Source organism: Hoplias malabaricus, chromosome 9 (genome assembly GCF_029633855.1).
Source record: "Hoplias malabaricus isolate fHopMal1 chromosome 9, fHopMal1.hap1, whole genome shotgun sequence".
Taxonomy (NCBI): domain Eukaryota; kingdom Metazoa; phylum Chordata; class Actinopteri; order Characiformes; family Erythrinidae; genus Hoplias; species Hoplias malabaricus.
The window spans coordinates 28,832,171-28,893,118 of record NC_089808.1 but is presented as its reverse complement, the minus strand read 5'-3'; the positions used below and the strand labels follow the sequence as shown (position 1 = coordinate 28,893,118).

The window sequence follows — 60,948 nt, the reverse complement described above, 5'->3', positions numbered from 1 at the left end:
AAGAGTGGGAGAAGAGGGTTGCATTGACAATCCAACACAACGGACTTTGAACGCATTTTATAAGTCGTCAGAAACTTTTAAATAACTCATGAAAGAATAAAGTTACATTAAAACAAGCACACCATTGTTTTTCTTGTGAAATTCCCAATACGTTTGATGTGTCACATGACCCTCTTCCCATTGAAAAAACAAAAGTTGGATCCAAAATGGCTGACTTCAAAATGGCCACCATGGTCACCACCCATCTTGAAAAGTTTCCCCCCCTCATATACTAATGTGCCACAAACAGGAAGAAACCATTCCCATTTTATTAGGGTGTATCCATATAAATGGCCCACCCTGTATATAGAGAAGTCATGTCAAAAGATTGAGGGATAAGTTATTTTACCAATATTCTTTCATTTTTGACATAATATTGCCATGCTAATGATCTTCCAGAGAGGAACAGATTCCAAGCAAAAAAAAAATACATAGAAAAAAATCACATAATTTCTAAACAAAAAAATGCATTCATGTTTAACCATGAATCCTAGAAGTAAAAGTGTGTGAAGGTTTCAGTTTACGACACTGTGAACACCGCTCCAAATCTTTCCAGAGGGCCTGGATGGAGGTCCATTAGCCCAGAGAATGCAGTTTCACATGTAAACAATAACATTCAAGTATTTCATTGATGCAAATGTTATAAACGAGGCGCATGTAGTGCTGACTCTTGTCTGTGGCAGTCCAGTACCATGTGCAGGCTTCAGCTGCTAACTAAATTATTTCTGAAGGTCCCAAGCCCTTTTATGGTCCATCTGCAGGGCTCAACGCACTGCTACAGATGTTGCCTTTTTTTTTTACATGTGTGACGTCACACACACTTGGAATATTCACTTGAATTAGTTTTAGCTATTTGTTTTGAAAGACTAGAATAGTTCAGCTGAGACTGTTGGATTTTAGCAGCCATGAGAATGTTTATTTGAAAACGTAATGTCCAACATTTTAAGCACTTTGTGAAAACTCCTTGTTAGACTAGAAATGTGCAGTAAAATCATTCTGGTGTAGTAGAATCATCCCATTCTACAGGACAAAAGAATGCATAGGCTAAATGCTTAAAGGGCCCACATTTAAAAGGGAGTTCAGTCTGCAACACTCCTTCTATCTCCAGCGTCAATGGGTAAGGCTATTTCTGAAATCTGAAAAGGTGGAAATAAATTAATTCTGGTTTTAAATTTTACATTTTAACACCTAATTAAAAAGAATCTTAAGTAAATGGAAAACAGTTTAGTTTCAATGTAGAGATTGGTGGGTCTTTAGAAAAGAGAAACTTTAAACTTTAGCCTAATGATCAGGCACTAATCTAATACTAAAACACAATACAGCTTGGGCCAGTTACAGCTGCCCAGGGTCTCATTAGTCATTCTACTTGCCATTCATTTATTATTTTAAAAACTGAGGCACTGATTACAGAAACCATTACCACATAACATGAATGAGGCTTAAAATAAATGCTAATCATTGGTTTTATGACATCTTTATACATATGGAAATATCATACACTTCTTAAGTTATAGTCTAAAATGTCTGATTTATTATGATATCATTTTACTGGAATACTCTTAAATGTCATTTTTAACACAGAAAGCAGCAAATTGTATTTTTAAAATGGTTATTTATTATCTTTACATTTTTAATAAAAACAACTTAAAATGGATAAAGAATTCCAATGTTTTGTAGTTCCCGGTTGGACCTGTTATTCAATAGGTCCCATATATTGGTGTAGTCATGTTTAGTACATAATTCCTGACACACCCTTCCCAGTGTCAGTATAAACACTGTTGTGAAGAAAAATCATGGAAAAAATGACTGTTTGCTGCTATGATATTTGCATTAATTCAATGGTAGCAGGGTACTTTCTGACTGCTACAATCAGTTACATCTGCAAAAGCAAGAGCAAATCAAACAGTCCTCAAAAGGGGAAAGTAAACAAGAATCACTCAAGTACACAATACTTCAGCACGGTTCAGGTCTCTGTTTATCAGCTTGTCTGACTGTGATTTTGTACTGCGCCGTGGTGCAGAAGTTCTGATCTGGGGCCAGGTTGATACGACGGATGTTGAGGTCGACAGCGTAGGCTCGTGCACGCTGGTAGAAGTAGAGGGACAGCTCCCGATCCATCAGGAAGTTGTGGTAGATAGTGGCCAGACGAGTGCACAGCTTTAACTGAGACTTCTTATTGCCCAGGTCCATGGCAGCTGCCAGACCTAGATGGTAGTAACCCGCTGCATCAAATGGATCCTGTAGCAAAAAATATATATATTAACTTTAAATAAAGGGTAGCATTATATTCTAGATCACACATTTTTACTGTACCCTAACACATCTGACCCAAGTCAGCACAAGCACTGAACAGGCTAAGAGGTAGAATTTGAGAAGCACTTTTCCGGACTACATTAATTCAGTATTGTTAAATTACCATTTGAAAATTTGTCTTTTGTGCATATGTGATTGGGCTTAGATTAGGATGTCTGTGCTGACATATTGTGGAATGTCTATTGTCTGTTACAGTAGACTCTGCTACTGTGTAACCAAAGACAAATACCTGGTATGAGCAAACATACTTGGCTAGTAAATCCTGATTCAGTTCTTATTCTATTTAGGATTACACAGAGGTTAGAAATTCATCTGAGATTGGTATATAAACCCAAACAAAACTTAAAATATACCTACTTAAGGGGACATCTATATTATCCTTATTTGGCTTGGGCTTTACCCATAAAATCCTACATATAGTTCACAATAAAATAACAGCATACCTCTTACCTTCAAATCATAGAAGATAATGTCCCCTAGTGTCTGGTAAACCCTGACATAGTATAGGGCTTCCTCGTCAAACTGCAGTAGTGAGGGACACAGGGAGAGTGCCTTCAGATAGTGATGCTCTGCCATTTCAAACTGACTCAGGCAGTGATAGAGTGTTGCCAGCCGATGAAATGCTACTCGCTCATTTAAACGGTCAGCTGCAAGTGACAAAATGGCAGGTGAGATAAAAGCAATGAAATATAACTATATGTAATTGTGCTAAATCTATATCTGTAAATCTATATGTATCTCCTACATGAGACACCATTCACTTGATGAATTTCAAAATTGTCATGTAGTACAAATTATTTATTTTTATATATTTAGATATTTTAAGTAGATTACATAAAAGATTGTCCAGCAGCATAACAAGACAAGAAGTCAAAGGAAAATTAGTAAAAACAGCTAAACAGCTTTCAAATATGTTGGAAAAGATGTTTAGCTGTCAAGAAGCTGTTAGTGAGAGAAAAAGAAAAAAAATGAAATATGTTGTAGAAGTCTGGACATCAAAACATGACACTTTTGGATAAATACATGGCTGTAATGAACACAAAGCTTTGACTCACTAAATATGGAAAAAAAATCCTTATACAGGTCTAGCACAGGATCCCACACACTCATAACCACACATATGTCATCTGTATTTCCAGCTCTGCTGCTGGAGGTTTTACTGTTTGTTCTTCTATACAGATTGTCAGAAATTTGCTAGGTCAGGTGTGTTAGATTAGACTTACAGCTGAGGTCTGCTGGTTGGTGCATTCCTGATTTAAAGTCTTTGATGCTATAGACATGTTAAACAAAAACACACGCTCATAGAGAAAAAAAACCTACTGGGTCACATTTTGTCGTCATATGTTCTTCTGTTCCATGCTGGATTTAAACAAATGTATAACAGGTGTCTGTGGTGTTTTTGTCCATTAAAATTCCTATTCTGACTTAGACTTACACTTACACTATATACTTTGCTGCAGTAAACCTCTTTACATTTCTGAGATGGCTATAGATTAGAATCTGGAACATTGCTGTGAGTACCTGATGGCAGTAAACCATGAGAATAATTAGTAAGTACTGAATTTCTGGATTACAAACACAGTGCACCTGAGCAAGACACAGAACCCCCAAAATGCTCCACAAGTATGTGTTCATTGACCGGAATGACTTTGTGAGTGTTCATTCATCCATTCATTCATTTATTCATTGTCTGTAACCACTTATGTAGTTTGGTGTTGCAGTGGGTCCCGAGCCTAAAAGTAAAAGTTTTACACATACGAAAAATAATATGCCACTCTCTCAATCAGGGGATGCCTAAGGGAAAGGAACACTGTGTGTATTCTAGTGACACCTGGTGGATCAAAATATGAATTACATGAGCAATATATACGTATGTGTAAAACACACCCAGATTGATGCTGATGTCTAATGCAAGCTGGCCATATTCCAGAGCCTCCCCATACTGGCCCAGGTGTAGCAGTAACTCTGCTAGTTTATTACACAGTCTCAGCTGAGAACGTACACTACTCGACTTCACTGCAATAGGGAGTGCTCTGTCCTGTCACACAAACAAACACACAATGAAGTTTATCTAAAGGAGTGATCACAAAAACCAATGCTGATTAATAATATTAATATAATAATTATTGGATATAGTAAAACAATAATTTGTAATACATTTTCTACAATGTGCAACTGCTTGGAGATTAGTATTATTGTATTATTATACATGATTATTTTCTTTCAAATTTGTATTATTTTAATAATTATAAGTACATTTTAAAAAAATGCTAACATCGCAGTATTAAAACATGTTTAAGATTATCTCAAAATTACTATACTAAATAACTATAAAAGGTTCAATGCATCACAGAAATAAGATTAAAAGTAAGGAGGCATTAAGAACTCTGGGCTGATGCAGACATCTAATATTTGCCATGGACTTGTCTACAGATGCCAATATATTATAATTTATAAAATCAGGGCGACATCTATTTTAAATATTATACATTATTTGAGATTGATATTTAATACTATATACTATTTAACATTACAGAGCCATATATCCAAAAGGTTAAAAATGCTGTAAAAAAAATGAAATTTCAGCACAAAAGCCATAAATATATCAGCTATTATTTAGAATTTTTTTCTCGCTTCTTCTGTGACTTTTTATATATTTTTGTGGAGTGGATTTAGGCCAGATCTAAACATTCTTGAATTAAACCTACCCTATAGAAGCAGATAGCTTTCTCTCTGTCTTGTGTGCTATTGAAGAATACGTCTCCTGATGCCTCCAGCAGCTCCAGGAGGAAATGTGTATCTCCTGTGCTCAAAGCTATATCTTGTGCAACCTGTCACCAAAGTCAGAAAAAAATTATTCTGATGTTGATCAGTGGATTTATTATTAATAATATATCACAAGGTTTGTTAAGATGTTAATATCTATGTCAAATTATTTACTGGCAATTTACTGATGTGGTGTCTGGTCTCAGAAAAGTAGATTTTTGAAAAATTGATCATAGGAACATGTACTAATATAAAACTCTTTGGTGGGATGTGCACTTAGCATATTTAAAAAAGAATCCGTTTCTTATAATGGGAGCAAATGTCCAAGGATCAAAAGCTCCATTTGATATTCTATGGCTTGTAAAATTCTTCCAAAAAGAAATATATAAAAAATATAATAGATCTGCACATACTGGATATTGTCTCTGTTGTGCGAGGCATTCTGAAGTCAGTATGGTGGATGAATGACAGACATTTGGCAGTCAAGTGTTACCTGAACATAGAGATCCACTAGCTCACTCTGTCTGAGGATATGGTAGATTTTTCCTGCCTGTAGCCAGCTATATGCTTCCTTCCTCTTCATTCCTAGGTCAATAAAGATCCCCAGACTTCTTTTTGTATAGTCCAGTGCTGTTCTAATAGCTCTGAGGCAAAATAAGACACCCCCCCCCCCCACACACACAAATTAATTTGAAACTGCATGTATGCAGCTCTTTTCTAAATTCTGTCACATGTTTAAGTTCTAATATTTAAATGAATCTTTCGCAGTACAGACTCACCGATCTGTGCTCAGACTCAGGTAGAGCTGACTGATCTTCTGCAATATTTCTCCTTCTAGGGTTATGTCTCCTGTCTGGTGCAGCAAGTTAAGCTGGTGCTCATTATAGATGATACACTGTGCTTCATCAGGGTAGACTTCAGAATAAAGGTGACACAGGTGACGAGTAGCTTGAAGCTGGCCTTAACATAGACATGAGATTAAATTACATCTGCACACTACCCACAGTGTGATAAGGTATTAAGAGTTTACAGCTCTAAACACAGAACAATCATTCCACCATCTAATATTTCACCAAGCTATAAATAACACACACCCACACAAACACACACACAAATATGGCACTGGACGAATGGTTTACACAGTAGTGAATTATTGTTTAAGCACTGTCATTGAATATATTATCAAATACTATTGTATATAAAGACAGTACTTAAATACATCACTATGCATCAATGCATTTTTATAAAAATGAATACAATTTTATGTTTCATGGTGTTTTGTCTTTGTTCTTGTTTACATACAACTGTTTACAGAATGAAAAATGGGTACATACTCTCTGAGTTATCATGGAGGATAGCAATAAGCAGGGCCCACTCAAAGCAGGCTTTCCCCTTCTCACAGAAACCCTGAGACACATACAGCTTTCCCAGTTCCATAAGAACAGCCACAAAGCTCAGCTCATGGTCTTCATCCTCGAGCTCAGAGAACAGCTCCACTGCCTGGGTGAGGTACTGCTCAGCCAGCCTGTCAACTTTGACTTGCAGACACAAGAAGCCAAAGTTGGCTAAGGCAATGGCCCAGTTATGTCTGTCCTCAAACTCTTCACAGACTTCAGCTGCAGCTTGGAAGCTCTCTGCAGCTTGTTTCACATTGCCAGAGTGCCTCAAAGCAATGGCACGCATGTTATATACCACACCCTCCAGCTGCGTGGTGCAGTGCTCAGGGAGAGTTGACAGAACCACATCCAGCACCTCCAGTGCAGCATTGTGCTGCAGGTCAGAGATATACAGCCAGGCCAGCCATATGAGGGTAGCACTCATGTCTTTCTGGCTGAGGCTGGATGCAGAGACATGCTCCAGGAGGCCACACACGTAGCCAATTGCTCTATTTGGCATGCCATGCTTCTGAAAGAGCCAGGACAAGCAAAGGGCATGAGCCTGAGCCAGACTAAGTTCCATGCTGCCTGACACTAAAGCAGCAGCTCGTGTCAAACATGGGGCCACCTGAGCCGGGATGTCCACTCCATACAGCTCTTGAGCATTCTCCAATAGCAGAGAGATGCTACAGAAACAGTCAGCAACTGATGAAGACACCTGTATGAAAACAATAATGAATGAAGAGATTTTGTGAATGTATGAATTATTAGTTTTATTTACACTTTTCTCATTTTCTTAGTTAATCACTCTGGGATTGTCTAATATTTAGATTTATTAGAAAATAAATCAGAATAACTAAACGTGTTGACATGAAAAATCATAGATTTTATGTATTTATATATTATATATATAAATAAACATCAGTGCATTTTTTGTCGTCATAAAAGTTAATTAAAGGTGCCTGAAGATGTGGTTGGCACATTGGGTTGGGTGATATTCTTTCTGTAATACACCAAATTCAACTAAGTACTTAACTGAACTTATGGACCCTGGTGTTGAACATACCTGAAGATACGCTTGCCTTGCTGAGCTCTCAGCCAGGTGAAGAAAATGATGGTCACTGTAGAGCCTTGCTAATAGTAACAAACCATGGCTTTGTATTGTGTCACAGGCTCCAGGCATCACATCAGCCAGGATCTGCAGTCGCTCGATATAAGACATTGCACTCAGACCTTCTCCTTGCTTCAGATGGAGCTTAGCTAAGAGGAAACAGAACCGGGCTTCTGCAGGCATATTCTGGGACAGAATTGCCTTTTTCAAAGCAAACTTTAACACCTCGGGCTCCTCTGTGCCAGATAAACAATCATCGACTGCCATTAATAAAGCAGCAAACCGTTCAGACATAGTGAAAAACTTCTCTGTGTTTTTCTGAGTGAGATAGATGAATGCCAAGTTAGAATAGAGGGCAGAGAGTAGGTGCGTGTCTGTGAAATAGTCTCTTGGCACACCTAAGGCTTCTTCATAATAGACTCGAGCCTGAGAGAACTTTGATCTGCCCACACACAGCTGTCCCAGGAGGAAACAGAGTCTGCACTGTGCCCACGACATACGTTTTTTTCTGGCTGTTTCTCGAGCAGTGCCCAGATAGGCCACTAGATCCTCTTCATCAGAATGACCCTCAAAATGCAGCAGGAGGAATTCTGGGGAGGCACTGTAGAGGAGCTGATAAACTGGACAGTAGTCCCTGCTGCCTAGGAAGGACAGGAGTGAGTGGTGTCCATCTAAACTTGCACCACCCGGCCCTTGACACAGAGTGAAATGTGGGGTCTCCTGAAGTGAATTTTTGTCTCTGGGCTCTGAATTTGACTGAAGCTCAGTACTATCCAGTGAAGCCTCATCTCTATTTACATCCTTAATTTCCTTCAAAACATGGGCCATTTTCCTTCTCAGGTCTATACACTCTTCAATGTGATCTGCTCTGTCTGCAGTGAGACCATCTGAAGGAAATAAACAAAAATATATATAGTCAAGCTTTTTAAATAATGAATCATGCTAATATTGCACATTATTTTATAATTCAATATAATTTATTATATAGGCGGCACAGTGATACAACAGGTAGAGTTGCTACAAACGCTACAGGTTCCTGGGGTTCTGGGCTTCAGCCCTGCCTCAGGTGTGTGTCTGTAAGAAGTTTGGTGTGTTCCCCCACATGTCTTGGTGAGTCGAAAATGACATAAGATGGACTGGCCATACAGAAGTGTCCATAGGGATGTGAATGCAAGTGACTGGTTGAGTATGTTATGTATTGTGTTGGACTGGTGCCCCATCCAGGGTGCATTCCTGCCTTGTGGTTACAAATAATGAAGGAAAAAAAATAATATGATTAAAATATTACCGCAGTCACATAGTCAAATAGTGTCGCAGTCACACAGCTCCAGGGACCTGGAGGTTGTGGGTTCGATTCCCGCTCCGGGTGACTGTCTGTGAGGAGTTGGTGTGTTCTCCGCATGGGTTTCCTCCGGGTGCTCCGGTTTCCTCCCACAGTCCAAAAACACACGTTGGTAGGTGGATTGGTGTCTCCAAAGTGTCCGTAGGTGTGAATGTGTGTGTGTGTGTGTCTGTGTTGCCCTGTGAAGGACTGGCGCCCCCTCCAGGGTGTATCCCCCGCCTTGCGCCCAATGATTCCAGGTAGGCTCTGGACCCCCCCGCGACTCTGAATTGGATAAGCGGTTACAGATAATGAATGAATGAATGAATGAAAATATTACCTACTTTTAACTGATTCCAGCTTTGCCAAATCTGTAATAAACAACAGATTACATAGATCAGTAAATCAGTGTGCATGTACATAAACAAATAAATGCTTAAAAATGATATTAAATAATATTTCTTGTGGTTTACAAGTTTTAGAATATGTCTCAAAGTAATGTAGGCTATAACATCAGTAGTATTAACTCATCTGAAAACAAGAGCCCCAACGGGTGGAAATGAAAAGCATTTTTATAAGAGAGGATGATAAAGATTGCAAAGCAGCTAAAAAAAATACTAAAGCAGCTTTAGTATTATGATAAATGATCAAACATATCAGTGGTTTAGTGGAGGTAATTGTGGCTTGGTGTAAATGGACTTGATGCCTTAAAGCTTTAAAGCATAATTAATGACCGAATGGCCTGTTACTAACCCCAAGAAAAGCTTTCAGCTATGTTGAGGAAAAAGTACAGATTTACACCATCAATTTCCTATAAGAACTTTAGTACTGAATTAAATGATCTTTTCTGGATTTCTGTTCCATTTCACTCTATGCATTTATCAGTCATGATAAAACTATATAATGTCAGATTCCTGTCTGTAATCTTAAAAAAAGTCAATTTACGTGATTAAGACTGGGACCATGTTCAGCTGCTCTCTTTCCAAAATTACATTTTCTCCATCTCTTTCTAATAAAGATAAAGAACTTTCAATTTTTTTTTAAAGTATATTTCATTTATTGGGATGTAGATATATCACCAAGTGGATTTCTAGCCTTGCAGTTTGTTGAGAACCTTAATAAGCTGCTGTTGTTGTGTAGGTCTTTTTAAACATTCTTTTCTGGATGTTTAAAGGTGTGTCAGAAAGTCTGAGTTTGGCTTGTGTTTGTGTCAAACAAAAGACAAGGATGCTAGCAGGATATATACCAAGTTAAATATGATATTAAGCATATTATTATGGGTTGCTTTTGTGTTTGCTAGAACCAGGATGTTTTAATACTCTCTTTTCAATTAGTCAGGTTTTCTAAATAAATCTGGTAGTTAATCCTTCTTGGCTCTGTCACCCAATGTCTCACTGTTGGCTTTAGAACTGCTTTTATTTACTAGTCATTTTTAATGGTTATGGAATGGATACCTATAATCACAGTTTATACTTTGATGCTGGTTTAACTTAAATAATGACATTTGTTCTGATGCACAGTGGAATGAGACAACTTACCTAGTTTGTAAACTTTAGCAACATCACTTTGGCATGTTTTCTTCAATAAGCCAGTGGTTTCTACCTTAATCTTTTCTTGTTCCAAATTAAAGATCTTTCTGTCCTCTTCTTTCAAAAATATTTCATTTGATCTGTCTCAAAAATAGAGCACACTGAGACCCCATAGAAATGCATAGAAATCAAACAAATTAGTCTGTAACATGACAAATGTTTAATGGATTTACAATGATAACATTAATTTTTTGAGATTGTATTTCCTATAACATCTTATAAAATCACTGCCTATAAAATCACTCAACCTTTGCTTTTTATAATTTCTGGGGTGGTTGTGTTATACTAACCATATGCAAATGTCAGTGAGCACAGCTGTATGAATGTATGCTTCAATAATTTAATAAGTGTTTAATAAAGATAGACAACACAGTTGTCTCTTTTCAAAATACAGGCACTTACTCACAAAGAGAGTCAGTTGGTTTCACAAGGCTGGTCTTGACAAGTCCTGTATCACCAGTCTTCTCCAGCTTGCCCATGAACCATTCAAAGCAAGTCACAAGTAGGCCCAGGATGATAATGTGATCGCCAGCATTAAAACTCAGCTCGTCTGGTCCATTACCATCATACACTTCTGTTGCCTCACAGATACCTACAGCTAGCAATTATTCCAGCAATTAGATATTAACACTGATTTTTTCCATCTTATATTAAAGCATTTCAAGGTAGGCACTGACTGCTATATTGGTAATATTTTATTTACCCATTTGGAATGGGAGATCATAGCATGTCTTTCCACTGCCCACCAACACACTCTCAGGACAGGATTTCAGAAACCACCTGTGTTGCAAATGAGAGCAAATGCATAAATGAATCAGTGTTCAGTGTTTCAATATTTACAGAGCAACTTCTTTATCCTTCTTACTCATGAAATGGAATGACTGGTTCTAGGGTAGGTCTGGGCTTAGTCCCTCTTGATCCATCAGTCAAGGACAAAACAGTCCACCCAGAGCCTAGGAAGGGAGGCTCAAAAAGAGCAATGTCCCCCTTCTCCAAGTAAAGGTCATTGCCTGATGTGGAGCTATCAAACATCTGGTTGACCGTACAGCACCCAAAAAATGAACCTGAAAAAGAATCCAAAAATCATTATTATTTAAGCAACTGCACAACTTCTACCTGTCAGTAATCTCCCATGAATTGTTTGAGGAGAAATATTTCAGGTTTCTGAGTTATTAAACTTTTTAAAATATTGCTTAGCATGACTGTGTACCCCATGTTACCTTCTTGCATTAGAAAGCTTCTGTAGATAAGGTTAAGTGTCTCCTCTTTAACTGACACATTGATGCCCGAGTCCTCATGGTCTAAATTGTTTAGCCAGAAGTCCTGGTCCAAAAGAACATTCTGCAAAGACTGACCCAGGAATCCTGAAGAACATTTCATGAAACTGACAATGGCATTCAGGTATCAAATATACACAACATATTAATATGTCATGTGTTTAGATTATGTCCCAGTTTACTGAATGTGTTATTAAGTTACACCTTAAGTGTTGTTGGAGAGAAAGAGAAAGTACAAACCCAGTTTGTGGTATGTGGTGAACTTCCAGATTTCTTCAAATGTTTTAAAAGTGATAAATATAGTTCTTTCTTCACTGCTGATGGACACCAAGTGAGCTGAGAATTCCTTAAATACAGGAAAAGACACTATATCACCTGGAAGAAGTATGTTATAGTAGGTTTCAGTTTTGCAGGAAACTGCTAATCCAGTATTTTTCATATTAATAACCTCATTTAAACCCAAAGGTTATTAAACATTTAGGCATGTAATTTAGTATTTATATGCAAACTAAAATGAGCTGATTTATGTTACAGGAGTGAGTTGATGTCTAAACCCCAGCCCCTATGCATCTAAACCAGGTTAATAGTATAGCTACCTCTTTTCACAGTTTTGAAATTTATTTTTAGACTGATTAAACTACATGTATTATATACAGGTGCTGGTCATAAAATTAGAATATCATGAAAAGTTGATTTATTTCAGTAATTCCATTCAAAAAGTGAAACTTGTTTATTATACTCATTCATTACACACAGACTGATATATTTCAAGTGTTTATTTCTTTTAATTTGATGTTTATAATTGACAACTAATGAAAACCCCAAATTCAGTATCTCAGAAAATTAAAATATGAACATGAAAAGTATGAGCATTTACAGCACTCAATACTTAGTTGGGGCTCCTTTTATCTGAATTACTGCAGCAATGCGGCGTGGCATGGAGTCGATCAGTCTGTGGCACTGCTCAGGTGTTATTAGAGCCCAGGTTGGCCTTCAGCTCTTAGTGTTGTTGGATCTGGCGAATAGCATCTTCCTCTTCACAATACCCCATAGATTTTCAAGTTTGCTGGCCAATTAAGGACAGGGATACCATGCTCCTTAAACCAGATACTGGTAGCTTTGGCACTGTGTGCAGGTGCCAAGGCCTGTTGGAAAATGAAATCTGCATCTCCATAAAGTTGGTTAGCAGCAGGAAGCAAGAAGTGCTCTAAAACCTCCTGGTAGATGGCTGCGTTGACCCTGGACATCAGAAAACACAGTGGACCAACACCAGCAGATGACATGGCACCACAAACCATCACTGACTGTAGATACTTTACACTGGACCTCAAGCAACGTGGATTCTGTGCTTCTCCTCTCTTCCTCCAGACTCTGGGACCTTGATTTCCAAATGAAATGCAAAATTTACTTTCATCGGAGAACATAACTTTGGACCACTCAGCAACAGTCCAGTCATTTTTTCTGTAGCCCAGGCTACAATTCTGACACTGTTTCTTGTTCAAGAGTGGCTTGACACAAGGAATGCGACAGCTGAAACCCATGTCTTACATATGTCTGTGCATGGTGGTTCAATCCAGTCTTTGTGAATCTCCCCCACATTTTTGAATAAGTTTTGTTTCACATTCCTCTCGAGGATGTGGTTATCCCTATTACTTTTACACTTTTCTCTACCACATCTTTTCCTTCCCTTCGCCTCTCTATTAATGTGCTTGGACACAGAGCTCTGTGAACAGCCAGCTTCTTTAGCAATGACCTTTTGTGTCTTTCCCTGCTTGTGTAAGGTGTCGATGGTCGTCTTTTGGACAACTGTCAAGTCAGCAGTCTTCCCCATGATTGTGTAGCCTACAGAACTAGACAGAGACAATTTAAAATCCTTTTCAGGTGTTTTGAGTTAATTAGCTGATTAGAGTGTGGCACCAGGTGTCTTCAATATTCTAATTTGAGATACTGAATTTGGGGTTTTCATTAGTTATATCATCAGTCAGTTATAATCATCAAATTAAAAGAAATAAACACTTGAAATATATCAGTCTGTGTGAACTAAATGAGTATTTATTCACTTTTTGAATAGAATTACTTAAATAAATAAACTTTTTCATGATATTCTAATTTTATGACCAGCATCTGTATGTGCACCCAGTTGACATTTTTTGTTGATTTTCTGCGTGAGTTAACACATACTCTTCAGAGAATGCACAATTTACTGAATTTACTTATCCAGTTCAGGGTCGCAGTGGGTCATGGAGGGGGGTGCCAGTCCTTCACAGGGCAACCCACACTCACACATTCACTCACACACTCACACCTATGGACACGTTTGAGTCGCCAATCCACCTAACAATGTGTTTTTGGACTGTGGGAGGACACTGGAATACCCAGAGGAAACCCATGCAGATACAGGGAGAACACACCAAACTCCTCACAGACCCTGGAGCTACTCTACAGCAATTCTACCTGTTGTGCCACCATGTCACGCTTGGTAAAATAGTAATAAATATAAATAAGATTTTGTGGAACCATTTTTGCCTTACAGCACTTGAACTTATTTGCAGTTAGAAAATCAACAAAGCATGTTGTTTGACTATGATCCCCAACCTTTGCACAAGACTGCATGTAGTTAATACGGTAAAGCATACAGAAATTAGATTAGTGATTTTTGTGAGGTCAGCCTCCAGCATGCGCAGCTTCCCACAGAGTTCTTCCTGTGTGTTCTTGTCTGCAGGAAGTCGGTCGGGTCCCTCTGACACAGCCAGCTGCAGAGCCAGCACTACGACAGGAAACAGCTCAGAGTTAACATCCCTCTGTCCAGCAACAACACGAATGCCTTCACGTGGATAACAAATGACTTAAGCTCTATTTACAAGGTAGCTGTATACAGAAATTCTGCCTTTACAGTTCATGTCATACAGTACAGAACAGAACCTGTGTATCGTCACTGTCAAGCACAGCTTCATCTGTCAATCAAAAAAGTAATTTTAGAGAAGAATTTGAATAGATGTAAATTTTATCCAAATAATTTGTGATCACTTCTCTCAGATGATTCATCTTAAGGCAAACTTGTTAAAGTGCATTCAATCGTTAGTTCATTCCTACATTTATTCATTCATTCATTAAAAACACAAATGCACTAAAAAGTTTTTTCTGCTCTTTCCCTTAAAAATCTATCTTTTTTTAATCCATCTATAAGATATATCTGAATTTGTGAGTATGAATAACATATTTATAATTCATTCATTCATTGTCTGTAAACGCTTATCCAGTTCAGGGTTGCGGTGGGTCGAGAGCCTCCCCTGAATCCCTGGGCGAAGGCAGGAACACACCCTGGAGGGGGCGCCAGTCCTTCAAAGGATGACACACACACTCATTCATACCTATGGACACTTTTGAGCTGCCAATCCACCTACCAACGTGTGTTTTTGGACTGTGGGAAGAAACTGGAGCACCCAGAGAAAACCCACGTGGACCTAGGGAGAACACACCAAACTCCTCACAGACAGTCAGACAGGAGCTGTGTGACTGCGACACCTGCTGTGCCACCGTGTAACCTGTAACATATTTATCTTATAATACTGTAAATTTCTAAGAAGAAACCTTAAATAGGGGCAGCTGTGTCCTAATGTTTAGAGAGAGAGAGAGAGAGAGAGAGAGAGAGAGAGAGAGAGAAAGAAAAAGAAAGAAAGAAAAGCAGGCTTGGGACAGGAACAATGACAGTTCAATCACCCCAAGGCTGACAGGAACATCAACAACTGAAGTGCCCTAGAGAAAGACTCCTAACAGCCAGTATGCTCCCTGGCCACTGAGGGTGGCTGCCTGCTGCTCCAGGGAGTGTGTTTACTGCCCCTAATCATTACTGTGTGACTGTGCATGTTCACTGTCATGGATGAATAAAATGCAGAGGTCGAATTCTGTTGTACAATTGTACAATGACAAGAAAGGCACATTTTCATATCTAAATGTGCATGATCCTTTATATTATTTGAACATTTTTTAAAGTCTTTAAATGTTTTTTTCCTGCTTAAATGCATATCATCACAGAAAAGGTAAAAGGTATTCGGTTTAACTTTCAGTTAAATTCAATTCAATAAGTCAATTGAAACATGTTTAACCTAAGTATTCCAGAGTCCTATTGTTAGTCAATTAATTGTGATTTTTTTAACACTATAAAAAGCAGGTGCTATTTTCAAATTACGCCAAAAAATGAAAAGCAGAGATAACTGAGATATAATGTTTGTTCCAACAGCAATGATATCAAATCTTAACACATTCTACATTTATTAATTCCCATAGACTGTGTAACTGCTGCCTGATTGAACAAGTCAGGTCACAAAAACTCTTAATTCATGACCAATTATGTATATCACACTAATCATGTGATTCTGCAGTGCTGTGACAGAAAGGGTTAATAAGTGACTGTTGATGAGATGTTTAAAGTTCAAAGCATTTTATATACTCCTCTTTTCAGTTTTTACCCCCTAAATTCTACCTTGTACTATTTTGGTTCGCATAATGTGTTGTTTTTAGTGTCAACAAATCACAGACCCAAAGCTTGTAACTTGATATGTAGAAGATTGTCAGTGAGGAAACTGAAATAATGTAATGGTTCTATACATTCTTCTTAGAAACTCTACAAAAATGGTGTAGTATAGCATCTAACAAGCAACTTTTTGTGTCTTTATATTTTAATACTTTGACATTAACGTGATCTCACTCTTTTGCCTTGAAGACAACATTTTAAACCCAACCTTAATGTGAACTCAGGAGCAGGTACAGGAAGTATGTGTGGATTTGTGAGGTGACCTGTGGGTTCACCTGACTCATTGGGTGGGTATTTATTACCTGCGGGAGCAGTTTCATTAGAAGCTGAGCTCTTTTTCACACTCTCTGTCCCCCTTGATGGTTTAATTTCTGAAAGGAACGGACAGAATTTTTATTTCAAGTTGACTTTTAATTGTCCTCTGCTATCAGGATATACTCTGTTATAATCTCTAAATCAAAGTTTGCTTCCTGCGAGTCAGACAACCCAGGCAAAATATGAATAAAACAGTTTCTTAAGTGCTTCCATTATTCATCTCTGGGTATGTGCGACTGTGGCACCAAATGCATAAAAATACATTAAAAAAGTGGGTATTGTTTTGCTTTGTTTTGTTTTTTGGTTTAAAAAAATTATCAATGTGTTGGTTCACTTACCTCATTTAATAATTGCTAAATTAGGTTTTGGATGGTAATATAAAATATTGGTCTTTCTAAAGAAGAACCCACAGACATAAACACAACTTAATTCTTCATGAATAATTACGCTAATATTAGTGGTTTTTAAGCATTCTCAAGTCTGAAATAGTTTACATTCTGTTTTCACATATTTTAATTTTGCACTACATTGAAGCTTATAACTCACACTGCTTTTCTATGCTAACAGACTCTAATTCAGATTAACTGCGTGTGAAAGTATACTATCTGCCACATATCCTCATGTTTTAGTACCTCGCTCTTACGTCTATAACCATAAAGTTTATTCCCATCAGGATTTCCCATGACATTGTTAGTCAGTGTGACTTACCCATGTCCATGCCTGTAGAAGGGACTTTATTCAATTCCAAGTCATTGACTAAGCACGCTATCGAAAGCTCGGAATCCACTGTGTCCACCTAGTTGCTTTCATCAGCAGCTGACATCTTGTCAAAAGTTGCTTAGCTTTCTGCGAGCGTTAGTGTTCTCTCGCACCCGTTTTGCGGCAGGCCCCGCCCCCCGCGCTAGGATTGGTTAGTTGCTAAACAGTTTTTCCTGAATATTTCTTTGCATACAGCCACCAGGGTATTAATGAGGTCGGGTATAGATATTCGATTATCTCTCTGTTCCATAAAACATGTAATGTGAATGTAATAATATGGTAAATGCTTAGTGTTTAATGCAAATATCAAAAACACCACTCAATTTGATCCCAGATCTACTCATTTGTGGAGAAGTCCTAATTGTTTCCTATGGAGGTGACACTGTGTACATTTCAACTCCTATGCCAACAAAGATGTCTAAACTTACGATTTAGAAAGTGTGTCTGGGTATCACTTGCTGGTATTAACCAATTCGTGTCCAGGAGGCGAGGCTATTCCTGAATACGGGTGTGAAATACACGGCCACACACGGTCAGTGTGTCTGCATGTCACGAGTTTTGCTTACTGCCTGTCTAATAAAAGTGTATATGTGGAAAAACTACTTTTCTTCACGACCTATTTTACACATGTCACACAATTTCAAAGCCACTTGTTTTCTTCTTGGTTCAAATGACACAATAATAAAATTGTGCAAGTCTACATAATGGAAGTCCAATCACACACAGTCTAACAGTGAATGTCTTAGCCTTGTTTTAGGAAAACAGCTCTAACTCGACCCTCTGGCTGAAGGATCTGGCGTACTTGGCTATTTGAATAGATCTGACCTTGGCTTGGTGTATGTGCAAGTTAATAATCAGTAAGTGAGTAAACAACAGATTTAAAGACACAAAGGTGTTTTTCATGAACCACCCCCATAGCCAGCCCTACACTGATGATCTGGTTGTTTTGAACGTGACAACACTGTTGTGCCCACACCCGTTTTCCCCAAGGAAGAGTGTCAGCATTTCCTTTTCCTTTACTGCTTATTCTTCAACTAGTGAAATAGAATATAAGGATCTTCAAAATAATCTCCACAACTCACCAATGACAAGGGATATTTATATATTTAATAATAATATTTATTTTCATATAAAACTTAAAGTTTGTTAATTATAAATGTGAGCAGGTTTATTTACAAAACATGGATATGTCTTGAAGGCTGCCTCCACTAGGCCTATGTTATCAATATTTTACCATATCAGCATAATCTTGTCAGCATGATCTTGCTTTTGTGAGCTCATCTCTAAAAGACACTCCACGGTGTAAGTGTTCACAGTAGTTAATAAAACAAGGAAATAAAATGAACACTATAAGGCTATAACCTAAGCACTACTGATTAGCTAAGTGTGACTCAGAAAAAAAGTGACCAGAGGACACTTGATTAAAATTATATAATATAAATAAGATTATATACATATATATACATCACTGTATTATTTTAAAACAAAATTGAAAAGTTACTATCTAATGTCTAATGTCTTAATTATCTGTTTTATCTAAAATTCTATGGCCATTTTTGGAAGGTATAAGGCATATTGTTAACTGTTCTTGTAAAGTATAAAAGACCTTTTGCATTTACAATACTGTAAAAATGTTCCTTAATTCAAGTTTTCATATGTAATGGCTTCATGATATGGTTTCCTATATGATGTGTCATTTGTAATCAACGATTTGTAAAAACATTTACTATTATATAATTAGGATCTTAATGGTGCCATTTTTTCGTATACAGTTTGGGTATGTGATTGCCAAATAGTGTTCCTGGGCAATCAAACAGCCTCTCCCCAGCACTAGTAAAAGACTTCTTAATTCTGTACTCTTTATTTAGGCTGTCTGTAAATGTGGTTATCAAGCTAAGGTCATTCAAAATAATGAAAACTTCTGAGCATTTGTCTACTGGAAACCCTGATCTTTTACACTGTAATGACTCCCTTTAGTCAGAGGGAGGCAGTGTAGAAAAGTGTAGAATATGTCTCCTTTAATTATGATTAAACGGAGCACCTGTGATTAACTGAATTCTTATTTAGTCTCCGAAGCTACCCGACATTTTCTGGTAATCATTTGAATTATTATTATGAATTAGATCTCTTAACCTCTCAAATAATGGGTTTGGGTTGGGGATGTGACACCGTCTTATAAAGATACAGATATTTTAAGGATGTGGACATTGCAAAGTCATTATTGTACAAGCCATTGCCAATATATATATATATATATATATATATATCAGATCTGAACTGACTTAAGAGATTAGTTTAATTGTAATTATACACAGGATATGTGCTTATATTTATAATTAATAAATACTGTGGAGGTTTAGCTCTTTATAATTAGATTTTGGGTGCAGCAGCTTTAAACGTGAAAAACAAACTCTCTTCTAATTTAAAGCAACTGGATCCAAACTGAAATAAATACTATTTATTCAGTTTACTTCAGTGTGTGGGTATGACCTATCCTGCTGTGTGGGCACTGCGCCTGCGCGGTAGTGTTTAATTAGCAGGCGCTGGCGATGATGGTGATGAAGGTGCTTTGACCAATCCCGAGTCTCTTTGCGGGAGGACGACGGAGAGGCGGCGAGGAAGCCGCGAGAGAGAGCGCGTCGCGGCGGTGAGAGAGGCATATAGAGCCGCTAAGAGATTCAGCGCGGTAAGGCATTATTAATTCAGATATGCACACACGACTTTACTCACTTAGTCCGTCTTTGGGTTTGTTTTCATTAACAACGCGTGACTGCCTTTCGTGAAATATATGGCTTCGAAAAAGTGTGACAGAATTAGTGACAAGTGTTGGATGCTGGGTTTTATTCATCTCGCGGTCGCCTGGTCTGTCTAAAAGCCCTTCTACTGTAGAGGTGGGCTTTTTGGTTCGGTCTTGTCTGGTCCTTAAGCCCGGTTTAAGCTCTCTTCTCCATGGCAACGACAGCGAATGTGTCCGGAGCTCGAGCTGTGGACTCGCCGGCTTACGTCACCATTTCTAGATAAATTCCTCTGCTCAAACTAAGCCCGTGAAAGTTTTAAAACCTGAGTTTGCCGGTGGTACTCAGTAGTGAATTGAAGGCAGGGGCAAAACACTAAATTAAATTCCCCTGTTGAACGTATTTGGTAGTCACTCGAACTTTGTTTGCAAGGCGAGAGCTGCACTGTTTTCTGGGTGTGTCTACTGCCATCTGCCCTCGATCCCTAATGTCACATTAACCCTTTTACCTGAAGAGTGCCGCTTTCACTTTCCTTTCACTGCAACACTTTGAACGATATTTTGTAGGTTAGAGAGGTGTAAACCATAGGCGTCTGTTGTCAGGACAGGACTTTAGCACTAAAATCCAGCAGTGGGACGCTGAGTGTGGAGTTGCTCTTCGCTCGCCTTTGTTAATCTGTTCTATTAAACATATGGCGTTTGCATATTTTATCAGTATTTATGAACATTTAACATTAGTGACATATATGACATCGACACAATTACTGTCGTTCATTTGACAAATTTGGGCTATAACTGTTGATTTAATATATTTGAATATACATTGTCCACATCTATCAATCATATTTTTTTTAAGGAAAAAAAATCCAAATAAAACCACAGCAGTAGAAACCCTTAAAGTCTGTGTAAGGTTTACCACACTTTGTTCTGTGTGTGATTACCAACAGTGGTCTTCAGATTTTTTCTTTTATATTAAGAAGATCAAACGTTTGAATTCCTTAATTTATTTTAACACAATTGGTTAATTAATCTGTTTTTTTTTTCTTTTCTGTTTTCTTTTCTTTCCTTTCATTCATTCTTTGTTTCTTCTTTATAAGTGGTTATATATCTGCTATTTTTCCTAAATACTCTGATGGTGACATTAAAGTCATATGCATCTATTGCAATAACAGTTTATTTAGGTACAGCTGCTGTTCCCAGCTGATAAGTAGTAAGCAAAAATGCTTGTGTAGTTTATGGCTCATGTAAATGATAGTATTTTGTGTGGTTAGATGGCAGATGAGGAGTTGGTGAAGAAGATGCTGCGAGCAGTGTTGCAGACCACTAAGAGTGGGCTGCCCCTGTCTCGCTTGCAGGCAGAGTATAAAGAGCTGACGGGTGAAGTCATACCTCACAAACAGCTGGGTCATGCCACGCTGGATGCTCTACTGCTCAGCATGCCCTCATTGGTGCATCTGGACCGGGGCCGCTCTGGAGAGGTGAGCTATGACCATGTATTCTGATAGAACACCTTAACAGATTAGTGATTCAAAGTGGGGCATAAATTATATAAAAAAATTTAATTCCTGCTTCGCTTTACCTGGGGATAAAATGTCTAAGCTGAGGTATTGGAAGAAGATGGACCTTCTTCTAGTGGAACTTTTAATATTAGTTTAAAAGAACACAAACTCTGATTCATTCTGGTCATTATTTATTTTTCTGGGAATTTAGACTCTGAAGGCAGCCCAAATATTTTTTGGGGTAAACACGTGTTTTAGATAGTGCTGGACAATATGTGCGCAAATCAATATCACGATTAATTGAACGTTTGACCACAATTACGATTAATAAATCATTATTTTGTTTTTGTATTTTTGACCCTCAGTTTTGTTCAGTGTTGTCTTAATTATAGTCAAACACATCACGTCCAAACCACAGATGCTGTGTTTTTCTTTGGTACTAGCTGATCGAGTCTCTTTATCTGCCTCTGCGTTTAGGTTGCTTCCATGTGGCAGAAAGTGGCAGAATCATATGACTACAACTTGATAGTGTGATTTAAAAGGGACAGTACATGAACACACAATGGGGACATAGCACAATAAAAATAATCTATATAATCGATATAGACAAGATTATGTCAATTTTAAGTTCTGAATATGGATTTCGATTAATTTTCGATTATTTGCCCAGCCCTACTGTTGATCACTTTTAGCCTTGTCCTACAGATGATGTGTTATACTACTTTTGGGAATGAGAGGGCTCACATAACGAAGTTGGCGGCTCGTCAGCACACGGCTAAGAAGACTGGTCGTCCTCAGGTGGTCAACTGCCAGATGAGAGTCAAGCCCTCTGCTCCTCTTGTATTAAATGGTAGGACAAACAATATGTTATACGATTTTATCAGCATTTGCAGTGCTGAATGTTAACTGATTGCAAGTAAAAACAGTGTTTGGATGTTGAAGATCTCAAAATGTAAAATGTGCATTTATTGTCATTATGCAATGTGCAACAAAATGTGTCTTTGGCATTTAACACACACACACACACACACACACACACACACACACACACACACACACACACACACAGAGGACCCCTGCCCCCAGTTTTCCTGCCAGTTACAGGGATCAAACCTTCCAGGCCTGCTTCTCTAGCCATTAGGCCACAGCTGCCCCAAAGTTTCCTCACATATTGAGTTTGAACATTTTGCATTAGTGTTTGCTGAAACCTGGTGTTTATTAACACAGCAAAAAAATTAGGCCCCTTTAGATACTAGAGCTACACTTTTATTGTCTTTAACAGAAAAAATATCTTGGTGGCAGTGGTAATGCTGAAAAATATAAAACAATTATCTGCTTTTCAATGTGTGATATCCAAAATACCAATATGTCCTGTCTAATTAATGCCTTTTTTTTGAAAGCTCTCTCTTTTGACAGTTGTTCTCACTTCTGGTCTATAAATGCACTTCTAGGAGTAGCCACCTGAGTATTGTGAATTATAACTAATTGGTGAATACAAGTTAATTTAAAGGAACGCTATGTAATATTTTTACCTTACAATTTCAGCTTCAAAATTGTTGTGATGCTTCACTGACCTGTAGTAGTGAAAATAGAGCCTCTGCTGTTGTTATGAATTATCTAGTTATGAATTTACCAAAAGCTCAGTTTTAGGTGTGGGCCCCAACTCCCTAGATTAAAATTGGACACCTTCAAATTGAATTATTTCTGTGGGGTCCCCTCTATATTTCATTATTTGTATTACTTACTACATGCCATAAATAAGAACTTGATTATTGTTCTTGCAAGTAGGGTTACAGTTAATATATGGATAATAACTATGTAATTTAAGGGTTTCCTAAAAAGAAAGTTTGCATTAAACAAACAATATGTAATATATTTACTGTATTAAATCAAGAAATGACAGGGGGTGCCATCAGAAATTAAGGAAACATGCTTTAAGCACTGGCAACTCTGACAGCAGTACCACAGCCAGTATATTGTTTATTGAAAAGTGTCCACAGACCTCTATTGGTATTTTACCCAGTGGTTTTGCCCACTGCCCAATCCCTAGTACTGTTTCCACACCCAGGGTTGCCAGGTATGAAACACAATAGCAGACACAAACAAAGTATGCTGCAGCAATGGATGTGAGCAATGAACAGAGATAGCACTAGATTTTTACTGGACCTAAAAGGTCTTGGCGTCCTTGTGAAAATCTCTATGACCAGAGATGGAGTAAAACAAGAGTATTTGCGATTCACTTAAAATACTGAAACAGCTCTGAGTCCAGCAGTATAACAAAATGGGTACAGAGTTTGATGAATTTCTCCTCAGCAGGTAATCAAGTCATTTCTGAGAAACTATAAAAGTACAAACACATACATATGGAGTAAAAGTGAAAAAGTAGTGATTTGTGTGTTTTCAGTAAATTAAGTGAGGGATCAGTGCAGGATTAAAGGTGTAAACCCTGTGTTTTGTGTGTTTTAAGCATAGAATTTGAGGAATAAGAATTTTGTTTCAAAAGCTAAATTAATGCTTGCATTGTTGCCTATTTAAAGTCTACTAACTATTTGAAAACAAAATTGTGAATTAGACACAAACTTATGCCTCCTAAAATGTAATTTGTGGTGGAAGGGAAAAAAATCAATATGGAAAGTAACATCAGCCTTGTCAAGTGATTTATCCATCATATGGACGTAGTGAGATATCCCTAGTGTAGGCAGATATTTTAGTGAAAGTATTTATACTTTGCTCTGTATATAGGTTGATTATGGCATATTCATTTTAGCGATGAAATTCCAAACTTCATGAACTTGTCTTCCCCTGCTTCATATATGTTCAGTGTCCTGAACCTGTCAACCTGTGTATGCTTCGAGTCTGAGAAGGAAGTGGTGTGGGCCAGTCATTCTCTCCAGTGTTTTGACTTTGGACTGCAGTACCATTTTAAATGCTTGCTGCCTTTATTATAGATTGCTCATTTAAAATGTGTATAATATATTGTATTGCATATAGAAAACAAATGTGGTGATGTACTTTAAAATATGTGTATATCTCATGATATGGTAGTATTTGTTAGCCGGGATTATAAAAAGATTGAGCATGGAGAAGTTAACAGTCATGTTTGGTATGAAACCTCAGTATGAACAGCAGCTGTAAACTGAAGCAGACTTATTATTAATAATGTCAGAAGGACAGATTTGATATTTCTAAGAAAAGAATATGAATGGGACAATAAACGAGACAGAGACTGTAGTCTTAAAGCCATAGTAAATAAGTAAATAACTTGAGTGTGGGTGTGGTTTGTCCAGGTGTTTATAAAAGAAGTGGTTAAGTGTAACGAATGCACTCATGACCCTTAAGCATGTCTATAAGTACACTGCTATGGATCTACTTTATTACTTGTTGCCATTATATATATATAATTTAATAATATCATCATCATCATCATTTTCTTCTCCGCTTCTCCATTTCAGGGTCGCGGTAATTTAATAATATATATATTAATTTTCTCTTCAGTCTTCATCACAGCTGATGTAAAAACATATTCAGCTGTATCTGTCAGATGTGACTTGTCTTGTATAAAAAAGGTCTAAATGGTTTCAGATTATTTTGTTGTTAAAATATTGCATTGCATACCCAGATTATTTAGGGGTTCCTCTCTACACTGAATGTGTCCTAGTTAAATTCCTTTGAGAATGTGAGGAGAGCTATTGAGGCACTAAGAATAAAGCTGGATATGAGGCCATCCGGAAACCTTTGCCCAGTATTTCTGGCCTCCAGCGTGCTCAGCTTTTACACTGATTCTGGATCAGCATCTTAGTGCAGTGCTGAAGCTATACAATGATACAGCAAAAACATTGCAGACAAATTCTTGCTCACTACAGAGCGGTACAGGGTGGGAGGAGAGAGAGAGAGAGACAGAGAGAGAGAGAGCACAGACGAGAGGGAGCTGAATGAATTGGTTCATCACTTGGATGGCACTGCTTCGGTATCTCATCAGAGGCATCGTCTCTTTTTTCCCTTCTGTCTATTACTCGGCAGCACTCCGGCTTGCACTCTCCTCTTCTTTCTCCTCCTTCTTTCCCTCTTTCTCTTGCTGAAGCTGCCAGCCTGCAGAGCATTAACTGTAGAAACACTGGCTGGCTGAACATTACATATACCTCGTCTACTTCATCGGAATTTGGAAGGAAGACTTGTACAAATTTTAAAGCTTTGCTGACTCCTCTCTGCATAGCAAAAGGCTCTAATCTGTGCCAGGTTGGAAGGTTTGATGTCATCGTCGTACAGAGAAGCCGAGAGGTATGAAGTCATGTTACAGTTATTGTAAGTGAGAGGGCTACCTACTGTTGCAGGGATTTGCTGGAATGAATGTGTGATGTAATCTGGGGTTGTATGACAGGATTGATGACGTAGTGCAATGGAGTCAAACACTGCATGCCAAGTAATCACTGAAAAACACTTTACTTAGCCTGCTACATAATAAAACCATGACATAAAGGTATGTTTCAGAAATATAATGGTGCCATAATATTTTTATCTGTAATTTTTATGACAGATACTATAATATATGTTTGAGCTTGTGACAGCTTTTGAACATGCTAATTTTACTAAATTGACTCTAGTTAATCGTCATGACATCAAACATGTTCACATTTGTCCTGAAAGTTAACATTAATTTGAACGGATTATATTTTCAATCTTTCAACTTTATATAACTGCTTCATTTTGATCAAGCATTCATGGGGCCAGAACATATTCAGAATCATTGGGGGAAAGGCACCTTTGTTATATTATGGGACATAAAGTATTATGAAAGCTCCTGAAAGTTTAAATCTTAGTTATGTTAATGTTATCTAGCAGAGCTGAAGTAAAATACTTTGAGGAATTACTTGTTTAGCTGTTTAATGTTACTGGTGTTTAACGCAAACATCTAACCGGGGTGATGTTGATATTTTTTTATTAAAGGGAAAATCTAATGACTTAAGATTTAAAATATTTTTTTGTCATGTTGTAAGTTTGTCTTTTTTGACTATATGACATTTTATTGTTTTTTTTTTTTTTAGCTAAGCCCAGGACATCTTTGCGGCAGCCAGATCACCAGGGTCGCCAAGGACGTGGTGGGGTTCGCTCTGGGGGCCATGGTGACTCTCGACCAGGAATCATGAGAGAACAGCAGCCTGATGGGAGAGGCAGTAAATCCCACAGCAGCCAACACACACCACCCAACACACCTACAAGAAGGCCCAACCTGCCCTCTGACAGGTAGGACAGGAAATATCATGGTATATAGCCACTTTTGTACATAGTTGTCATTTTACTAACAGGTATCAGCCAGAGGAGGATGGTTCCTTTTTTGGTGTCTTGGTTCTTTACAGGGTTTCTTCATCATATTCTTTTATTTTGTCATGCCACTGTTGCCTTAGTGATGGTCACTTGCTGCTAGGAAGGTGCTATGTGCCACTTGTATAAAGGTCTATTCAAATAATTTGAATCTTTTAGTAAAGAAGAATATAGGAAATGAGCAGTGGTGCTAACATCATTTAACCCCTTCATCCCTATGTTTATTAAAAAATTGTTAGTTTTAAAACATTATTTAGTGGCAATTATAATTTATTCACTACCGTAAAACTAATATTAATGTTATGTAATTTTGAGAGTGTATGTGTGTGTGTGTGTGTGTGTTGCCCTGTAAAGGACTGGCGCCCCCTCCAGGGTGTATTCCTGCCTCCGGACCAATCACGACCCTGAACTGGATAATGAAAGAAAGAAATAATTAATTAATTTTGTAATGAGTAAGGGATTGGAAGATGAACCCATATATATATATATATATATATATATATATATATATATATATATATATATATATATACATTGTATTCATGATTAAAAATCCAGTCAGCTGCTGCCTTGAAAAAATTATTTAAACCTGGCATTAATTATAACATTGCTCTTGTGTTAATAATGATGGTTCACCCTGTCAACTTAGTCCTTCATGACATCTTATGATAAGCATTATTTTAAAAGGTACATTTTAGAAACTGCAGTGAGTGTTAGCCTCACATTTTAATACCATCAGTTTCATCACTGAGAAGTGTTTTATATTTTTAGAATTTATTTAAGAATCAGTGTTGAGAGTGAGACATAAACTAATGAGTAAGACATAGAATTGAGGGGGTGAATAAAGTCCTCTTTATTCCTTTTCTTCCCCCTGACTCTCAGTGGCCTTTCCATTCCCACTGTTTTCCTCTTGTTTCCTGCTGCTCTTCTCTTCCTCTCTCCCCCCTCTTTTTGGACATTCCCTGACTCGAATCTGAATTGCAGAGTATGGCTCAGCTGAGTGTAGAGTGAGACTGGTGCTTATTCAGCAGTGGAATGAGCACTGCTTTCTCTGTGTGTGAGTGTGCGTGTGTGTGTGTTTGCGTGTGCCTGTGTGTGTGTTGACAAATGTCGTTCCATCCAGACACAGATGCATTTCAGACCAAACATCTGACCTCATCCTTTCGGTTGTTTTGTGTATCACATACTGTAGCACACACAATGCAGTATGGGGAGCTGGGGTGGCATCGCTGAGCTTGTGGGCCGGGGTCACTAATCCACCTGCTATTCTTTCCCAGATTAGCCATTCTAAATGAGTCCGCAGTGAATCAGCATTTTCCCTTGGTACAGCATTTGGTGGAAGCTCTGCCAATCTGACACCTAGAATCAAATGAAATAAGACCCTCTCTGCTTTATCTAACTCATACATAACAATGTTGTGCCCTCAAAGTTTATTGAAATAGGAGCCAGGGCTTATTTGGACAATGACATAATTAAACTAAATAATTTTTAAGGAGTTGATTAACTTTTTAATGTCATAATCTTACATTTGGTTTGATTTACTGAGTTATCCTGAAACTTGTTATATGTATTTATTGTTTGGTACAAAGAACTTCATTTCAAAGCAGTGTGTATTAATTAGTTCACTCAATGCTGAAATTCAGTAAGCCAGTAAAGCTGGTTTTCAACCAAAGATTATGTGTATTATCATGGACTTGTGTCCAAACAGGTTATTCTGAAACACAGGGAAATGAAGGATCTTTGGGATAATAACACAGTGATTTTACCCCTGGCATTTTAAGGTGAAATTTGTCCAGTGTCCCAAGTCCAAATTTTAGCATATTTCCTTTACCTTTTTTCAGATCAGACAAAAAGATGTCCCTGCCTTCCAGATTCCATAAAGAAGTACATGCCCACTTGTCAAGAAATCTTCAACAGAGCAATGGTGAGTGATTCACTGCCTTGTCTGTGTCATTGAATACATATATCTTTGTAGTTCTTTCTTCATCTAAGTTTAAAGCAAGATGCTTTTACCAAAATAAGATTTTATACAGTGTGAATAGCCTACAAACATGTAGAAGGTTTAAAACAGGCTTCCTTCTCCACAAGGAGTCCCTTTTAAAGCTGGAAGAAGACCTCAGGCATTTGCCATTTACTGCTTTGTGCATGGGATCCCCATTAGACCATGATTGTGCAGAGTGAGGCAGAACTCTGGGTCTAGTCATGTTGATCCCTTGAGCTAGCTTTATTTTAACCATAATAGTGTTGATTTAACACTGGTGTATTTGGTGTAAGCCTGCAGTTTCGAGAAAATCTGTTGGTTCATTTAAACTCTTTGCAAAAAAAAAAAAAGAAACACATGATTGTATACACACCAACACAATTTCATTTACTCTGTTTTCAGTTGTTATCTGTGCAGCAGTTCTTCATAGCTTTACAACATTTTGTTTGTTTTGATATTCCAGCTCCTTCGAATTTAAATGAAAACACACCTCTACCAAAACCCAGGACACCCCATTCAAGTCTATACAGCCCTCAATTGGTGCAGTCTCGCCTCAAAGAGGTTCTGAGCAAGCACAGCAATGGCTTCTGGGTATCTAAGCTTCCACAGTTATACAGAGAGCTGTACAAGCAAGAACTGCCTAGTGAAGCTTTGAAAGATCTGGAACAGTGGACACATATTTGTACAGTGAGTTCAGCTGTATCATGGTTCTTCATTGATTTACAGTAATCACTAAAATTCTTAAATACAAAATGATATAATTAATTTAATTACATTTTTATATATTATTTAAATTTCTTGGTTCTGAAATAATTTCTTGCTTGCCCCAAGATTCATGCAGGATTCTTGTCTAAAGATTTGATTACATGCTCATCACTACATTGATTTTCAGCTCAACAAATTGACTTTACAGATCATGATGTTGAATCTCGTTGTTCTCCTATATGCAGGTGGAGAAGCCATGCAGTAGCAAACCTCAGGAGCTACTGTTGTACCCTGCAAAAGACATCAGCCCTAGCCCTGTCATGACACCTACAGCAGACAGACTTTCTCCATCTCTACAGAAGTCCCCCATCCAGAAACACCAGGTGTCCAGGACATCAAGAGCATCCACATCAAGCCCCCCTGCATCCCCCACGGTCCTATCTGCAGATCTCAAACAAAAACTGGGAGAGCTGCTTCTGAAGTACAGCAGTGGTCTATGGGCTCACGCCCTCCCTAAACTCTATCAGGATACATACAAGACTAAGCTGCCTGAGTATGTACTTGACAACCTGCCCTTGCTGTCAGATATATGTACAATTGACTACCCCATGCCAGACAACCCCAAAAGAGCCATTCTGTATGTGAAGGCAGCAGAGGATGAGAACCGCAACCGGGAAGACTTGGCTGAACTGAAGGCGAGAGAGGAGGCTGGGAGACGTCTCAGTTCTCAAGCTGTGCCCCCTCTGCTTATTCCCAGGGAAGAGTACCCTTCAGTACTGGTGGTGGAAGCCAGCAGCACCAACAGTGTTGTTCTTAGGTAAAGATTATGACCCCTCATCTGATGTGACTGCTCTTCTATTTCACTTATCCATACAATTCAGTGGACACAAACTGAACCTCATCTTCATGCATTGGGCAAATACATTTTTTAATTAGTGATGAAATTTATAAATTGTATATTAAAGGATGCTACACATATATACTTATTATAATTTCATAACAGGGTTCCTTACCATACAGGAACATTTTGTAGTTTTACAACTACAGACGGTATGTAGTCCACGTTTCTCTGCATACTTTCTTATGTCCATTTTACACTGCACTTCAGTGGTCAGGATCCTCACAGAATGACCACAGAGAAGGTATGATTTGAGTGGAAGATCATTTTCAGTGCTGCAGTGACACTGACGTGGTGGTGATGTGTTAGTGTGTGTTATACTGGTTAGAGTGGATCAGACACAGCAGGTGTTCTAATCCAGTGACTGAGGCTTGGGATCTGTATGCATGTCTGCTTGTTAACAGATACATAGGTGAGGGATATTCCAAGGCCCAGGAGAAGCTGGAGGATGAAATGAAGGAATATTACGGACAAGACAACACCAAGAAGCCCCTGGTCTCGCCTTCATCAGGCCAACTAACTGCAGTTCACGCTGAAGAAGAGGAAGAGATTCTCAGAGCACAAGTGTGTGAGGTCATGTCAGAAAAGGTCAAGGTATGCTGAGAAATCACAGCTGTGATTTTATAGAGTTCCTAATCCTGAAAGTAATAAAGGGTTGGGTCATCTGTTGAAGTATGTAAGATAACGAATCAAGCATTACTAATGTGCAATGTTGCAGGTTTATTTTGTGGATCATGGTTTTTCTGAGGTCATTAATAAAAACAAGCTGTTGGAGTTGCACGAGAAGTTTTTCAGACTGCCTTTTCAAGCCACCAAATGTAAATTGGCTGGTGAGTTTAATTTCAAAATGTGAGTTTGTTCCCAAATGAAGGGAATGTACATTCAGTTCTTGTGCATGTATGTGTTTGTGAACCCGTTTTAGGTCTTGAGCCATTTTCACAGGAGCCAGCTGTGCTGAAGAAGTTTGACTCCATGGCAAGTGGTAAAATCCTATTGGCTGAGATCCTGGAGAGGGATGACATTCCACTGATGGTGTTATATGACACGTCGCAGGATGATGATGTCAATATCAATGCTGCTTGTCTGAAAGCACTACAAGACAAGTCTTTTGAGAGCCCTTTGCAGGTATTCAGCATGGCTTCCAGAAAGTCATATTACCTCAGAGACCAGTCTTTTCTTACCTGGTCTCATCTAAATACTGTGCTCTCTCTCTAAATTCAGTAGTGAAGAGTGTATATTAAGCTATATAAATATGGAGACTTAGATGCTGGACCTCCATAATTCCACCTTGCGTTGTGATAGTTTTAATGCCAGAGATAATTTCTTTCTGTAAAAAAACTGAACGCATAAAAATGTGTTTTCTGTATGTTAGCAAATTCAATTTGTTGTATAGGTTTCTACTTACAAGTGTTATTTATTGAAAGTTTAGAATTAATCATTTTGACAGACATTTTGCATTAGTGACAAAATGTGGGAAATGTTCAGTTGACCTATGAGTGAGAATGAAGTATTGTAAAAGCTATGCTGTGGATGTAGTTATGCTTTTATAGTAATTGGCAAAATTTTCTGAATTCATTTTTTCTCTTAGGTAAACAGTGCCTATATGAATGTGAGTGTTACCAGTGTGTGTTCAGACGGGACATTCTGTTGCCAGCTGCCATCTCGAGGTCTGTCCAAACTCAGTGAAATCCTGGAGAAGACAGAGAACTATTTTCTCTCCCAGGTACAAAGAGTAGGCTGTGTGTGCATGAGTATTATTACTGGACTGTGTCTTTGTATAGGTGTGGGAGCAGGGGCAGACAGATTGTGATTAAAGGGCATAATCAGATTAGAAGATGTGAGCTAGGTAATCGCTTGTAAATAGCAAGCTGCTGGCATAAATTCCCTATGGTGTACTTCATAAAGGCTTCAATGTTATGTTATTGTTTATATTGTTGCTGTCCAAGGAAAAATAGTAAATTTACGGGAAAAGAAACAAACCTACTTAATTGTCAATGGTGGTCAATGTAAAATTATTTAATTCCAAGTCATTGTGGAGCAGTTTTAATGGTCCATTCATCATGAAATTGTCACACACTGTGAAGGACAGAAGGTGGCATGGTGTTGCAACAGGCAGTATCGCTCTCACACAGCTCCAGGGTCCTGGATTTGTGGGTTCAAGCCCTGCTCCAGGTGATTGTTTCTGAGGAGTTTGGTGTGCTCCCCACTATGTCTGCATGGGTTTCATTTGGGTGCTCCAGTTTCCTCCTGGTTTTTGCTTCCAAAATCACATGTTTGTAGGTGGACTTGCACCCCCTCCAGGGTGCATTCCAGGTAGGCTCTGTACCCACTGCGGCACTGAACAATGAATGAATGTAAAGGACAGCTACTGTGCTCAAATGAGGTAGTAAAAATCTGCAAAAATGGAGATGCATGTTTTTCTTTGGATAGCAACAATATACAAACTACACTACGTCTTGCAAAATGTACTTAATGTTTCTAGTATGAAATATTATTATAGGTTATGGAATGTTTTTACGAAAGATGTGTTTATTTAGCTTTTATGTTGATAGCTAATACTGCATTTGTATACATTTATGCTTCTGTTAGAGACTGAAATTAACCTTTTTTGTGTGTGTGTGTGGGAAAGGTTACATCCGAGTCATTAGTTTCTAGACCTTTCTGTGGAAAAAGCTGTCTGGCTCGCTACAAAGGCAAATGGTCTCGGGTTGAGGTAAGAGAGTGTCAGCTTGGTCACATGGGAATATAGCTGTTTGGACAAAAGCTTCTCCTTTGTTTGGATAGAATAATGAAATGGAAGGGGACGCTACAAGTCTCAGTTATAATGGTTAAACCAATCCACACTTCTTGCATAAAATGTTTGGTGGTTATTAAAATTTATATGTTAATGCATTTCAGTGTGAACATAATGTGAAAATATTAGAAAAAAATGCATTTGTGTTTGCATTTTGGATTTTCTTGAATTAGGTTTTGATTGAGCTGACTTTGTGATAAACTCTTCAAATGACGAGCATAAAGTAACAAAGACTGGAAAATGACTCCCCATTATAGTGTTGATGTCTTAACGTGTGTTTGACGTCGTACATTATGAAGTGAATAAGCACCTCTGCATGTTCAATTCAGATAACTAACCTGCATGGAAGTCGGGTATTGGACATTCTGTTTGTGGATCTGGGCGTCCAGGCATCTGTGGAAGTCATTGAGCTAAGAGAAATCCCACCCCATTTCCTACGTGACCTTATCTCAATCCCACCTCAGGTCAGAGAGCTAGTCATAGCTAGAAACCTATGCATTGTTAGAAACTCATGAAATGAGAAATCCATGCATTGTTAGATGCATTAAATGTAGGTAACGAAAGTCATGTTTTAAAATGTGCATTTGTTTGTGAGCATTTGTGTGTTTATATTTCAGTCGATACCCTGGAATGTTTGTGTGAAGCATTTAATTGAACTGTTAGTGTGTACTTGTGTCCAGCTGGAATTGAATACTGTAGGTTCTAATTCAGCATTGTCTGTGTTATTTCACAGAAAGTTTGAAGCTGATTGTAAAAACTAAAATTATGTGTATTTTGTCTGTCTGTCTGCAGGCAGTTAAATGCTGTTTGGCAGATTTGTCTGTCACTGTGGGCTCATGGACTCCAGATGCAGTTCAGTGGCTAAAAGACACTGCACTACACTGTAGTGACTGCAGCTTGAAGGTCAGTTCTTTGGCAATGTTGTCTTTTTATTTCAAGCATTACTTGTGATTTAATTATGTCAAGCATCTCTTACCAAAGCCCAGATAAAAAACTTGAAATTTGTTTTGGAAATATTACAGACAAAACAAACTCAAAATTGAATAGACATTTGTGCTTTAAGGTGAAAGAGAAGATGATATCCAGCAACAAGCTGAAATGATAAAATAATTATGAACAAGCTATTAAAAAGCTTAAAGACCCACACTATTCAGATTTCCTTTATAAATAATTCTTCATTGCTTTTATGTAATTAATTACATAATTCAAAGTTTGTATTGACATTGACATTTCAATAAACTCTACTAAAGATTTTCCTCTACTAAATATTACCATGGGTTAGTTTAATTAATTTACATCTGTGATAAATATTACTAGTTATGATTGTAACTTGCACTAAAATGCATAAAAAAAAAACACCTGTAAAAGTAACTAATAGCACATCTTACGGTTTCCTTCCTCAGATTGCTAAAGTGGAGGAGAGCAAGCGCTTAGCTCATGTTTACCTATTTACCAGTAAGAATTTCCATGACCCTAGCCGTAGCCTAAACCGCCAGCTTGCAGACTCAGATCTGTGGAAGCACCAGAAGGATGTTTTCTTAAGAAGCCAGGGGCCTCTGAAGACACCCACACCTCCTACAACTCCACCCACAACACCACCCACCACAGCCTCTTCTGGTACCTCCAGCCCGAGCACCAATGGGGGAAGCAAGATGTCACAGATATCCACAAATGTGTCACCCCAGTCATGTTCCCTTTCCACACCTCCAAGCACTCCACCTGGAAGCCTAGCTCTTCCCCCTGTTCTGGAGCTACCTCCAGTGGGGCAGAATATAGACATTTATGTGTCTGTAGCTTGCCATCCTGGGCATTTTGTTCTACAGCCATGGCATGATATGTACAAGCTGGTGGTCTTAATGGGAGAGATGATTTTGTACTATAACAAAACAGAAGAGAAACCTCTCACAGTGGAGAAGAATAAGGTGTATGCAGCCAAAGTGGAAAACAAGTGAGTGTGTATTTGGGAAATACTTTACTGTCCATGACACCTGCATAAATCTTGCATGGCAGCTAACATAAAAGCCTATATAAGCATCAGACAAGAGTCAGTTAAAGTGAAGGATTTATCTCAGGGATAAGCTGTAGGTTTATGCCATGGACTGACTGCTTGATTAAACTTATCAGTACTCCTTATCATTGCCATTACTACTTTTCTCAATGCGTTGAATGGTCAGGCCAACATCATCAGCATTGTTTCAGCTAGTGAGTTTTGAAGACCTTACTGTGCAGATCAGAGCAGTAAACCTTTGAAACATATGCACTACATGGCAGCTGTGGCCTAGCAGTCAGAGAAGTGGGACTGGAAGGTTGCTAGTTCGATTCCTATGACCAGCAGAAACATCGGGAGTGGAGAAGTGAAGGAAAAGCATTGTCTATCACCTTCAATCCATAGGTGAGACGACCTAACCCACAACTGCTCTGTGAGTGCTGGCCACTGCGGCTGTGTGTTCACTGCCACTGATGGTTTAAATGCAGAAGGCGCGTTTGGTTGTACAGTGACACATAATTGCACATTTCTTTTTCATTCCATTTTGCAGGGGAGCCACAATCCCACATGAAAGCCTGTTGCCTATAATCAGTCTAGAAACATAACCTGTTATGTTTGTCCCCAGTTGGCATCGAGTACTTGTGAAAGGAGTACTGACAAACGGTCTGGTGTCTGTTTATGAGCTGGACTATGGCAAGCATGAGCTGGTCAGCTGCACTCTTCTGAGGCCTCTCATCCAGGAGTTCCGTCAGCTCCCATTCCAGGGCATAACTGCTCAGCTTGCAGGTAATGAGTGTTTGTAGAGATGCAAAAAAAAATTGATGAGCATATGTTTGATTTTTGCATATGTGATTATTCAGGAAAATACTGTTGTGTTTTTCAGGTAGATAGACTAAGCACCACCCATTCTCAAAAAAGAATGACAAATAAAGCAGTTCTGTTCTGAACTCTTATTGGTAATTTTAGCGTAATTGTAAGCTACTTATATATCCTCAAACAAACTATTTGCCATCACTGTCTTAATAGATATGCAGAGCTTGTAAGCTGGTAACTGGTATGAATTTTGTAGGAAAACAGAGCCATCTGGAGGCAGCTATGAACAGTATTTCCAGTAATCTAAAGTCTTTCTGCCAGATGGCTTACACTGGATTGTTTAAAATGCTGAGCTGGCTCTCAGTCACCTCAGTCTATAAATTTCCAAACAAGAGTTTTTCTGGATTAGCAGTTCTGCCTGCAGTGATTGTTTGTGTATTTACTGTATCTTTTGATTAGTTTCTCTGAATTTTATGAACTATACTGATTTGAAATTTGAGAATTTATCATGGACCGAATTCTTCCTTGTAATTTTTTTGCAAGATCTGGTTTATACCAATTTAGGTGATTTCAAGCCTTAAATATGAAATACATTGTAAAGCTTTGTGATGTGGTTTTAGGTGTGAAACCTAGGCAGTGGTCTGAAGAGGCCTCCATTGTGTTTAGAAACCATGTGGAGAAAAAGCCCCTGGTGGCCCAACTGGACTCAGTGCAGGAAGCAGTGCAGCCCTGGGACCGAAAAGTCACTGTTTACCTGGTGGACACATCTCAAGAGGACAGAGACATCTGGGTCCATGACATTATGGCAGAATTTGCAGATGAGCACACCAAAGCAGCATAGCAGCCTTGGATATCTCTTAGTGTGTGTTCTTTAGAGGTTTTTATGAGTGCACTTACGGGTTGTTCTATCTGGACCTGCAACTTTTACATAGATCCTGTTTACATTCAGCATTAACATATAGTCCTCAATTATCCAATTAACATTTGATCAAGACATTTAGGCTTGAATTTTTTCAATGTAGCTTCCGAGTACACAACTGGATTAAAGTTTTTTTTTTTAAAGCGGTGATGAAATTCCATAAACAGGCTAACATAGCACCAGTGCTGTACAGGTATAACCTGAACAGGCTGTGCTGTTTTCACTTCACAAAAATTTTGTAATCACAGTGCAGAGGTTTCCAAGCATCTGAAGTTACACTGGGGAGGAACAAAAATAAAAGTATTGCAATTCACGCTCATTTGCTCAAATGGCAGAGTGAAAAGATATAGGTTAAAATTATACAAATGTAGTTAAGCCTGTTTCAATGCAAAAGCCTAACCATAACTTGTTAAAATACACGTGCATGAACACATGATTTAGGCTAGGTCATAAATGTAGCAAAGGTGGCTGCCTTGTGTTTTTAATATTTTTAATATGCATAGGTCTGGTCACAATACACACATTAAAACCCCTAGAAAGCTAAATCAACATTAATTTAAAATGTATTGTCTGCTCTATTTCACCAGTATTGCTCTCTCTTCTTGATGCAGAATGGGTGGTAATAAAATAGGAAAAGTTTAACTAAGCTTTATGTTGATCAATCACAAGGTTCAATTTCAAGTAGTCTTGCACTAAATCTAGCAGCAATTGTGAGACTGCTAGAACATAAGAATTACTAAAACTAGTATAATTCCAATTCTCCTTGCTGTATTGTCCCAGTCACCACCTGCTGAGGACTGGCGCCCCCTCCAGGATGTGTTCCCACCTTATGCCCAATGATTCCGGGTAGGCTCCGGACCCACCGCGATCCTGAGTTGAATAAGCGGTTACAGACAATGAATGAATGAATGCATGTACAATCCTATCCTTGCATGCATTATGTTGTGTATCTATCAATGTGCTGGTAACTCTATTACAGAGATGTAAACCCTAAAGATTTGTGAAGTCACAACCGCAATTCACAGGATAAAGCTAATAAATGCAGCTTCCAAAACTTTGTACATACACACACACCCACACACACCAAATCTAGATGTGGAATGCATTTTAATGCCATGTGTAAACAGGATCCAGTTAATTTGGACATGATCAAATTTCCAAATTTTGGAAGGTTAGGTTTAATTTTCTTAAATGCGTAACTGCTTTAATTACAATTAACAGTGAGTCTGCAAGAATCGTATGACACTGACAGGCAACTTGATACTACTTGTACTGTGTATCCTTTCAGTGCAAGCAGCAACTCTTCTCAGTTCTAGCCTTGAAAATTGTACAACCAATTGTGACAGTCAGTACAAGTTTGTCAGTTTAGTTTGGTAAGTGCTCTAAGGCCAACAAAGTTCAATGCACCTTAAGTAGGTGCTAAGTGATATTTACATTTATTAAAATATGACTGTCTACTTTGCAAAAAGCATTTAAAAAACTAGCTGTCTAGTTTTGTGTTGTAAGCTTGCCACTTTAAAAGCAAAAGCTTCTGGTTTGCAATTTGACATGGTTAAAATGATCAAATCTTTTCTTTTGTAATAATGTTTACATGATCAAATAGCCAACTGAGTCTGATAAATTAAGAACTTGTTTACAAAGGAAACATGATTTATTCCATGAAGGTGATGAAGCTCCACATTTGAAGTAAGGCTTTGAAGTTTACTATTTATTTAGTAGTTCCTCATGTATGTTTTATTTATAGAGACAGGTTGCTTGAAGTCTGGGGTTTTCCAAAAAAAAATTGACTATAGTAGCATACTTGAATATGCTACTTCCTTATCATTGGCGTGGTTAAATGGTTTTATTTAGTGAAATACTATGTGTAGATTCTTTATGAACTTGGAAACTAAAACAGTTGTTGACAATGACCTGAGATTAACTGCATATGCAATGTGTTTGAGAAATAAAGTTTAAGGAGAAAAATCAGTAAGGGTAGTGTGCGTGTTTATGATTAAGTGGGAACAACGCAAATATGTGATAAGAATCATATGACCCTGCCTTAGAAAAATGTTCTATATATCATCGTTTTATTCACATCATGCACATCCACATTAAAACTCCTCCATCACCAGATAACAGACCAAGTTAAATAGAAATTATGGATAAGTGCGTGGCGAGTGGTGGCAGTAGGAAACAATCATGTAAGGGACTTGTATGAGGATATGTGAGGTCTCTGACAGCACCTGAATACTTTGCATCATCACTGCAGTTCATCCAACAGAAGTCGACAGCACTCACCCACTTTAGTTGGATCAGACACGCTAGCATACTTTGTGATCTGTGAGTCGACGCCCAGCGAACGTGCCAGGTCTTTAGCCGTACTGTCCCCAGCCACTGTTGTCCCAAGAGCAACAAGCAGCCTGAAAATAGCCTCTTTGTCCTGCACTACTTCCAGGGCACTACTAGCAACGGACAAGCACTGGGCCTTGGCTTCGATCTCAGATGATCGTCCATGCAGAATGCCTGCATAGTTAAGAACCAAAGTGGCCAGTGCCACATGGATGTTTTTGTTGCAGACAGAGCGGAGGTCTGCAGCGCGGGACAGCACAGCCTCACGCTGCCCCAAGAGCAGAGAGCGACCGTGGGATCCAGAGAAGCAGTTGCAGAAGGTGCGGAGGGCCAGCATCTGGTTGGCTGGCCGGCCCTGTGGTGACATGAGGCCCAGCAAGTGGTTGCATAAACTGGCTCCTTCCATACCTCCACAGAGCTGTGCATTGACTTCAGGGTGCCGCACAGCCAGGCGCAGGATGTCCAGCACAGGGAACACAATGTCTGTGGAGATGTAATTCAATGTGACACTGCCTCAACATGGCAATTATTTGGTACAGTTTCAAATGATTTTTTTTTAAACAGTACCATACTATACTACATACCTTCAGGCCAGTGGCTGGTCCTCCAGAGGACACCGATCTGTTCTGCCGTGGGCAGATCTTTGCTCTTAGAGTCTGAGACCATGAGCAGCAGCTTCTCCAAATTGTTCAGTACTTCACCATTTAGCCTGTGGTCCTCAGGGGCATTCACATTCAGCTCTCGCAACTTGGCTATATACAAAATGTTAAGATTTAAGAATTATGCACCTGTGTATTTTTATACATATAAAATATATTTATAAATGTATTTATAAAAACACACAGACACACACATTAATGACAAAATGCTGTGTGTTTAAATTATGACTTACCAAGAATCTGGGTGGGATTGGCCTGTTCAAACAAAACTCCATCTGTTTTAGGGAAGTAAATATTTGTGACAGATTTTTGGAGAGCAGCAGAGGAGTAGGCATTACGACCTGAGGGGAGACAGGAGGGGTCAATGTTCACACGTTATATACTGTGAATCTTTATGCATTCACTGAGGCATGTTGAACATGTTCTCTGACCTGTGAAGGGATCAGTTACACCTGTAGGTGTTGTGCCTGTAGATTCTAATCCAGGTATGTATCGCCCAGCACCTACCAAAACACATATATGAACAATAATTACATAGCACTATTCCATACATTCAAATGCTTCGTAATCTTTGAAACATGTAACGTGTATATGTATATATATGATATACATTTACCTATGATTACTACATTTTATATTGGTGTAAGAACATTGTATATAAAGTTACCTGTGAAAGGATCTGTGCCAAAGCCCTCTCCGCTGTCTGCTGCCCCTGGGATATATCGCCCTGAACCTGAAACAGGATACAGCTGCCATTTTAACTTACAGAATGAAACTTACATACTGGGCTGCTTTTCCAGACAGTGATAAAGCTTAGCCCTGGACTACATCCTCCGTTCAATGGAAAAGCATCCCAATGCGTTTTAAAATTTGGCTTCTTAATGCACCAACTGTCTGTGTGAACTACACATAAAGCCATATATTGAGGAGTAACGCAGAAATCAGAATAATGCTTCTGGGCTTCTTGCCTGTAAATGGGTCTACAGCAGTGGCTGGAGTTGGGCCTAATGTGTGCCCTTTCGTGTTCTCAATGATGAAATTTGCCACTTGGTCCAGGAACATTGGGTTCAGATCATTCTTCTGCAGAAAGTTGTGTGCTGCCAGCCAGGGGTCATCAATAATGTTATAGGGTAGCTTCATGGAAGGCCCACCCTCATTTACATCAATGGTAAAAACAAAGTCATATTCCTGAAGGGAAAAAACAGAGTAGCAGTGAAAATCTTTTTTTTTTTTTCTCCAGTGTTCCTATATTATGCTTAAAGTATCAGTGTTCAACAATAAAACTGGAGTAGGAACTTGTCGTATTTTTGATATAGCCTCTTTACATCCCAATAGCAGTGAATATTCTTAAAAAAAAAAACTAGTGACTCAAACTCTAATGTGACATTGAAGACCAGGCCTGATGTCAAAAGTTACAGCTTTTTCCAAATTTTCACTGTCATTTTCCTAAAACCACTGCTCATCCCAATTTAGAGTTATCCAAACATAAATATAACAGATCAAGGTGAAGTGACCTATTTCAAGCTACTGACTGCTAAAACTGTAATGATTTACAATGAATGCTAATGTTGGGACCCAATTTAACCCTCTGGCCCTGTGTTGTTGTTGTGTTGTTCGTTTGCCACTATGTACCCTCATTATTATATTTGTTGTCTGGTATGTTTTGTATTGTTGTGATCCTCTTTGTTGTGAGGTGGTCTTTGTTTTGTATGTTATTTTGTAAGCATTTTGGTTCTTGAAAATTAATATTATTGTTAAGTGTTAAACCCTTTCTTTCAGGTATTTCCCCTGTTCTGTATTTGTAGTGGATTTCTTAGCAATAACTTTGTCACCAATGGTCCTCCAGAGATGCCCAGTTGAGTTAAGATCAGGACCACTTGAGTATTACCAGCTTCAGGAATGTACTTTACCCATTTTGCAGCGTCACAAGTGACATTGTCTTGCATTAAATTTGCAGGCTGATTAGGAGATGTTTTTAAACAAGAACCCATGTGTTGCTGAATGAGGTCCCTCTAATTCATATTAGGGTAACTTTAAATTGGGATGAGTGATATCATAGCAATGTTCAAATTTTCAACAGCAAACCAATGTTCAGTAATCCCTTTCTTTTTATTTAATTAAACAGCAATATGTAGAAAATGAAGAATAAACAAGTGAACCGTTATGATCACAAGTCCCATTAGAACAAGAAGATGAAGAACAAGAATGAATTTGGACTGGACTTCTATAAACAAGGCTGGCTTTGTAAGTATCACTTTTCCTATGATATCCCAATAGGATGTGATTTTTTATTTATGTGGTGTTATGGTGTATATATAGATATAATGAATCTCTAGTATGTCTTCTTACCTTTCCTTCGTACATTACTTTCTTGGAGCTCTCCTTAGATGACCCTCCAACTACATCTCCAATCTTCACCCAGCGCCCATCACTCGAACTCCACTGGTATGCCTCTACATTAGCGCCATCTTTTATTAATCGCGTCTGCCCATCCCGGTTCCCTGCACAGGCACACACAGACATGCATAAAATACTTTTACTGCATCAGTCACAGGCAATTGAAGGCCCACCTCATTCATATAAATACACCAAAGCAGTTAAAGAAAGAAATCTTTGTATTTCCACTTTTGTTCAGAATTGTAAATTGCAAAACACTTTTTGCAGTGTGTTAAAATCTCAAGATTAATGGGGGAAGAAATGTGCAATAGAACACTCTTTGTTCATTAAAATTGGTGATTTTTTTTCCCCTTTCTCCTGCAATTTTAGTATTTTGAAGATTGAAGTTTGGTTCCTACAGCAATGTTTGACAAATGAAAAGAATTGTATTAGTACCACTACAAACAGATGACACAAATCCCAGTCCTATTTACCTGGCTCATTTAAATGTTCTCTGCCAGGTAAATCCTCTATCTTGATGTCTCCCAGATCTCCAGTCTTGGGGTCAATTGTAGCTTTAGAGAGCTCATCCTCAAAAGCCTGTAGGTCCTGAGGACTCGCTACACGTTCCTCGCTCTCAGTAAACACACGGATAATGCCATCACTGTGGGCAAATCAAAATAATACCAATGTATTATAAATGGTTACGTGTTTAGAGATGTTGAGATCTGTCAAGGCAGATTAAAATATGTAGTTTAAATTTGACAGTATAAATTATGTGTACCTAGCTCCTACTGCAATGTCTCCGTTTGGGAGCACACAGCAGCACCAGACTGACTGGGTTGGTAGACGAATGGTCTGAGTGCATTCGCCCTTCTTCCAGATCCTTACTGTCCTATCCTCCCCTGTGCTTACAAAATCTAATAAGAGTGAGAAATAGAAAAAATATGTAGTTAATTTATTAAATTTATGCTAGTAACACAGTGGGAATAACAAATACTAACTCTGCATATCCACAGAAACAAAGCCGGGCAAAATGATGGTAACAAATCACTCTTCTGGTGATAAATAAATATCCCTGCATTAAAAAATGTATAAATAAAACTCAAAATAAAAATAACTAATAATTAGATCTTCACCAACCCTGTACATCCAACTAAATGAGGAACTGAACTCTGCTCATCAATAAGCAGGGCAGATCTGTTATGTACCACCCTGATGCCTAAAAATTAATTCTTTTATTGCTTTAGATTAAAGGCATGTATTCAGTAAACTACATATTTTGTACAATGATGTGCATTAAGACAACCATAATATTTATATATATATATATATATAGCCTTATATTTAAATGAATAGCGAGTGACACTCCTAACTATAAAAAGATGTATTTTTTGCTACAACACTTCTTATTTAAATAAAGATTTTTTTTCACCTTGTCCATTGGGGAATACAGCCACACTGTAGATATAGTTAGTGTGACCATAGTATACTTGTACACATTCTCCTGACACCATCCATCGTCTAATGCTGGCATCATTGCTACAGGAGAAAAACTCAACGTCATTCACCACAGCTAATCCCCGGACACAATCCTCATGACCTGAAACATAAAACATAGACTTGTCAACACTGATCTCCAGAGGTTAGAAAGTAATTATGTGCCAAAATGAGAATAAAAATATATCTGTAAACAGAAAAAAAACAGGCATTTGACAGACATGACAGAAGCATGATGGCATTAAAAATCAAATTTTAAAAAGAAGGAATGGAAATTCTCCGAAAACCACCTGAATACGTCCTCTCACAGCGGCCAGCTTTCCAGAGTTTAATAGACTTGTCAGCAGATCCTGTAAGCATAAGACCCTGCTCTGGCAGAATAACCACAGCCCAAACCGCTGCTGTGTGTCCCTAACATAAAAGAGCAAAGCAACATTTGTGTATATAAATATAGTACCTATACACAATACAGTGGTGAAGAACAGTGAATGGAATCACATAATTAATGTTTAATTACTTCTCATAACAGAATGTACCTGTAAGGTCATCATGCACTTGTCACTGAGCCACACTTTGGCTGTGGTGTCCCATGATCCACTCAGTAATGTTCCAAACTTCCCAGCCGAGAGTGAACAGACTGTGGACAGCAAAAGCATTTTAAAAGCTGGAATGGCTGGTCATAAATGTCCTGGTTTATTCAAAATGACATCATATGTATGTGGGAAATGTTCATCTAAAGAAATAGCACCTGTGTTTTTGTGTCCCTTTAAGGTGAAGAGAGGATCTGTTCGGTCCAGTGAAAAAACACAGATGATATTATCATTGCCTCCTGTTGCTATAAGGCCCCTGGGGTAGGTTTCATTGGGGGCGATGATGCAGACACAAGAAACGAAGTTCGAGTGGCCATTCATACAGTGCATCTCTTTATAACCTCTGATTTCACTAAAAAATGAGAAACCACAGAAAAACAAAATACATTTTCAGTTGTCATATTCACACCTGCATTCATGCACCATGGAGTTTTACACCCGATATATAGCTTTTGTTTCACAGAACTTTAAGGGCCCCGTCTAATGGAAATCAAGTCTTTGACATTGTTCATATGACTGTGTATTTTTTTTATATGCTTTAATAAATCATAAGCAAAATAAGCAGTCAACAACATGGCTGTGCATTTCTGTGTTTAAACTCTGTTGGATTATAGTCTCAAATGTGTGGATTCAAACAGCCAGGGTTTCTTACATCATAAACTTAAGATATCAAATCCTGGCAAATCCTGCTGGGCAGGGCTTTTGGGCTTCCGGTGATTAATGGAGGAGTAAGTACAGATTTTAATTGTATATTTAAATATTTGCGCATACTGAATTAGTGTGTGTAAGTTAAGACTTAGTGTGTAGAGTTAATTTACATCTCTGCCATTTTTACAGCATTGATTTTAGGAGAGCATATTTGTTTCAGACATAACGTCTGCCTATGGGATCTGGCCTAACAGATATGAGTTTTTAATGCTTCATTCGATGCCCGGGGGTGGGGGCGGACTTTTATCTGTAGTGTACAGATGTCAGGTTTTTATTTACAGCATTTCCTTTAAAAGAAAATATTAATGTTTATCGTCAATAAAACTGTATAGAAAATATAATAACGATATTGGCATCAGTATCAACAAAACTGGAAGGTGTTCATTTTATAAATACATGCTTTAAGACACCATTGCGCCTCTTAAAAGCAAACGTTTTAACAGAGCTGCCTTAAAAAGACAAGACTGTTTAGAAAGCTGTCTGAGTAAAGGCTGTTTCGACTTAGCTTCTTATTTGAGTTTTCCGGTCCACCTTAAATATAGCATTAGTTACAGATTCTAGCTCCTCGCCAGAATGTGAGACTGATGCACTCTTTAAGATGGACATAAAAATGCGAATAATAACCAAATCATTAGCCACATTAATTTTTAATACGTTTAGCAGAAGAGTGTTATTTAAACCCCTGCTGTGTGCTGACCGCGGTTGCTATAAACAGAGACGTGGTGTTAGCTGTTAGCCGGTTTACCCAGTGTTTGGACTCCAGACTCTGGCGGTTCTGTCTCTCGACACAGAAACGAAGGCTCCTTCAGGGACGAAAGTGCTTGCGAGGCCCCGGACGTCCATCTCGTGCCCTGGGATGGAGCAGCTCAGTCTAAACCTGCCGTTGTGGGCCATTGTGTGTAAACTCAGTGCTCCGGCAAATGAGCAGAGTAAAAAAGAAAAATCATTCAGCCCCGGAACTGAGACAGCGGTGCAGTAACAGAGAGAACAGCACACAGAGGCCGAGGCTCAAATCTCCTCGTACTCCCTACAGAGGGCACCACAGAGATCAAGGGGCGATGGCTCCTTCACCAGAAATATTCATTAAGGGTTAGACAGAGAGTCGTAGGATATATTGCTGATTATGAATGGCTTTTTGTTAGAAATAATTATAAATATAATAGAATATTTAGATATAGGCAGTTTAATGATCTACCTAGTGCACTACATCGGTGAGTAGGAATCGTTTAAGATGGACCCATTGAAAAAAATCTACAAGATACAAGTCATCTGCAGGACTATATTTTTGTTTTAATGTCTCCAAATTACATATTGAAAAAAAATTATTACAGTTATACAAATGGTTTTGGAAATTGTAATGTTTATAAAATATTTGTATGTATAGTGTGCATGTAGTCAGTGAATTATTTGTAATTGTTTTTGGTGTTTATGTATTTATTGTAAATTGCACAGCGGGCCCCGTATTTTTGTTTTTTATTCTGATAAAATTGAATATTTACTTTAAAATAATAGTTTATTAAATCACATTTATTTCGCATTTAAATAGAACAAATTCTGTGATTATTTTGTCCTTGTTACCGTGAAACATTGTCAGCAGATGAAGGGGTTAAACTCTGAACTTGCCCCGGAAAGAAACAAGAAGGACTGCCTCTGACCTCTGTTAAACGATAAAGATGTCTAAGAACAAGAGGGTCGCGCTCATCTTCGGGGGCTTCATCACTGCAGTAGCAGCAGCGTTTTACCCCATATTCTTCCACCCGCTGACTCACAAAGAGGAATACAGTACGTTATTAGCAGTTTATAATAAACGTTACGCCACCGTCTCCAAAGCAGTGTTAATATTAGTAAATTATGGGATTATAAGAGGTTATTCTATAACTTAATCATTTACTAATGTCAAACATTCTGGAATCATTCAGTTTCCATTATTGGTAATAAATAAATACCAGTCTGGTTTAATTTGTTATTACACGATCCACTGCCACGCCACTGAAAATCAAGATTTTATTTCATATTCTTAACATGTCCGTGTGTTTTTCTTTCTAATTTAAAATGTTCTTATTTCCCAGAGGTGGTCCAGAAAATCAATCGAGCTGGAATCAGTCAAGCAGATGTTCAGCCGGTTGGTGAGTCCAGCTCTTACAGGCCTTATATAGTGATACATCTGGTTCCACAACAGAATGTTGTAACTCTGAAAGTGACTGTACTGTCTCTGTCAGCATCTGTGCAAATTATATACTACAGTTATCTGATCCTTAAGGGAAAAGTGTGTAACTTGAGTTTGTTTTTCTTTTGTTGTTGTTCAATCTGTTCACCCATCTCTTTCAGGAGTGAAGGTTTGGTCAGATCCATTCAAACCAAAGTCATGATAACACTAAAGACGAGAAAGGGGTCAGGAGAGCAGCTTTGTGAGCATGCTGACATCATTGTGGACGTCTAGGACATCATCCATTCCTCTCCTGTGTGAGTGAGTGATCTTTGGCGTGAGCAAGTGAAAAATACTCCTTCCACTGGAAGACCCATGCACTTCTCAGTGTAGTGTTCTCCTGACTGTTACACACTGATTCAGCTCATTCATGAACCATGGCCTGATAACTGGCCTTTGAGCTAAACTGTACAATGTGGGGATCCTAAGACTGTTATTACTACTGTTGTTTGTCTTTTCTGCAGTGCTTAATGTTTGAATGAATTTCAAATAAATAAAATGCCTCAAATATCATACTATAAAGCAGCATACGAACTAGCATTTAAAAAAGAAATGAGTGATAATGCGTTTACCTAAAATTATATCTGTTCACATCACTCTTTTCAGTTATATAAACCAGGTTATTAATTTAATTTGCTTGTCCTCTGTAATGTCATAGGGTTTTGAAATAATACAAGGCCATTGGGAAACTGGAAAAAACATTTAAGAATCATAAAAAATTTCCAGAATGTTGAACAGATGCTTAGGAATTTACATTAAAACTGAGAAAGCGGGACAACATCAGGAATAACAAAATTAATTTCAAGAATTTGTTATATTTCCATATATTGTGATCAAATATGGACTGTTGAAATGAATACCTTGACATAAATTATTAAATGTAGATATATAATTATTATATATTATTGTTATGAACACTTTTTCAAACTTTTTCTTGTTCACAGAATGTTTTTTAATATTGAATAAAGCATTTAAAAATACTTTTTACAATGTTAAGTTATTATTGAATATAAATAACAGGAAGAAATGGACACTGGTTAGTGATGTAAAACTTTTAAATGTAAACATTTGTACACATTGTACACATAATACACATATTTGCAAAATGGAAAATGATATTTCATAAAACCGATTTTTTATTTTGCCAGTTTTTATACATTTGCAGGTATGAAGTGTTCTAGTGAATAAAATTTACCAGGATTTTGGCCACTACTGCAGGGTTGTTTGTTATGGCATAAGTTAGGCTCTAGGGGGAGCACAAAGCCTTGTTAAAGAGCCTGTTAAGGCCAATCAGAGTTGTGCGTAACTGCTCAGTCTGCATCTCATTTATAATAAATGCATATGAGTAAATACTTTTAAATAATGTAGTTGCATAATTACTATAAATAATTATTTTTAAAAATTGCCTTTTTTTTTCTTATTTTCTGAAACTTCCATAAAAGTTTGACCACAAAACACACAAATATCGCTTTAAATGTAGGCACCATGGAGCCAGAAAGTGAAATTAAAACAACGTATCCTTCTGGAATGAGTTTGATGTTGCCTGATGTCTTTTGTCATCAGCTTGTGTTTCAGTAATCGTACGTTCGACACAAAGTTTCGCCTTTGATGAGCTGACTGTAAGTTCAAAAGTTTGTAGACACCTCTTCTGATGAGTCATTTCCTCTGCTTTAAGTTGCACTCATTGCTGACACAGGCTCATGAGTTTGTAAAATCTTCAAGGAAAAGTATTGCTGACAGAACAGGAAGCTCTAGAGCAGCACAGCTGCGCAAGAACCTGAGGTCATCATGCCCAAATCCAAACCCCAGCATTTGGCTTTGGAGCAGGGGAATGGCATTTTCTGGAGTGATGAAACATGTCCAGTAGGGATGAGTTGGAGTTTGTGATCTACAACTAACCATCCACCAAGTAACTGACCTCCCTAATGTTTCTGAGGCCAATGTAATGAGATCCTCAAAACAATGGTCCAACATTTAGTGTAAAGCCTTATCAGAAGAGAAGTGGCATTACAAAAGTCATATTTAATACCCTTGATTCCAGAAAATGAATGTGCCATTGAGTTTCAATGTGCTGATACATTACACCATGAAAACAACTTATTAAACCTTATTTTCTCAAGCTTTAGAATGTTATGGATTAAAAACACGGTATGCAAGTGCAGCATAAACTCCACACTGGTTCTCTAATAGTCTCAGCTTTCCTTATGCTGCACCTTGATTAGATTTCTACTATAATTTTGGCAGCAAGACTTGAAAGTGTCCTTTGGCAGCAAAAAGTTGCGAAACAAAATCTGTAACCTGAGAGAAGCACACGAGGGCTGAAGCGCCGCTCCAGGCAAGTACCGTTGTCATGGTAACAGGTCTTGAGCCCACACCTGTGCAGTGGTGCGGCCGAGAGCCCTGCTTATTGTGCGTGCGTTATTGTGTCCGCGTGTGTGCATGCTTCCACGGGCACTGTCTTAAGAATAAATAAATACTGTTTAAAAAAAACAACAACAGAAATTTCAAAAGGAGATATCAATAAATGTGTGAGAGCAAATTTTGATAGATATTTTTGCTTGGTGGACTATTCTCAGTCTAGCAGTGACACTGAGAGCTTTAAAATCTCCTTTGTTGTATCCACTTGTACCAGCACAACACACACTAACACAGTGGCATTATATTACAGAGAATGATCCACCACCCAAATCATACCTGCCCTGTGGTGGTCCTGTGGGGGTCATGACCATCCAAGAGAAGGGTGAAATGGGGATAGGAAAGTATGCAGAGAAACAGGTGGACTACAGTCTGTAACTGTAGAACTATGAAGTGCTCCTGTGTGGACAATGAGTGTAGTTACAAGGTAGGTTCCTAATCTGTTGATTGTTCATTGTGTGTGTGTGTGTGTGTGTGTGTGTACACACCAACACATGTATACCATACTGTGCAAAAGTCAGAGATGACCTTAATTAATTAATTTACATTCCAGTAAAAACAGGCAGTAAGTACGTGTAATACTATTTCAGTGTTGGGGGAGACAATATATACAATGAACATTTATAACAGAAAATTACACAGAAGCTTAAGACATTAAGGATAATATACATCTTTTTCTTTTTCAGTATTTAATGTCTGTGCTGTTTGCCCTAACTTCAGGTTCAATGTTTTGTTCGTCCCAACATTGTGCATTAAAGCATTAAATTTAGTTTTCTGCTTACCAGCATTCATGGCGACTTCAGACAAAAGCAAATCACTTATTCCAAGTGTTACACATCTCCAAATTGGAGCTAATCTTCCACCATGCTTGACTAATGGTTGTAGGCATGGTTGAAAGTGTCTGTTTTTGCTTCAGCAGATCTCAATTTCACATTCAGCAGCCAATAAAATTTCTCGGGTGGTCAGTTTCATAGCTTTGGAGAATAAAAAAAGCATCTTTTTTAGTCACATACAGAGTAATCTCACAGTGGAAGTATGAATGAAAACACCTGTGGACTTTTATTTCAGATCCAAACCCAGTGTTTGGCCAGTTTTTGTTTTTTTTTTCTTGAGGAATGTTTTTACTACAATTTTTTTTTTCTGGTGTTGACAGTTTTGATCTCTGATTTTGCCATAGATACGTTTTTTTTTTTAAAAGACAACTACATTTTGCTTTGCCAAATAATATTAATACAGGTTATGTATAGCTTACATAATTATGCATAACAACAGCAAACTAATACTGTGTTATGTTAAACACTATGCGTAGAGTACAGAGCCATGTAGGAGAGCCGCCATTAAAAGTAGATTCAGTTTTCTATGCCTCTCCAAAGTCTGTCTCACAGAGGTCTGTTATGTGTCCTTAAAGAGCAGTTTGCAGAAGATGTGTGTGTTTTAAACGTTGCTCCAGTGTTTTTGGATATTCTTCCTTCGTTCCATTTGAAGTGCTTTGGGGCTTTTTTTGAGCAGTATTGTGTCTGCTAAAAGGATCTGAATGACTGAGAGCGAGGGGGGAAAGTGAGAGGGCTTATGAGGGGAAGCAGGGTCCTGTCTCCCGCGAGAGCCGCCACATAGCCAAGAACTGACATAATATCTCCACACTACCACAAAGAGCACATCGCTAACCCTCAGCGGAGAAGCTGCCAGCGCAGCAGCTGCCAAACGCAATAACACTCACCCCCCACACCCCCCCTCCTCCCCTCACTGCCTCACCAATCAACAAACCCCATTGTTTATGGGATGCTGTTATTGTTGGTCACCGTTCAAAAAACAAAAGGGAAAAAACTCCAGGGGCCCTGGGGCCGTACAAAGGACTTCCAAAGCAGAATGTGGAAGGAGGAAAAAAAAAGGCCAGCGAGAAGAGTGCAAAAATTCTTTTCATTCCTCACACGGTGTTTTCCAGATTCCTGAAAGGACGATGGTCGAGGCCTTTAAAGTAGCCCGAGCCTTTAGGGAGATTGTGTCGTGCAGGGGGAAAAAAAGCCATATAGCATGGACTAAAATCCCACCGCAGTTGTTGCAGCTTGTAATAAGAACCTCAAAAGGCTTCCAATTACAAGTGCACTACAAGCAGTTTATCATTACAACCAATCTTTGGTTGCACAAAAAATAGAAGCCGTCAACCGAGGTCTTTTTGGGCCACATCACGAGCCGTATCAATCTTCTTATTGCTGACATGCACACAAACAGAGAGTTTTCTTCTTCGAGCTCTTCTAATTGTCAGAGGTTGTGTCAGCTAAGGGAGCAGGGACTGGTGAACGCAGCCAAAGCGATTGAGAAATAGCAGGAAAGATTTCCATGGAGGAATAGAAGACGAATGCGCAAGCAGCCTCCAGACATGAGCAGAGATGTCAGATTAGAAAAGAACAGGAAGAGCCAATGAGGTTGATATGTGCATTGGGACGCTTGAAAGAGAACAATAACAAAAGCAGTGAGAGTGCTGGCAAACTTTGCTTTCAGAAAGCCTTGCCTATTTAATTAACTATAGTCTGTGGTACGTGGCGTGTGTTTTCTTACAGAGTGCTGTTGTTCTGTTGACTAGGGAGTGCTTTGGTTCATGGCGATAAGGGGGCTTTGTCAGCCATTGCTGTGTCTAACATGCCCCTTGAAACCTTAGTTTCAACATCTAAACCCAAGTAATTTTAGGTCCAGGAACTACTAAATCACTGATTAATAACTCCCGCATCTATCAGCAGAGCAAATGAAGTGTGCATGGCTCTCTTCTTATAGAGTTGTAAGAGCTGTGTGGCCCAGGTGAATGACTGTGTGAGCAATGGCTGTATGTCAGAGTGGTGGTAATGACTCAGTACAAGATACGTGTTTTGGTGAATGTGGTTTTGAGGGTAGGGCAGTTTAATTGAAGCAACTGCCCATTGGCTGCTCATACAAGAATATTTCAAGTCAGTTCTGTGTTTGTGTATATACAGTAATATGTCTTAATATATTGTCCATGGCAACTGACTATATGTGATTAATAGAGATACATGAAGGAAAGACAGTCACACATTCCATTCATCCGATGATTACTTGGCTCAGATGTGTCAGTGCAGGGAAAATACCACATTATGCAGGACATGAGTACTTCAGGATCAAGGTTTGGAACCACTGAGGTCCACAGAGCTTCATGTATGCTTGTTAGTTCATGCACAATACAAATACGTGCGGTCCATCACACACTTACACAGTCATTTATGGAGGACTCAAATTCTTGTTTTCCACAGTGAATATTTCTTAGCCTCAGAACAATGTAAGGGCAGCGATGGCTACATTCTTGGGTTACCAGGCTGAGAGAGCAGATAGCTTAAGTATTTAGCAATGTCTGGAAAAATGAACTCCGGGAGGTAAGCCTCTCTGTCCCTGATGGTGCGGCCACGGGCCAGGGAGGGAGGGAGAGAGGGGGAAAGAGAGAGAGAGAGAGAGAGAGAGGGAAAGACAGAGAGAATCTTTAGAAACACAGAGTCATACACTCGCACACACTTTCACACAAGCAGAACTAAAATTTTCTACAAATTACACTTGGTTCTAAACCACATGCTGAAGCTGGAGTGTGTTGTATCTATGTTTCTCCATTTATTTCTGGGTATTTCCCATTGTTTGCACATCTTGTATTTCAGTGTGTATTTTTCTTCAAATTTCTGATCAGTGATAAACACTTGCTGAATGAGTTATGCTGGGTGTAATAGGCCCTTTCCACTGGACTGGCCTCCCATTAATGCAAGCACATAATCCTACAAACTATATGTTATGGCTTGGTAGAGGTAGCTTATGTGCTGACCTTTGTTATTTAGTATGTATGTAATGACTATATTAAGAATAGGTGTCCTTCATTCATTTTCTTGAACTGCTTCATCTTGATCAGGTTTGGGGTGGACTCAGAGCCTACCCAGAGTCAATGCACTCATTACAGCAACACACACATGCCAGGGTGCCAGTCCATCACATGGCATCATACACACTCTCTCAAACACTCAGACCAGTGGGCAACTGCACACAGCCTTTCCACCTAAAAATGTGTTTATGAATTGTGGGAGAAAACCAGAAGAACACAAAACTCCTCACAGTGAGTGAGCCAAGGTGGGTACTGAACCCAGCACACTGATATCTTAGAGCAGTGAGATAGTGATACTGCCACACTGCTGTAGAAATGAGGCAAGATTATACACAGATCATCCATAACATTATAACCACCTCCTTGTTTCTACATTCACTATCCATTCTCTCAACAACAAACTCTCTGAACAAACCTGAGCACTTTGTAGTTGTGCATTTAGAGACTGTAGTCCACTTGTTGCTCTGCATGCCCCCACAAAGCAGCTATCATTTGGGTGGTGGATCATTCTCAGCGGTGCAGTGACACTCACGTGGTGGTGGTGTGTAAGTGTGTGTTGTTCTGGTATGAATGAATCAGACATAGCAGTGCTGCTGTACACGGGTAACCACTCACTGATACACTTACCTAGTTGGTCCACCTTGTAGATGTAAGGTTGGATATAGTAGCTGATCTGTTGCTGCACAGTTTGTGTTGGTCGTCCTCTAGTCCTTCATCAGTGGACACAGGATGCTGTAGGCTGGATATATTTAGTTGGGGGACTATTCTCAGTCCAGCAGTGACACAAAGAGCTTTAAAGAACTTCAGCAGCACTGCTGTGTCTGATCCACTTGTACCAGCACAACACACAATATCACACCTGTGCTGGTCCTCTGAGAGTCCTGCCCATTGAAGGACAGGATGAAAGGGGGGCAAAAGTGTGTAAATGTAGAACTACAGTGCTCCTGTCTGGTCAGTGGAGCTGAGAGAATGGACAGTGAGTGTAGGTAGCCATAATGTTATGGATGATCAGTGAATGCCATATAGTCATAAAATTAAGCCCAATTTTGATACTAATTTCTGTCTTATACGGGGATATACAGTTTTCATTCTTACTCATAGTTCTTTGAAACAGCTGACTAATTCTCACATAAGTGTGAATTGTAAAGTTTCAATTGTTGCTGTACTGGCTGAAATAATCATTTATTATTATTATTATTATTATTATTACGTGTTGTCATGTGCAAGTCTGGATTAGAATGTCAGCCAAGTGCAAAATGTGAATGAAAAGTGTGTGGGTTTTTTGTTTTTCAGGCGTACAGACTTATCTACAAGTATAGAGTGCAAACTGAATGTTAATGCAATTCTTACAGAACCATATTTACCACAATAGGGTAATAACATTGAAATACACTTATATAATAAAAACACTTATAGTATAGTAAAGTGACTAGACTTCTAGGGTTGAAATTATGATTTATAGCTTGTTTCACAGTTTACAGTTCACTATTTCAATAATAATTGTTTATGCTAGTGTGGTGTAACATTTCTCTCTACCATTTGACATAAAATGGGGACCATATAAAAGTAAACTCTTTGATAATGGAAAGATGGGCACATCAGCCAAAAGCTTAGTCTAGCTGTGTGTTGGAGTGGATATGTGTTTTATATGGGCCCTTGTAGTCTTTATATCCATTATATAATAAACAGTGGAGATCTGTAGCTTTAGGTTGCAGTTCCTATCAGACTAGCAGGAGTAGGCCACAGCATAGCCATCTATCCTCACTGTGAAAAGAGTGCCACAGAGGGCTGATTTACCACTCCCTGTAAAAGCTGACAATTTCGGCAATGAAAATAGTTCCACTTCATATCAAAGCAATCTTCCACATTAAATTCCATGAAAACCTCTTTAACATTGTTATTTTATGAGTTCCACTGATTTTATTCATATTTCCTGGCAGCAACTCATAGCTTCAACATCAAGAACAAAATAACAATAAACAGGGAGGCCTCAAGACGACCATATGTGAAAGTCTGGAGGATATGGGCATGGGGTCTTAAATGGCAACGACAAGCCCTTAACATTCAAGAGCAAAATATCTCTATAGAAATATGCACTGAAGTTAATCAGAAGTTTATAAAACAAATTAAAACAATGAATGGTAGACAGGAAAAAGCTTTTTTGACTCTGTGAAATGCTGCTGGGGTTTTAGAGATCCTATCCAATGGCAGCGGTGTGCTTTGGACACTGCTGTGTTTTCATTGGTCATTTGTTGAGGCAAGGAGCACAATATCCGTGTTTTCATTGGGGAACTGATCTTCCCACAAATACTGGTCAAAGGTAAACAATCCCAACCATGCAGCATTTTCAGCAGCTGAAGTAATCTACTGTACAATATGCCTCATAATACAACTTTCTGTGGGTTTTGCATTTCTGGGTTTATTATGATTTGCTGTATGTCCTCTCACATGCGCACAAACACATGACCACTCTCTCCAACGGCTTTCATTTCATTAGGACAAGGAAAGACAGCACAATATATGACCTGGCACAGGCCAAGGATTCTGGGAAAAGAAGTGGAATTTTGGAACTCCTGATGGAACACAGTGCTGTCCACTGCTGGCTGACCACGGAGGAAGCCCTCATACAACGTGCTTGACTCAACTGAACCTACTCCTCCAGCAGAATTAATAGCGCCATAATAACCCTGCCAAGAACACTCAGGACAGATTTAGCCAGTGGTCTAACACATTGAATTAGTTCTGTTGTGTTTTTCCTTTCTTGTGTAGGGGTACATCATTTGTAGCCACGTTTCAGGATTGCCATGCCCCATGTGCTATGAATTAAAGTGATAGTTCGTCAAACAAATATACTGACTTAAAGAAGAATTCTACGTTTTTTGGATATTTATTTGTATTACATTTTGAAAATGTAAACAAAGGCACTTGCTTTTTACGTGAAATAAGTTTATTCTAAAATACCCACTAGACTGTTCATCCTGGCAAAAAAACAACTGATATCTTCAGCTTATGTGGGAATATTTGGATAAATCTTATTTTCCTTAAACCTAAATCCAAATGTCATGCAGTATCTGTTAGAGATTTTAAGCATTTTGGGAGCGTACATTAATAATGTTTAACTGTTTAAATCCTGCAAATGTTGAAAACAGCAACAGGACAGACTCAGCCAGGATTCGAGAGGTCTGAACCATCCTTGTGAAGACAGAAGAACAATCCATGTGTTGTCAAACTGCAGGAATCATAAAACCATACACCAAGTATGCAACGTTCTTGGTTGATGAATACACTGTTTGCCTTGGAATTATTGTAAAATGATCGAGAGGAGAAAAACCATCATAAATTCCACAGTAAATTACAGAGTATACTCTTTCAGATGGTAGCAGTATATGATTTAAAATATTGTTAGAATTGTGCTCATCTGGAGACTTTTAACCACAAGTTTGTACCTGCCGTGTCAAAAAAGTATATTTATCAACAAAAAAGCTCAGAGCATGTGGCCACGCTGCCAAAAGTGGCCATTTCCTCATTATATTTGTCAAGGTTGGACAAGCTTTTCTTACTGTTAATACACATCTTGTTCATCGTAATGAATTTAGGTTGGCATTTAGATGACAGTTTTGACAGTTTTTGTTCAGATTACTACATTGCTAATTAAAACTGAGAAGCAATTTTCCCCCATGCTAATTTCATTTATATATATATATATATATATATATATATATATATATATATAAAGCTTTTTTATTTTGTTAGCATCAGTTCATAAAATATCACTGCCTGGCTTCACACATCTCTGAGGAAGCATTTGCTAGTCTTCAGTTTAGCATTGTGTTATAGGGGATTGAGGCCTGACTACAGGGTGAACTTGGTTGGTAAAAATAAAAAAAAAATAAAAGGAATTAGATAAAAGTAAAGACTACATTTGTTGTCACAGGGCATCACACACTCACACCTATGGACAATTCTGAATAGCCAGTCCACCAAATATATCTGCATAACCATAACAGAGAACCTTTATAAAATAACAGAGAGTTACTGCAGGTTAGCATGGCAAACTTCATATATCATAAGGCGTGAATGGCTGAGCCTACAGATGACCCAGCGCTGAAATATTATTTCTTGTTAGACATTAAATTGAATGTTTGCAAATGCAGTAACTTTTGATAATGTTTCAGTTATCTTAAGGTAGATCCTTAAACCATTCACTTTGGTTAATAATTCGTGCATTTCCACATGCTTTCCTTCTGAGCTTTAACCATTAAACAAAGCACTAACCACTTAATGATTAAATGTGTCACAATTACACATTTCAATCAATCAAACGAATACAAAACACTTTCTCCAAATTTACTGCCAACCCCATTGATCAGTATTATGCAAATGGTCAATAGAAGTCGAGATAATTTTCTGCAAATCTAGTCCAACTTTACAACAGGTGCTATAAATGAAATCTTGTGTTTTTGAAGCATGGTCAAATAACTTCCTCATTGTCATTTTCATTTCTACATGAAATTATATAAATATAGTTGTGTAGTCAACAGATTGTGAGTCTTTTTATTAACGATGAAATAATAAACCATGATTTTAAGGGGTTAAAGCTAGTCTTCCTCCACAGAGGCAACTCTAGACTGACCGTTCTGTGTTGAACTTCATGTCTGTGGCCTAAACTCAGAGCACATGTTTGCAAGGCTGGCGAAGGCCCAGACCAGAGCTCTATTCTGCCCCTGGCAGTGCACAGATTAGGCCTGTAATTACAGGCCTGGGTTTGGACTGGGCTTTGTTTGAGAAAATGGAGAGAGGTGGTGGTGGGGGGAGTGATGTCATCTCTGGTTTGGAATCACAGCCCTGCATGGTGTTGGCTTACTGCAGAATGGAAGAACGAAGACAGAGAAAGAATGAGATGAAAAAGTGCTTGAGATGCAAAATGTGTGGAAAGTCATTAAGGTGCTGAATGTGCAATGGACCAGGTGTTGATTGTTTATTGTAAAGAGTGTGTACTGGACACGTACTATTATATCTAGTTATTTCTTAACTTTGATAGTTATTTTGGTCATTTGTATTGGTCTGTTCTTCATGGCAGTGAGCATTTTCAAATTATGTAAGAAAAATACATATATGTATATCTGTTCTTATTAGCTGTGAGAGTGTTGTTCCTTCAATCAAAGTCCAGATTGTTCTTATCTAGACTTGGATGTTACTGGGGCTAAAATGTGATAGATATATGTCAAAACTTTCCAGTTGTACTAGAGCAAGATACTATCGGAAACTCTGGTTCTTTGTAATACCGGATCCATTTACAACAAACTGTGTCAGAGATTAATAGCTTAAATGTGTTTAACACATTTTTACAGTAAATGAGTTAAAAAAGAAAAAAGTGTGCTGTTAATTAAGACATCATTTTTGAGGGTTTAACTCCGTTTCTTTGTGGGTGAAAGATTTGTTATGGTGCAGCTGACTGAGCTGTGAAAACTTGCAGAATGCAGAACGTTCCACTCTTCATTCGAGGCCTAACCAGAACCAAAGTGGAGAAAAAGGCCCCCTTTTTTTTTTTTTTTTTTTTTTTTTTTTTTTTTAACAGCCTGTTGCAGTCACTGTTTTATGAGACATTGTTAAAAAATGTGGGCACACAGAGAATTTATACAGCAATCCTACTTTATTTGTTATTCTTTCTTTGGACAATATTTGGATGAAGCGAGTCCCGATTCGAAGCGCTGTTAAAACAACAGAGATTAAGTGCACTTGGGTAATCTCTTCGCTTATTGAGGGGGGGGGATCACTCTGCCCATGTAAACTTGTGGAGTGGGGCGGAAGGGGAGGCATTTGGCAGAAAGATGAGGTGGGAGTTGGGGGGGAGCTGTAATGCGATCTGTGTTGGGGGAATAGTGTAGAGGAACGTTCACAGCCCCTTCTCTCCAGTCTTTTTTATCAGCTATAATCCATTGCCATGATTTGCTGAAGAACACCAACGCTTAGTGACAGGGTGAGGAAATGAAAGATACAATGAGAAAGAGAAAGCCCTGTCAGGAAACATGCCCCAGGAAGTTCTCTACTGTACCTGACAGGAGCAGCAACCATTCAGTTTTTTGTGATATTTTATTCTGTCTCACTGCCCTCCCAGCGCTCTCTCTCTCTCTCTCTCTCTCTCTCTCTCTCTCTCTCTCTCTCTCTCTCTCTGTCTCCCTCTCTCTCTCCCTCTCTCTCCCTCTCTCTCTCTCTCTCTCTCTCTCTCTCTCTCTCTCTCTCTCTCTCTCTCCCTCTCCCTCTTTTTCTCCCTCCCTCTCTCTCTCTCTCTCTCTCTCTCTCTCTCTCTCTCTCTCTCTCTCTCTCTCTCTCCTGCTCTTATTTTATTTTATAATACATCCCACTTGGGACATATTAAAAAACGCAATAAAATCATGAATCTGTGTTTTGTTAATTATTCTCTTAGACCTTTATTTAAAAGAAATGTACAAAGATTAGTTTTCCATTGTTTTATGAATATAACTAATTTTGAATCTGATGCCTGCAGTACACTCCCAAAAGATTGGGAGAGGGTGAAATAAGAGTGAAAAGTTAATAGAATATTCATGTTCTGAAATATTACACTAGAAATAGGGGAATATAAAGTTTATCAAAGGACTTTTTAAACAAAGGCTCTGACTTTGATAGCAAATAAAGCTCATGCCACAAAAGCACTATTTTTGGTTCCATAAAGAACCATGTTTGTTCCATCACTCGATAATAAGGTCCTTTACCCATTTCCACATATTAACAAAAAGGGTTCTTTTCAGAACCAAATGTTGTTTTTCTATGGCATCACTTAAAGAACATTTTGTAGCACCTTTATTTTTAGGAGTGTACTTCATCATTGAATAGGGGGAGGATAATGCAAATGCTAACAAGAAGAAAGATAAAAGAAATAGTTTATAAACCATTATAATGAACAAATATTTGCATAATTAAATTATTGCTAGCCCTACCTGTTATTTAGTTTGGCAAATATAAGCATCGTCTCCTTTGAAACCCTCTAACAAGTCAAGAGCCTGCATTCAGATCTTTAATATTTGGGCCTCTGCTAAGACACTTTTATCTGTGTCCTTTACTATTTGTAAGAGCTTCACAATAAATAAATAAATAAATAATAACTCTGTGTGTGTGTGTGTGTGTGTGTGAGATAGAAAGAGAGAGAGTGAGAGAGAGAAGGAAAAGAGGAGTGGGAGGGAGAGCAGAAGAATGGAACATTTGACCCTTATACTCTGTGCAGTTG

The 60,948-nt window shown here is 38.4% G+C and overlaps 4 protein-coding genes across 5 annotated transcripts; 2 read left to right on the top strand and 2 right to left on the bottom strand.

Moving 5' to 3' along the window:
* Positions 1 to 1,653: 1,653 nt before the first annotated feature.
* Positions 1,654 to 17,464, bottom strand: LOC136707470 (SH3 domain and tetratricopeptide repeat-containing protein 1). Its single transcript, XM_066681572.1, is given in 18 exon segments — positions 1,654 to 2,277; positions 2,803 to 2,999; positions 4,240 to 4,390; positions 5,061 to 5,183; positions 5,612 to 5,762; positions 5,898 to 6,078; positions 6,453 to 7,212; positions 7,561 to 8,492; positions 9,271 to 9,297; positions 10,465 to 10,595; positions 10,918 to 11,113; positions 11,219 to 11,295; positions 11,381 to 11,579; positions 11,736 to 11,879; positions 12,033 to 12,138; positions 14,429 to 14,559; positions 16,629 to 16,697; positions 17,350 to 17,464. Coding segments are annotated over 18 exon segments (3,975 nt in total). The 3' UTR covers positions 1,654 to 1,992.
* A 2,489-nt stretch (positions 17,465 to 19,953) lies between these two features.
* On the top strand, positions 19,954 to 37,766 carry tdrd7b (tudor domain containing 7 b). 2 transcript variants are annotated; one of them, XM_066680783.1, is made up of 17 exons: positions 19,954 to 20,086; positions 21,406 to 21,612; positions 22,339 to 22,483; positions 26,676 to 26,874; positions 28,794 to 28,876; positions 29,397 to 29,620; positions 29,884 to 30,455; positions 30,941 to 31,130; positions 31,255 to 31,366; positions 31,459 to 31,661; positions 32,125 to 32,259; positions 33,166 to 33,249; positions 33,660 to 33,794; positions 34,123 to 34,233; positions 34,734 to 35,278; positions 35,943 to 36,103; positions 36,751 to 37,766. In XM_066680783.1, exons 2-17 carry the CDS (start codon positions 21,406 to 21,408, stop codon positions 36,969 to 36,971), a joined length of 3,327 nt encoding a protein of 1,108 aa, XP_066536880.1. In that variant the 5' UTR covers positions 19,954 to 20,086; the 3' UTR covers positions 36,972 to 37,766. The 2 variants fall into 2 exon arrangements, with proteins under 2 accessions (XP_066536880.1, XP_066536881.1); XM_066680784.1 differs by lacking the exons at positions 19,954 to 20,086; positions 21,406 to 21,612; positions 22,339 to 22,483 and adding an exon at positions 25,784 to 25,911.
* On the bottom strand, positions 37,766 to 46,211 carry plaa (phospholipase A2-activating protein). The gene is made up of 14 exons (XM_066680785.1): positions 45,959 to 46,211; positions 44,664 to 44,857; positions 44,452 to 44,552; positions 44,206 to 44,326; positions 43,851 to 44,018; positions 43,200 to 43,335; positions 42,910 to 43,079; positions 42,389 to 42,540; positions 41,008 to 41,227; positions 40,707 to 40,772; positions 40,471 to 40,542; positions 40,273 to 40,380; positions 39,965 to 40,132; positions 37,766 to 39,863 (listed from the first exon to the last, which is right to left on the bottom strand). The coding sequence occupies exons 1-14, from the start codon at positions 46,105 to 46,107 to the stop codon at positions 39,292 to 39,294; spliced, it is 2,397 nt and encodes a 798-aa protein (XP_066536882.1). The 5' UTR covers positions 46,108 to 46,211; the 3' UTR covers positions 37,766 to 39,291.
* Positions 46,212 to 46,837: 626 nt separating this feature from the next.
* smim20 (small integral membrane protein 20) lies at positions 46,838 to 48,379 on the top strand. Its single transcript, XM_066681977.1, has 3 exons — positions 46,838 to 46,995; positions 47,283 to 47,339; positions 47,542 to 48,379. Exons 1-3 carry the CDS (start codon positions 46,887 to 46,889, stop codon positions 47,580 to 47,582), a joined length of 207 nt encoding a protein of 68 aa, XP_066538074.1. The 5' UTR covers positions 46,838 to 46,886; the 3' UTR covers positions 47,583 to 48,379.
* Positions 48,380 to 60,948: the final 12,569 nt, after the last annotated feature.

Excerpts from the sequence above, each read along its gene's own strand:
- tdrd7b (XM_066680783.1), top strand. The coding sequence starts at position 21,406 with ATGGCAGATGAGGAGTTGGTGAAGAAGATGCTGCGAGCAGTGTTGCAG. Across the intron at positions 34,234-34,733 it reads GTAGTGACTGCAGCTTGAAG|ATTGCTAAAGTGGAGGAGAG; the intron begins GTCAGTTCTTTG and ends TTCCTTCCTCAG. Across the intron at positions 36,104-36,750 it reads CATAACTGCTCAGCTTGCAG|GTGTGAAACCTAGGCAGTGG; the intron begins GTAATGAGTGTT and ends ATGTGGTTTTAG.
- plaa (XM_066680785.1), bottom strand. The coding sequence starts at position 46,107 with ATGGCCCACAACGGCAGGTTTAGACTGAGCTGCTCCATCCCAGGGCAC. Across the intron at positions 40,381-40,470 it reads TGTAACTGATCCCTTCACAG|GTCGTAATGCCTACTCCTCT; the intron begins GTCAGAGAACAT and ends GTCTCCCCTCAG. Across the intron at positions 39,864-39,964 it reads GACCAGCCACTGGCCTGAAG|ACATTGTGTTCCCTGTGCTG; the intron begins GTATGTAGTATA and ends ACATCTCCACAG.
- smim20 (XM_066681977.1), top strand. The coding sequence starts at position 46,887 with ATGTCTAAGAACAAGAGGGTCGCGCTCATCTTCGGGGGCTTCATCACT. Across the intron at positions 46,996-47,282 it reads GACTCACAAAGAGGAATACA|AGGTGGTCCAGAAAATCAAT; the intron begins GTACGTTATTAG and ends CTTATTTCCCAG. Across the intron at positions 47,340-47,541 it reads AGCAGATGTTCAGCCGGTTG|GAGTGAAGGTTTGGTCAGAT; the intron begins GTGAGTCCAGCT and ends CATCTCTTTCAG.